The sequence below is a fragment of the Cryptomeria japonica genome, chromosome 11 (assembly GCF_030272615.1).
Source record: "Cryptomeria japonica chromosome 11, Sugi_1.0, whole genome shotgun sequence".
In the NCBI taxonomy this organism is placed as follows: Eukaryota; Viridiplantae; Streptophyta; class Pinopsida; order Cupressales; family Cupressaceae; genus Cryptomeria; species Cryptomeria japonica.
Window position 1 is genome coordinate 408,309,040 of NC_081415.1, and position 72,089 is coordinate 408,381,128.

Sequence of the window (72,089 nt, forward strand, 5' to 3'; positions counted from 1 at the left end):
GTTCAAGGAGAACGATCATCAGAGCAACAAATGCACTATCTAATCGACATAATCCGGCTGACCAAGACCATTCTCTCTAACAACAATAAATTCTTACAGAGCCTAAATGTAATTTTAGCGAACATCTTTTAGATTGTAACCAACCAGTTACAGGTGATGAGGTAGCATTTTTGTATTCTTTGATTCTTTTTGACATCCTTTGCCATTGATGTCAAAGCAAGAGTAGTATGGAAAAAATAAATGAGATCACTCGCTCAGAGGGAGCACACTTCTTTTTGGATAGAAGTTTTGGATTTTTCTCATGAGTGTTGCCATCAATGCCAAAGGGAGGGATTGTTGGCATTCTACACTCTAATGAGAATAGTTGATGTTGTCATTGATGGAAACCAACTGACAACCAACCAGCAATAGGTTTTTACACATGCACCGACATCACAGACATCCGACACCGGTAGGCACTTTCACCAGCATCCAGATTACACTAAAAATGAAGTATACCTGCACTTAGACCGACATGGGATAAAGTTTTTCTTATATGAATTGTATTGTAAATATAATTAATTATTTGTAATCCAACTTGGTGTATTATGATAGACTCATATATATGAGATCTCATAGGTCATTTTGTATGGTAGAAGATTATTGTAAAAAGTGATATAGTGGACAACGAAAGGTTTTGGTTAAGGTATCTGGTTGAGCTTAAATCAGTACTGAAATAGGCATTTGAGATGCTACTTTGAGTAGTACATTGTATTAGATTTAATTATCCATTTTGTAGTCAGTGAGACTCTTTTGAGCAGTACACTCCAGGCAGTTGGCCTTCCTGCATGTGTAGGCCCCTATTGTAAGTAGTATTTATTCATATTTGCCATTGAGTAAATATTGTGGGTTACAAATCCCACCGAGTTTTTTCCCACACTGGGTTTCCTCATTAAAATATCTTGTGTTATGGTGTATATTTATGTTATCTCTATTATTTCTCTTTACTGCACTATTTCATGCTTACTGGTGCATTGATTTGGGTTGCAAAGTTATAAATAAGTTTAAATATTCCACTAATCAGTTAGACACTGATTCACCCCTCCCTCTCAGTGTCTTTGGGACTGTCATTAGATCTAACAATTGTGAATGCTTTGTCGATGATGCTTCAATAGTTATCATGTCAGTGTATATCCTCTCGATGTGCCTATCGGGTATCAGAATAACTCCTATCCCCTTCTCGTGATAGTTAATTACTTCCCGATGACCTTTTTCTTTGCTAAGGTGTTTTCTTCAGGGTAAGCTACACCGATGGTTTTAATATGCTTTTCTCTATAAAATGTGCTCCCCTCAATGAAATACACATGTTTATGATTTTTTATATAAACTGAACAAAACCTCACAAAAGCTCAACCTCTGAGATATTACATAGATCTTTCTTCTTTGGCTAAATTTGTCAAAGTGAAAGCCTTATCTTACTCAGTGTCACCCCCTAATTGCCCAGTTGATGGTTGACTCTCTAGAGACAGATCATAGATGGATGGGAATTGATGTTGTAGGATCACTCCTACACATAAAACTTCAGCATTAACTATTCTCCTGATAGAAAATACTTATTGAAAAGCATAAGCCAATAGTATCTCAATAGCATAAATAATTTGGAAAAATTGTGTGCTAACAAAGACGGAGGCCCAAATGAAGCCCAATGATTACACTCTACATGCTGTCGAGGTTAATCTCTCAAACACCATTGCTATGGATAAAGTCAAAATGATGGAAGAAAATTTGAAGGCGGTGTCTTCGGATTTCATCAAGAAGAGTCATCATCTAGACAAGATGCAAGAAGAGCTCATCCACCTCAAGGAATCTTTGGATATTTAGAGGAAAGAGGAAAAAGCCAGAAGTGTTGAGACAAACCACTTGTAGGTCTTGTTAACTCAAGCCAATTTTGAAAAAGGAAAGTTGCAATCTGCCCTAAACAACGTGAGCTCTTAAATGAAAGGGCAAGAAGCGATGAGGAATGTGGCACTGAAAGAATTGTAGGAGAGGGTGGAAGAGATACAACAACTGAAAGAAGCTTCAAGAGATGCTACCCAGATTCATACTCAGCTGTGAGAGGAGGTCCTCCTGAAGGAAGAATACGCTCAGCAACTGAGAAAAGAATAGGTCACACTTTCTGAAGAGAGAGAAAAGTTTGAACAGAAAAGTGCAAGATGCAGAGTAACCTGGAACAGACTAAGAAGAAATTCCAAGATATAAAGAGATTATTACAACTAGAGAAGGATCGCACAATGCAGCTTCAGGAGGCTTTTCAAGATGGAGGTACTAAGATCCTTGCTTTGGAACATCAAGTGTCCCATGAACTAGACAGATGCACAAATCTATGGAATGAGATAAGAGAGAAAGACGATGAAATCATGCACTTATCTCATCTTCCTCCCCCATCAGAATTTTCTTAGGATCTATCCCCAGTCGTGGAAAAATTATATGTTTCTCATTGGGAGAAGATCAAGTATTGCCCTTTGTTGTAGCCTATGCTGAGGTTGTTGGGTGAGGCACAATTTTTCTGTGTCGGAGTGGGCACTCTTATTGATAGCATTACGCTTTTTATTGGTCCTAAAATCCCCGTGGCCCAAAGTTTGATTTAGTTGTTGTATGCTACTTTAGATGAGGAATTAAGGGCATTAGAATGGCAGATCACAAACGATTGATTAGGAAGGCCAACATTTTTATCAACCAACACAAGGAAACCATGCGAGTATTAGCAACACTTGAGTCCTTGAAGATTTCAATTCGAGATATCAAGTGACATTTAGAGAAGTTTTTATTCCTAGGTCTACCTTCACCTTTTTTTGCAGATGGTTCCATGTTGGGGATTGAGCAAGTCATGAATCAGATCGAGCAATTGCAGCAAGATCAGACTTTCGTACAACACCTTAGTAGTCCTATTTCAGTGGTGGAAGTTGAGGGTCTGTTACACCCCTTGGCCCAGCTCTATGCACTCCTAAAGATGGTCCATGATGAACTGGTGAGATTTCTATTTGATGAAGTGATCTGTATGGACCAGAATTGTCAAAATCTAGAAGCTCAGGTGTTACCCTCGGAAGATGATTGGTTTCCATTGCAGCAGGTCTCTGATCTACTTTTCCTTGTTCAAGCATGAAGTTTGGTCTTCGAACCAACAATTTTGGGTCCCAGCATTCCATAGGAAGAATTACCCATTAAGTCGCCAAGAAATGTTAATATTCTTTCGAAATGGTTTGTGTGTGATATTTTGGTAAAGTTTTAGCCCCTTCCTTTAATTTTTGACCCTCTGTTCTGATCGCTCGCATGTGTGCCAAGTGGTGTCTCAACAATTCTCTAAGTGGCTTGCTCTTCTCGCTTGATGTTGAGAGGACACAAAGTTGTCGTGTGGTGTTGGTCTTTTCTTCGGCATATGATTCCTGGCCCTACCATCTTCCATGTGTTGGTAGCGACACTTGGTGCCCCCATGTTGCATGTTCCAGTTCTCTTTTTGCGCTCAACTTTGGGCTCCCCCAAGTTGCCACATATCTTCTGTGATGGTTTGTGAAGCAGAATGTTGTTTGCATTGCGATTTTCTTGTTTGGCAGGTGCAGGGGTCGCCATGATGCGGCTGGAGTAACAATATTAAAGGTTGTTTGCGCTAGGTAGCATCTCATGGAGTGCCATGCTGGGAGACTCCTTATCAGAAGCAATTGCTAGGATTTTGCTGATGCTTTTGTGTTGTTTATTGAGGGTCGAAGGTTCTATATAAGCTTTCTTTTATGCTTTTTTAGGGGTTCAGACTTTTGGGAGAACTAATTAGACTTTGGCTCAATGAAAATACTTTACGTTAATTAAATTAGGTGAATGATAGACATATCAATTGTGCCTATGGCCTTTGTGGTTGTTTTATTTAAAGTTTAGTAAATTGACTGATGTGTTGTATTCATATTTATTAACATCTATGATATTATGTTGAATGGAGTGTAGTTTGATCTTCTTCTCTAATGATATTGAGCATGTAGATTGTTGAATGAGCTTTGAAACTGTATGTATGTGGGTTTTATATGTTGTTAGTGTTCCAAAAATATTCTGGCATATTGCCTAAGTAGTCTATCTTTTTAAGTTTTCCTCTTCCCCTTTTCTCCCCTAATTGTATGAAGAGTCAGCTTCTCAAACCCGGAGGTCATTCAGTGAATTTCATGCAAAAGGTTCCCCATCACTAAATTTTCCATAAGGTTGTTAGTGTTTAATGCAAAATTAAGAGTCAATAGATACATATGTGATGAGTTTGGGATTTGAACATTTTGAATCAGATCATTGTGTTTATTATAAATATGATGGTGATCATTTCCTGTATATTGCATTATATGTTAATGATATCTTATTCATTGGTAAAGGGAAAGGCATGATTTCAGAACTAAAATCTCAGCTTGCTACTAAATTTGAAATGAAATATCTTGTTCAAGAAAAACACATTCTTGGGATGGAAATTAAAAGAGATAGAGTGAAAAACATCTATGGTTAGGCTAGAGTAAGTATGCGAATTTAGTTTTACAGAGGTTCAACATGCAGGATTGTACACCATTGTATGTTCCTTTTACAGTTGGAATGAAATTATCTATTTTAGATTGTCCTACATCCCCATCGAAGATGGAAGACATGAGAAGAGTTCCTTACTAGAGTAGAGTTGGAAGTTTGAAGTATGCTATGGTTTGGACTAGACCAAACATTGGCTAAGCAGTGGGAGTTCTTTCCAGAAATATGTCTAATTCTAGTAGAGTTCATTGGGATACAATCAAAAGATTCTTTGGATATTTGAAGGGTACCTTAGAGTATTCTTTGTGTTATCATAGTAATTTGGTTGGAGACGTAATTTCCCTTGATATTCATGGTTGTGGATTCAGATTAGGCAGATGATATTGATAGAAGAACATCCACCAGTGCTTATGTGTTTACTTTATTCGGTGGTGCAATTAGTTGGATGAGTAAGTGACAGGTTGTGGTTGCTTTGTTCACTATAGAAGTAGAGTATATGGTAGCTACTCATGCTTGTAAATAATCTATTGGAGTTGAAGAAAAATCAACTCTACTACTCCCAAAGATCACCTGCATGCAAACCTGTCACAGAAAGAGAGAAGCAAAAAAGCTATGGAGGCCAAAATTCAGAGATCCAGAAAAGAGGAGTCATATTGATTGTGCAACAAGAATGCAATTCAATAATTATAGTTGTTATGAAAATACAAAGAGAGAATCCTTATAAAATGACACTCAAAACCCTAAAGGTGAAAACCCTAAAGAATTATAAGATTCCTAAGTTTAGCATAATTGTAGAGTATAATAGACTAATAATTAAATAAATAATTATTAGCTAATAAAAGATAGCTCTAACATAATCCATTTAGCTTAAGAGATTGTGTCTAGATATTGGAATAAAACAAGGTGTAATGAAAGTTTATTATGATAGTTAGAGTATGATTTGCCTAACTAAGAACCCGACATTTCATACCCAGACCAAGCACATTGATGTTCACTATCATTTTGTCAGATTTATGTTTGAAGATGGTAGGGTGAAGCTTGTTAAGGTAGAAAATTTTATGAATTTTGTAGACTCTTTAACTAAGGTTGTGAGCATAGAGAAGTTTAGATGGTATTTGGAGTCAATGCACCTCATGGCCCCTAGAAATTAATTTATTGTGTTGATACTCCCTTTTCTCTTGCAAGGTGTTCGACAAGTGGGAGAATGTTAGGAAAAATGGTGTCTCAACCTTGCATTTACATGATGTTACTATTTATAGTAAGTTTTAATTTGAGCATTAAATGGTGTGAAAATCTCCCCAAATCTTTTGGCTGGCTAGATAAGCATTTCGGTAAAGTTTCGTCGCAAGATCACAACTAGTTTTGAAGATATAAAATTTTCCATTTTGGAGGGGTGTGATGAAAGTTTTAAATTTAATTTTAAGGACTTTAGAGGCTCTTAAACACCCTAAAAAGTGGGTGCAAATAGTGTATCCATTTATGAGGTGATAGAGAACTTCACGATATTTCTAGCACTTGAAATGGTTCATCAATCGGAAACACAGTTCACAAGTAATGGCCTCCAGAAGTTTCTACTCCTGAAATTGGAAATATAAAATGCATCAGAGACATAAATGAGTTGTAAAAGGGAGGGACACATGTTGATGTGTTTTTTGACACATCATAGGGAATCTAGATAGGAGATAAGGTCATCTCCACTTTATTGGTTGGTTTTAGCCCATGGGTTTGTAATACCGTTTGACAGTTTCTTGTATTGTATCTCCTATTTATGAGGTGTGTGAGATAAAGGTTGTGTGTAAGAGTCTTATGGCTATTGAGTTACCTTTGAATCTCTGATTAGTGCTACTCCTATGAAGAACTTGCTTGGCAAGTATATACTAATCTATTGTTGACTGCTGCATAATATATTGGGCAGTTTTTGGAGTGTGGGTTTTTCTCTCGAAAGGGTTTTCCAGGTGTAAATCACTATGTTGTGGTATGCATGTTTTGATTAAGTAAAAGTAGGTATTTGAAAGGTACCCGAACCTTGTACAAACCAAGAGAAAGAATTGCGAAAAAAAGTTCCTGATCACTTCAAAAAACAAAATAAACCCACCGAAAGGGATCAACTTAACACAACATTACATAATAAAGTATCTCGGTACAGACAGCAAAAGGAAAGCATAAAGACAACAAAGAGACCTAACTAGGGACAACAATAGAAACTAAATACTATTCATAATTTCCTCAGCATGAACAACCATTTGTTTCATGCTGTTTGCTGAGGTCTTCAGATCCTCCAGCTCACGACCTTCGATGTCGCCTTTTTTCTTTGTGTTAGCTCTGGTCCTCCTTTCATGCCCTTTCTTGTTTGACTGCTCTTTATCACCATCCTTTTCTACATCATTCTCAAACCTATTAATAAGGATGTTCATGTTGTCCACCGAGGATTTGAGGATTTGGAAATTTTGGTCAGCAATCTTCTTTACATTGAGCTCCAGCTTGTTAATTCTGGTGCTGAAATCTTTCATTTTGTTTTCCATTTCCTTAGGATCTCCCATCTCATTGACCTTTCTCTCCATTGCCATAATTTTTCCAACCATACATTCAATAGCTTGTGCATTATGCAGAACGACCACCAGTTCTTTAACATGTTCCACCAAGGGCTTGTCACCAACTGTAATTCTTGCAATGGCCCGTGTATCGGTTTTCAAACTGTTAACATCCTTCACCATAGTAGCAATGGTCTCACAGAAGGCCTTAATAGTGTCTTTGTCACCATTGTCACTTTTATCCCCTTTTTCCTCCTTATGCAGATTTGTGGTATTCATGGTCTCCAAATTATCCATCACTAGGTTACCCTCCCCTTCTTTATCCTGACTATCAACCACCTTGTTTTCTTCAGCCTCCTCTTTTGATTCAATCTGAACATGATTGAAGTCAGAATTGCTCCCCTTTTTAATGTTCTTTTTCTAAGCCTTCTTTCTAGTGGTTTTCCCTTTCCTTTTTTTTAGCAATTTTTTCCTCAAGGGATTCAGTTGCCGAGTCCGATGTATCAGAGTCCACAATAATCCTCCTCTTCTTGGCACTAATCCTCCCTTTCTTGCTAGTTTCCTTTAACTCTCCCTCGGTATCCGAGTCAAAATTAAAACCACTATCCTTACTTTCTGTAGTTTCATCTCTAGCATTTTTGCCTTTGATAGGCTTTTCAATGCACTTCCCCTTTAGCATTTTATAAACCAGGACCATAAGCCCCTGGTGGAGGGCATGATCACCTTTAGGATCCCTCTAGATTTCCTTTATAGTATGATCCATAGAATAGGAAAGGTAATAGGGAAGGCTAACCCTTTCTCCATGATGAAAATGATTAAGAAGAACGAAGTGATGCTCGTAGGCCCTGGTAAACCTATCGTCTAAGGTAATGTATTCAATAGAAGCGAAAAGAACAAACCTCCAAGGCCTACAAATTATCTTTGGGGAGTGGTAGGAATTGTCAATTTTGATCATCTTTCACCTCTCTCCATCCGTAATTGGAAACTTGTCTGCAGCTTTGTTAGATATTCCTCTGTCCCTGTAAAATTTCATACCCTCAGTAGACATCCCCGTGGCCTTGGCAATAACCTCTTCGTCGACATTCATCATCTGTGAACCAATCAAAATTTTTCCATTTTTCCAGTTCTTGATGAAGTAAGAAGTAATTATGGGGTCTTTCCCACTTAGTCGTTCCATGAAAACATTCATTCCTCCCTGCTAGAGGATATCCCGGACTTTTCATTCTTTCTCCAGTCCGAGCAGGAAGTAGGTTCAAATCTCTTCTTGTTACCTCCCATTTTTCCAGCTCCTTCCTTGTAATGCCTTGTCTCGATTTGATCACTTCCCCTCTGGTTTCTGTGGTTATTCTATAAGAGCGCCCAGAATCCGTGCCAAGTAATTATGATAAGACACATATTTAAAAGTTCATTATCTTCAAATGAGCCTTGCATCAAAAAAGGCAGAAAGGTCATTAGAAATAGTGATTAAAAGTACCACGTTTCCTTATATAGCTTTGGTCTTGATTGAGCAAGGATTTCATTTTGCTTACAATCTCTGTTTCACCATAATTAGTAATGATGTCTCCCAATTGGCAGGCCAGGTTGGCAGCCTAGTTAGCACAAGAGTTGGCCTCCCTGTAAACATGTGTAGAAACACACATGTCAAACTCTTCACTAATTTTCCTAGTAGCTTTAATAGCATTACTAATAGACCAAGACAATGGGAATTTCATATTTAAACAGTTGATAATGTTTAAGGAGTCTCCTTCACACCAAACTTTAGTGCATTTGGCTTCCTTGACAAGGATCATCCCATGATAGGCCATTATGGCTTCGGCTACATGATTGGTTTGATTTCCTATGGGAATACATTTAATGATTTTACATATTCCCCATTCATCCCTTAGGACCACTCCACATGTAGCAACCCCTGGGTTACCCTTAGAGGCCCCGTCAAAATTGATTTTCATCCATCCTCTGGGTGGGCTAATCCATCTCACTCCCTCTCTAGGGTTTCTCTGAACACTCTCTTGAGCCTTTAGTCTCCACTTTTTATAGATACATTGATCCTCCTTAGTGTGAGGATTATCCAAACCACCTATGATATTCAGATTTTCCACTATGCTTCTTCTTATTATTTCAAACACAATTTTAGCCTTAGTAGTCTTTTCCCTGAAAATTCTATCATTTCTCTCTTTACAAAGACCCCAACACATGTGGGGTAAAGCAATTTTCCATAATAAGGTTGGGGTTTTGTTTTTTGAAGGATGATGCCAAGACTTGAAAATTTCCTAAATCGAATTAGGGAAGCTCCAACTAATATTGAATTGATCCAGACAGCTTCCCCAAACATCAGTAGAGAAGGGACAATGGAAGAGCATATGATTTATAGTCTCCTCCTGCTTGTAGAGAATATAGAAACTAGGCATGCTGATACCTCTTTTTCTGATATTCTCAATAGTGAAAATTTTGTCTTGAAGGGATATCCAAAAGAAAATATTGATTTTGGGGATGAGGCCTTTCACCCAAGCTTTGGCCCAGCAAGGACTTTCCATGTTCTTGAACTATTGATGATATAGAGAAGTCACTGAAAAAGTACCACTAGTTGTGAGTTTCCAAATTATTTGGTCTTCTTCTTCAATCCTCACCATAGAGTTCATAACTTTGTTCAAACTACCTAAAGACTGATCCACTTGAGATAAGTCTTTCCACTATGCATCTTTCCAGTAATCCTCAACCTTGGTTCCAAATCTTTCCTTGCATTGGTTCTGATATCTGTTCCACTCAGGGTTTCCATTCAAAGGAGAATCCAGAAGCCAAGGGTCCTCCCAAAACTGAATAAGATTCCCTTTCCCCAACTTCCACTTTGTACCTTTGATAATTAAGTCTCTAGTCCTAGAGACATTTTTCCAAATATTGGAACCAATTGGGATGATCTCCGCTTTGAGGAAACTTTGAAGATTCGGGCATTGGCTTTTGTATTTGTTTTCCCATATTTTTTTCCACTCTCCTTGATTTCTATATCCTCTCCAAATCTGCTTGGCCATGAGGTGGTCATTTATGTCTCTTATTCTTCTAAGGCCAAGACCTCCTTTATTCTTAGGCTTACAGACCTTCTCCCATGCAATTAAGTTCATTCTCTTCTTCTCTTCCACCCCTGTCCATAAGAAGGATCTCTAAATCTTTTCAATGGCCTCAGCATACTTAGCTGGAATCTTGAACAGACTGATGGCATAGAGGGGGATACTTTGTAGAGTGGATTTAAGTAGTTGGACCTTACCTGCTTGACTAAGGAGAGCTCCCTTCTATCTAGATAGCTTTTTGTGGAATTTATCCACCAAGGCTCCCCAAAAGGTGTCCAGGGGATCAAGGCCTAAGGGGAGCCCCAAGTAAGAAGCAGGCAGACTACCAATTTGGCCTCCCAAAATGTTACTAATTTTAATCCTCCTTCTCTCTGGGGTATTGATAAAATAAACAAAGATTTTAGACCAATTAATTAGCTAACCAGTGGCCTCTCCATAGTTGTCCAAAGCCTTTTTTAGTCTTCTAGAGTCCTTTATAGTGGCTTTTCTGATTATTATAGAGTCATCAACAAACTGCTGATGAGAGCATATTTGATCTATCGAAGAAGGATTCAAACCATAAAACTCCCTTTTCTCAACCAGCTTATCAATACATCTCCCCAAGCATTCCTCCATGATGGTGAAGATCACTAGAGATAGAGGATCCCCCTACTTGAGACCTCTTGAGGCTTTAAAGAAAGGAGAGGGGGAGCCATTCATTAAAATAGAGAAAGAAGCTGAAGAAACAAGTTGTCTGATAAGGCTGACACTTCTAGGACTAAAGCCAAAAGTAGAGAGAACATCCACCATAAAATCCCAATCCACTCTATCATAGGCTTTAGAGAGATCCAGTTTCAAAAAAAAAACCTTCTTTTTTAGAGAATGCCAGTGAGTGGATATTTTCATGAATAGAGATGATAGAATCCAAAATTTGTCTTCCCGAGACAAAACTACTTTGCTGAGGTGAAATGATGGAGGGCAGCAACTTCAAAATTCTAGAGGTTAGGACCTTAGAGATAATCTTATAGAGAGAGTTACATAAACTTATAGGTCTGAAAAGATCCATAGAGTCTGCCCCCATCTTTTTGAGAATGAGAGCAATAAAAGTACCATTAACTTCTTTTAACAGTTTTCTAGCATCAAAAAACTTTTTCACAGCTCTAGTGACATCATTTCCTATAATATGCTAGTACATTTGGAAGAAAAACATGGGAAAGCCATCTGGACTTGGGGATTTGTTTCCTTCAAAGGATTTGATATCTATCAAAATTTCTTCATGGGAAGGGATAGCCGACAGGTGATCATTCTGTTCCTCCCCTAAAATGGTAGGTATGCTGTCCAAAATTTCCCTTTGTGCCTATATTTCCAAATTTTGGTCCTTAGCAAGTAAATTAGAGAAAAAATCCATAGCAGCCTTGCTCATGGAATCATCATCAACAACACATCTGCCATTCACTTTAATCTGAACAATTCTATTCAAGGCCTTATGTCTTAAGGTGGACATATGGAAGTATTTAGTGTTCCTGTCCCCCTCCTTTAACCAGACATTCCTTGATCTTTGTTTCCAGTAGGTTTCCTCTTTAGCTATTATTTCATGATATCTCATAAGAATAGCATCTTCAGTGTTTCTAGACATATTAGTGTAACCATTGATCTATATCTCATCTTGGATTTCCTTGAGCTCTAAGAGGGTTGTAGCTTTAGAGGTAAAGATGTTCCCAAAGCAATCCTTATTCCACTTCTTAACATTATCTTTAACATTCTTCAGCTTTTTTACCACTTTGTACATGGCATTCCCTTCTATACTGACCTATCACCATTCCTTAATCTTACTTTCCAGATCCAGGTGTCTGGTCCACATTTTTTCAAATCTATAAGGGAAATGTCTTCTTCTATTCTTTACTTCAGCCATGAAGGTTATGGGATAATGATCTGATCCAACCCTTATGTGAGAGGATAATGAACAATCGTGAAGATTATACCAATATAAGGAAAGAAGAGCTCTATCGAGTCTAACCTGGATCAGATTCTCACCGCTTCTTCTGTTGGTCCAGGTGTATTTGACTCCTTGCAACTCCAGATCATGAATTGCATTATTGTTTATGAAGTCTATCAAGTCCAGTTTGTTGTCCAGATTAGCTTGACTCCCTCCCTTTTTCTCATTTTCCTTCAGGGGAGTATTGAAATCTCCCATAATTATCCAATTGTCCTTAGTAAACCTACTTCTCAGCCCAGTTAGATATCTCCACATCTCACTTCTACCAGTCTTTGTGTTGGAGGTGTAAATGTTAGTTAGAACCCAAGTTGTACAATTCTTAATGTGCTTAAATCTTATACAAGCCAGATTGTTGTCCTAAATCAACACCTCTCCATATACATTATTTTTGTTCCAGAAGGTAACAATTCCTCCCGATGCACCTTCTGAACTACCTCCGCTGACTCCACCATTTTTGAACATATTCAAACTTTCAACTTTATCTTTAACCATCTTAGTTTCTTGAATCAAAAAAATATCAGGGTTTTTATCTCTAATCATATTTTTAACTAAATTATTCTTATGGGGACTATTAAGTCCCCTAATGTTCCAGGAGATGATTTTCATGGATTTTTGGAAATACCTGCCTCAAAGATGGTTCTTTGGGTACCATCTGCTAAGTTCCTACTTGTTTCCAAAGATCTTTTCTTGGCATTTGAGTGTCTTTCTGGAGAAGTATGTTGTGCTCCCACATCACCAAGCCTGCTTCTGGTGTTTCTAGTCATTGTACTATTGACTGGGTTGTTGTTATTCTTTTTTTTTTTTTTTCTTGTTTCTTCTTTTATCCTCTGCTGCTTCTTCATCCTCCTGCTTTGTTTCATTCTTCCCCAGTGCCTTTTTTATGTCTTCTTCATCTCCCCATTTTGGATCTTGTTCTTCCAAAAATTCCAGCTTTCCCTTTTCTGGGGTGGTTAGAGAAATTTCCGATAGCCCTTGGCCCAGAATGGTATCAAGTTGGGCCTCCTGGAACCAGTCTATTTCTATATCTTGATCTTGAGATTCTGAAACAAGGTTAAAGTTATCTCCTTCCTCTTTGACTGAGGGTTTTTTTTTCGCTTTATCTGGGACTAACTCATTCTTGTCCTCTTTCGGTTCTTCTTGCTGAGTGTTGTCTTTTTCTTTGTACTCTGAGTCCTCAACATTCTGCTCCAGCATCTGAATTCTTAGTTCATTACCCACTTCGCTGGTAATTTATTCCTCCACCTATCCTATTTGAGACTGATTCTCCTGATTAAGATCATTGGATTCCAAGGCTTTTAGTGGCTTGTCTACTTTTTTCCAGACCTTAGTTTGGGGGAAGGGTTTATCCTCCATATTTGGACATTTTTTAGCCCAGTGTCCAACCTTTTTACAATGGAAATAGGCCAAGGGGATTGTTTCATAAAGAATATTTTGCTTCCACTTCCCCAGTTTCGATTCTATCTCTATTTCCTCTGGCATGTTCATGTCAGGTCTGACTCCAACATAGATCCTAGCGTAAATCAGTCTTCTTCTGGATGCCATGACCTAGTCAACAGCAATGAGCTCCCCAAAGGTATTGGCAATTCCTACAAAAACATCTTCCTCCCAGAATTCCATTGGGAGCCCAGGGAGCTTGACCCACACTGGGACTTGGACCAAAAAATTATTTCCTTTTGCTACATTAGGGTACCACTTCTGGATGTACATAATGTATTTACCTATTGTCCAAGATCCACTACAAAGAATGTTTCTTCTATCCTCATCACAGGAAAAAGAGAAAGATAGACAGCCTTTGTTCATTGCTACCACATCAACCTGACCTTTTAGGTTCCACTTTCTTTTGAAAAATCCAAGAACTATTTCTATATTAGGTCTTGACCCAAAAAAATTACCAATCAAAGTGTTTTCCATTCTGGCAATGTTTTGATCTATGATTTGGTCTGGAACAATGATAGCAAACTTGCCTTGAGACACATTCGAGGAGTTTTTAACATGAGGCAATGAGGACTTACCTTTAGGCTTAACCCCAAATAGCGAGGACCACTTACGTGTCTGTCCATTGGGTTCCCCCTCCAGGTTTGTTGATGAAAGAACCTTTTCCAGGTGATCTTTTCCTTCCACCGTGTTCTCTAAGACACAAACCGCTTGTTGTCCTTGGGCTCCTACTGAGTTGTCATCTTCTATTTTTGATGTTTGAACCTACTCTTTCCCGCTCTCATCTATTACCCACTCATCACATGGTGTTGGTCCTCCCCCTGGGTCCCCCAAAACCACAGGATTATCAAGGTCCTTTCCATCTGAACCCCCCCATCTGTAGGAATATTTGTGTCATCTACCACCTGCTATCCTAATGCTGATCCAGAACTCCTGCTCAAATTTGAATACTAGATCTGACCGTCCTCCATCTCCAGAACTTAGATCTTGTTCTTGTGTTGTGGTATGCATGTTGTTGTGTCTATTTTTGTTAAGTTTTTGCAGTACCCTCCTCTCAAGGTTAGTGTAGGAAGTTGTTCCACTACTTAACTTCTTTACAATCACTGTTAAGTCTATATTCTAATCAATAATTAGGATAGAATTTCAGGCTTAAGCCAAAATACAAGGTGTTGGCTGAGAATAAATCTACCTAAATTATCAAGTTTCCCATTTTTGAAGAAAATGAATGGGCTTGGTATGTATTGAGCCAAATTCATGATGAATTCATGTGGTTGTGCAAGCCATTAAAGATCACAAAGGATGTAATCAAGATTGTAACTAGTTTGAGCTCATCTAGTGGTTTTCTTATGGTGAGGTCTGTGAAGAATCAACTTGTCATTGATGCAACCGGTTCAAAATTTGATAAGAGGGCTATAACAATAAATGATATAATTGAGCTATATGTGAAGTTTGCCTCTATGGCTATTGGTTACAAGATCTATCATTTTAGCCAAGAGAATTCTAAATCTAGTACTACAATCTATGTAGCCTACCAGATGATTAAGGAGAACACAGAGTATGATCTATATGAGTTATTGTGGAGCCAACTAATGGAGAATCTGACTTTGATAAAGAAGGATAAGAAGAATACATTCAAGTATGGCACTTTGATCTTGTGTTTATTCTTTTACTTTATGAATGAGGTTTTGGGAGTTGGTGATATTCAATGGGGAAATGACAAGCTAGTGGCAGTTCAAATCAGAGAACTTTTATACAACATTGGTGATAGTAATTCTTGGAGAACTTCTCTTTGGGAATATTTCAAGAATTTCCAAAACATGATGTAGGCTAGGGAAAGGATCCCTAAATCAATTGTTGAGAAGTACCAAGACATAATATGCTTCATGATTGATATTGATCAATGTTTGATGGAAGCAATAGAGCCAAGGATAGTTTGGATCATGCCTATGGGATATGAATTTTATGGGAAGATTCTAGAGTTGTATGTTCAACATCTATTAAATAAGCCTATAGATACCTTAGAGAAGAGACTTGACACATTTGCAAAGAAGGATATGTAGTTGCATTCTCAGTTTAGGAGACCTAAGATAGTCCAGAAGGTTAGAAAAGAAGTTGAGGAGTATGCAGAGAGTATTGGAATTTCCAAAGAAGTTGTGAGGGAAGCCAGGAAGAGGTCAAAGGTAGATAAAGAGGAGAAACCCACCAAAGAAAGATCTACTATTCTAGGAGCCTCTCCTAGCAAGTCAAGGCAAAATAGAAGCTCTACATCCTCCTCTAGTTCCCCTAAGCCAGCCAACACTGAAAAATTACAAGTCAAATCATCGAGCAAGGAAGGAAAGAGAAAGAAGGCCAAAAGTTCAAGAGAATATGCAACAGTTGAAGATGATGAGGAAATAGAGTTTGATGAAGCTATAAAGGAAATCAAGACAAAGGGCACCAAAGAAACAAGAGTCTTTAAAGCCAAACCATCCAGTGAAGAGAAGGCAAGTAAGAAAATGAAAATAGATAAATCTGGTATGTTTGTTGATGATGTAGAAAAATCTATCACTATACAAGGTAACTTAAAGCCACTTTTTAAGTTTATGATAAATTTGATGATGCTGAGAAGAGAGTATTAGAATAAGCCATAGGAAAATACTTGAATACATTCAATAGGGCACTTATAGAAATCATGTCCAAGATTCCAAAAAGCCTATATAATCTCTTAGAGATGAGGAGAGTTAATGCCAACATTGAGGAGGGAAGACTTATAGAGCAAGTGTTGATAAGACTATATGTCTTGTTATATCAGTTGAAAAGATGAATCAGATATTTAAGGAAGAAAAAAGGGAGTTCAGAAGTAAAACAAGGGTGAATTAGCTTATGATTGGGGAGACAAATTAAGTGGTGAAAGAGTCAGAGAAGATATTGAAGGCAATTCTTGAAAAGAATAGATTTGATCTTGTCTCAGGAGAAGATCAAGGTCATGGTGATGATACATCCATTCCAGATGTTGAACAAGTTGAAGTCAATGTTTCCTCTATTCCATAAACAAGAGTTGGAGAAGAGATGTATAAAAGTAATGAAGAAACAGTGCAGGATGTAGTTGAGGATACTCATCCTCTGGACCAAACAAATGTGGAGATAGTGAAGGTGATAGAGAAAGAAGAAGATAAGTTGACTAAGGAGAAGAATATTGAAATCAAAGTTGAAGCAAGAGACACTGCAGGGGTAGTGAAGGAATTCCTAGAGAAAGATAAGATGGACTTGGATGATTTGAAATTGACTCAAGGGCCTATCAATTTGGCCACACTCTCTCCAATCCAAAAATTGAAGTTTTCATCTTTTACATGGGCCAAAGAAAGAGAGGAGATTCTAAAATATCACATGGAGGATAGTTAGCTGCTAGGTCTTGCATCTGGTATATTGGAGAAGATAATGCCCACATTCTGAAAGGACACATCTGATTATCCCTCTGGACAACTGACGAGCTTAATTAACTTTGTAAGTACCCATTTTGAGTCTCTTAAAAATTTACTTGAGATTAAGGTTCAGAATGAATTTGAAGATAAAAGATTTTGTGAGTTGAAGATGATTGTCAATGATAGCATTATGTCAGGCACCTATTTAAAGAGTATTTAGAATTCCCTATCTAAAGGTGGTGCAATATACAAATCTTTTTTATCATTTTCTAAATTTGTTGAAGCTATTGAGAAATGGATAAAGGAGAATGAAAAGAAGTTGGTAAGTATTTCTCTATCCTTTGATCCCTTGTTTATTTTTGTGGCTAGTCAAGAGGGTCAAGTTATATCTTTACTTGACAAGATTAAGAGCTTTATGCATGATAAGGATAAGATTTTTGGTAGAGTTGGTGAGATTTAGAGTCTAATTGTTCCTAAGTTGGAAACATTGTTTAGTGCTTTAAATGAAGCTCAAAATTCCATGGTCACCTGTGATTTGACAAATTTGTTGGTACACACACCCATGAAGAATTATGATCCTGAGGGATATATAAACATGTGCAAGAAAAGGCAGGCCTTGGGAGATTATATCCATTTTATTGATGATATGGAAGATCTGTGTAGAAATAAGGAAGTGGAAGAATTGGTTGATGTGACACAAGATTTGGAGAAAAGGTTACAAGAGAAAAAACAAAGGTTGGAGGACCTCCAAGGTGAAGAAGAGGAACGTGCAAAAAGTGACTCAGGGGAGAATAAAGTTGTATCAAAATTATAGGTACCCAATAGAGAAGAAGATCCTAATGCACATGACAAATTAATTACAATCTTGAATGCAGAAGTAGATGATAGAATGATTGAGCACACCACTTTTGTATCAGATAATCAATTCATAAAATCTAAAGAGTTCAAATAATTTATGTATCATTTCAAAGGTAAGAAATTAAGGGAAGCAGTGCCAAATATTACCCCTGAGAATGAAGCAGAAATGAAGAGGAGGTTGAAGGAAGACATCAATGCAGAAGTTGAGAATATGACCCCATCGAAGGGGAGGAAATTACTAGTGGAGGCTGGTATAATTGTGTTTCTAGGATGGGACTTGAGTGCCTCATTTATTTTTTATTATTTTCTGCACTCGGATAATAGGGATATGAAATTGGATATCCAAGGAGTAAAAGATATTTTTATTGGATCAAGGTATGATCCAAATGAGGAAGAAATGTTGCTATGGGCCTTATACCCTCCAAATAAGAGACCTAAGATAATAGATGTAGAAAAGGCTTTTGGTCATATGATGAGGTTGAAAGTTGGAGAGGTGGATCCTATGGTCACTGCAGATATAGGGATTGACATTTCCAGGTTTAACAAAGCTCAGTTGAAATGGGAACTTGCTGAAAAGAATAAATACAAAGAATTGTATGAAGAAGTTTTAAAAAGAGGACAACATCCAGTACCACAAGTCACTGATTTTAATGCCTAATGGAAAAGGAAGTTTGATAAGCTAGGCTTGGAATAAAATAAGATGAAGAAGCAAATGAAAACTATCAGGATGGGTGCTGCCTATGTGTTCATGACAAGGAGATGAAAATTTAAAAAAGGTTTTGGATGAGTTATGGGGTGTGTATCAAAAGAACATGGATAATTTGGTTTCTAACCAAAGGATTCATGATAGACTCAATTTGTTATTATAAGATAAGGCATTAAAAGAAAAGACTATCAGAAGGATACCATAACTGATTGAAATTCATGAGAAGTCTACTAAAGAGTTGAAGGAAGAGTTCTAGGATTGTGAGGAGGTTTTGCAGAATGTGATTCCCAGTTTGGTTGATGATGTAGGGATTATCAAGGATAAAAATTCATGGATCTCAGAATGTAAGGCTTTACTTAGTGTAGCTCTCAGTGTCGCCCAAGCAGATACCCTGGGTATGACTGAAATAGTTGACCAGTTAGAGAACCTGATTAAGATGGAGATGGCACTCAAGGATACCATATTTAATGTAGTCACATACAAAGATGAAGGCTACCTGAAACACATCAGGAAATGCGGGAAGAGGTTGGATCTAAACAATTGAAGTTTTTTCTCATGCTTTTAAAATTGTCTTATGTTATCTTAGCAGTTAAGTAGTTAAGTGTTAGGTCTTAGTTAGATTTTAGTTTAGTAAAATGAAAGGGTGTGTCCTTTCATCTATTCCTATTGATTCACATACTTATAGTGAGTCATTTTGTATGTAAAAAATATCTTGGGTCTAGGATAGAAGATTATAGAAAATTTACAAAAATAACAATCATTGTTGCTTGTAAGGGCTATAAGTTATATGTATCAAGGAATTCTATAGGAGGAAGAAGATTTTTTGTGCAAATAGACTCTAATGGAGTATCTTTAATTACATCTTCTATATGCAATAATTTCCTAACGATTAATATACAAGGTTCATTGTTTCTCTTCTTGATATTGTGCATACTTTTGTGTTGATAAGTTATCTTTGTCCTCTTGATAAATTTGTCATTTAATTTTCTATGATGTGCCATCACATGCTGTTACATTAAATGTGAGATTGGGTTTTCATTGTTTATGTAACATAAACTGAAACCTTCATAGTTGATGATTATTATTATCTCTGGAGTTGATAGGATTTCCTATCCACAAAGTATCATAAATATCCCTAGATAGAGGCACTGGTCTGTTATTTATTTTTTAAGGTCTTGGTTTGTTATGCATTTAAGGCCCTTAATAGAGAAAAATTCTTCCCAAGCCCTATATGAACTGATCTTTGCATATTTCTTTTAAACACTGAAAGCATTTTATTCTCAAAATACAATCATAATAATTTTCATTTCTTTTCAAAAGGTATTCACTTAAAGCACATAATAAAGCATAATTGCAAAATAATCATTTGCCAATTTTGCATTTGCTAATCATAAAGTTTAAACCCACTCTAAATAATCTCTTAGTTCCTGATTGAGAAAGGTATACCCACCTAGGTTCAGTGGAGCCTTAAGTGCAGAGGGATTTGGTCTTCGACCATCCTTATTAGTTGGCCAAAGCTAATTGGAGTAGTTGAGGATCTGGCAAACCCTTAAGTTTTCCAATCTGTGGTTTTGGGAACCAACAGATTGGCAACTCTGCTGGGGAGTTGTTATACAAATTTTTTAGAATCTCTGGTGGTTTGTTATAGACTCTATTGGAGGGAGGATCCCAGAAGATTAGTTAAGTTGGTAATATTTTCTTCTTAGGAGGTGGCGACCCTACATTTCAATACATGAAGAATAGTTGGTATTTTGAGAAGATAAGAGAAACCCCTAGACATCTATCAATAAAATTGATGCAGGGGAGGAGGTCTCTGCACAAAGGACAAGAAGATCTTGTTCAGTTGGGTCCCAAGAAAAGGAACAAAGAGAAGAAATCAAACATGGCCTTTGAAGGATATAAGAGATTTCCTAGTAGGGAGGAAGATTCTTCATCTACTGGCAAATCTGAGAATAGAGAGGAAAATCCTTTCTCTAAAATAAGTGTAAAAGATAATAGACATAGCCATGATGAGATCATGACTCCCGAGGAACATGAAGCAAAATAGTGGGATGAACTTATTCTTAGAATGTCTGATATGAATGCAGATGATGCCAAGATGGCGAGGGAACTTAAAAGACAGCCAGATTGGGTGTTGCAGAAACTTGGAATAGAGAAATATTATTTCAAGCCCCAAGATAAACAAGATAGAAGAAGAGAGGGGTGAAACAAGTAGACAAGTAGTTCCAAAGTATAGTCCCCCTCATATGAGAAGAATAGACTAGCCTTTTGTAACTTATGATAACTCGTTGGTAAATGAAAGTAGAAGATGGAGGGATATGCATAGGGATCAAAGTGAAGAAAGGAAGGAGGATGGAAGAAGGAATGGAGATGGGGGAAATGATGGGAATTGCAATAACACAAATAGGGGTAACCATGTAGTAAGTAATGGGTAATGGGTATGGCAGTAATCAAAATAATGGACATAATAGAGGTAATAATGGCAATTATGGAAGTGGAAATGGTGGAGTTAGGAACAATAATAATGGTAATAATAATGACAATAATAGTGGTGGTGGAAATAATGGGAATAATGGTAATTATGGCAACAATGGCCGATTCAATAGAGGAAGTATGAACAATCAAAACAACCATCATGTTGGCAGATGGCCTCTAATCATTGAAAGATACACACAGTTGGATTTCACTGGCATTGTGTGTTATCCAAATCAGATCACTAATGATTTAAGATTAGATATCCCCAAATTCTCAGGAAATGGAATTGATTCAGCAGAACAACATGTAGTTAATGTAAAAAATATCATTGAAGAATTTGAGGTTCCTCATAAAGATGTATTCATGAAATTGTTTGTTCAATCTTTGATAGAGGATGCAGGAGAATGGTATAGAAGCCTTCCTGATAAATGTATTTATAGCTGGCAAGAATCTATAACGTTGTTCTTGAAAGAATTTGGAGATCAAAGTGATCCTTCATTTGCATCCCATGAATTGACAAGTATAAGGAAGAATCAAAATGAATCAGTTGCTGAATTTAATAAAAGATTTAATAAATTATTAAATAGAATACCCAAAGATGTCAGACTTGTTCATTCATTTCTGATTAACTTTTATTTGGGTTTTGACAGCAGAACTCATTATGAGATTTTGTCTCATAGACCTCATACTTTATAGCAAGCATTCAAGATAGTTGCTACAATTGAGAATAATAGGAAGGTGGATGGGAAGGTTGCTAAGAGAGATGATCCAAAGTTGCACAACTCTAGGGTTCCCAAGAAAGATGATCTTACTTAGATCATGGACATGCTTAAAGACCTAAAGAGCAAGCAAAATCCAAATGAAAGGTCACCATATAGAAACAATAAGAAAATAAATTACAATAGGCCAAGTTTGCATGACATGACATATAACACAAATTGGAAGGATGAAAAACCAGCAAAACCTAACAAAAACAAAGAGACTCCTGATCCATTAAAGAAAGCCACAAATTTTGTAGATGAGTATCCATGGTGTGATGTATTTAATCTGCCTCATCTTGTAGAACAATGTATGATTGCTCATGGCTTGATAGAAGAGGAAGATCAAATAGAGCATTATGAACCAACTGTGAATGCCCTTTCGTCTAATCCATATTGGTGAAGAAATGAGGATTTATCTGAAGAAGAAGAATATTTTGATGTGCATCAAAGAAGAGAGAGTTTTCAATATAGCATACAACAGGTTTTTTCTAATGATGATGAAGATATCCCTGCTTTGAGAAAATTGTTTCAGGAGAAAGCAGTGTCTTCTTTGAGAAACTTGACTAAAGAAGAGAAGAAAGCTTTCACTATTGTAGTTGTAGAGCAAGTGAATAGAAATTACCAGTTGAGGAATAGGAATGTCAACAATGAGCAGGGAAAGGCAACAAGTATTTTTGCCAAGGTCACAAAATCTGGTAGGACCAATAATAACGCAGCCAAGAGTAAGGATGTAGGTGCCAAGAAAGGGACAAAACCAGAAAAGACTAAAAAAATGGAAATGCCAAAGCTCATTAAGCCTGTAGTGAAGAAACAAGTGAGTAAGCCCAATTCAAATTGTAACTCATTCATGTCTCAAGCACTATCCCAGGTGAAGATATCTATGCCTTTGCTAGAAGTAATAAAATTTCCAGATTACAAAAATGAGGCTTTAAAAATTATATCTAATGTTGGAGAAATGAGTAGGTAAGATCCTAAATCAAAGGAAGATCCTCCCATGGTATATCTTGGCACATTTGTTACCATAAATCTCACACAGGTAGATCCTTTTTATCTAACACTGTTGATAAATGAAAAATGCTGAAAAATTGCATGATAGACACAGGAGCAGCAGTAAATATCATGCCAAAAGATGTGATGAAAGAGTTGGGAATGCATGTTGACACACCTTATGGTAAGTTCTATGTCATGGACAAAAGGTTAGTTCCTGTAGTAGGAATCACGAAGGATGTTGAGTTCAGATTCCCAGCCTACCCAAACACTGCATACAAATATATATCATAGTTGTACAAGTGCCTACAAACTATGGGATGTTGTTGTTTAGATAGTCGTCCAACTTAGTAGGTGGACATGTTCAGCTTGACTTGTCATATGCTACTATTCTAGTAGAAGGGACAACGGAGAGGATAAACATAGAACCTGATAACTCAATGATGAGTGAATAGTACCAAATCAGTATTGAGAGGGGGGGTGAATTAGTATAGACAAAAATACAGTCCTAAATCAGTTTAACAACAGACACTTCAAATGATTGGCAGACATTGACAATGGTTTGAAATAGAGTCCAACTAGTAAAGCTAAGAATGTCTGAGACAAGCATTAAACGGTTACTCACTTAACTTTTCACTCAACTTGAGACTACACTACCATTTCACCCTTATGCATAGATAGGTAATCTATCATCAGATCATAATAACAGCTAGTTCAACATGTTTTATTCACAAGCATAAAACATAGAACCATCAGATGCTTGATAGACAATAGAAAAGCATCACACATGACACCCATATTTTTCATGTGGAAACCCAACTGGGAAAAACCACGGTGGTGATGAATACCCACAAGATGTTTCAGAACTCTTTAGAAGTCCACTCTATTAGGAGCCTTGTCCAGTTAGAGACATTACAAAAGGTTTTGCTAGGAACTGATTCTGTTAGAGATCATCTAGTTAAGGGATGGCTACAATACCCGGTTAAGGGTTAAACCCTGTTAAAAGTTACCTTGTTAGAGGATTTCAAGAACTCAATAGCTAAAGGATTCCGAACTCAGTAGCTTTGAATTACCCTGTTAAAGGATTTTTAGCAAGTCAGTTGAGGCTACCCTGTTAAGGGATTTTCCAACTATTGAAGTGGTTAGAGATCAATAGGTATTACAATGATCTGGTAACAGCACTCAATACCAATGTAGATCCGCTTAAGCTCTTCACCTTTTGCACTTACACTCTGCAGGTATCACTTCTCTTCTTTTGGTCTTGCAAGAATCACATATCCCTTCTCTTGGATACACACACACAAATTTTTCCAACAACCTTAGAAAGAGACACAACATCAACCTTATAGGAAAACAGATAGGTCGGTAGCATAAACCCTAAACCCTAAACCTGTTAGGTTAAGGAATTCAAATGGTTCAATCCTGACCATTGAGAACACTCCATTAATTGCAATAGTCTTGATCCAATCTCAAGACATTCTCCATCATCCATTTTTATCAATTTCATGGTGACTGATAACCCATCACATGTTATCACCATTTTACATACTTCACACATTCCTGAGGTAGATAGGAATAATCTCCTTCATGCAAGATCCTTCACGCGCACAAGGCTGATGTGGCAACATGATCTGTTCTTCATTACATTGCTAGCTCATCACACAATGTCACTGGTTGAGCCATATAGGCTTGAAGCACATCAACCAGAAACCCTAAAGTTGAGACTACCAACCAGTAGTCATACAATGCTTCCATGTGCCGGTTCCCATAACCATATGCTGGTTCACCTTGAACAAGCACACCACTTCACTTTGGCACAAATACCGGTTCACAGTGTTATACCGGTTCTCACATATGCTGGTTCACACCTCTTCAACATATTAACATCAATGACAACATACAATGTCATTATGTCAACATACTGGTTCACATAATGCCAACAATCTCCCCCTTTGGCATTGATGGCAATATACAAAGATATCTCTCTGCTTCACATCTTCTCCCCCAATTTCTACAGATATCTTCTCCGTTGTACATCTTCTCCCCCCTTGACATCAATGCCAAAGTAGAGGCACAAGCTTCCCTATTCCATTATGCTACTCCCCCTGAGGAGTAGCATCCTTCAACACATTAATCCTGAAGAAAGATTTGACTATGCAATACATGACTGATGTGTAGCATATACCTTTAGTTCACCTCCTGAAGGGGTAGTACCCCTAATTCACCTCTTAAGTATATAGATGTAGTCTCTAGGAGAGGCTTGGTGAATATGTTTGCCAACTACTCCTTACTGGAAACATGTTCCAGTACAATCTCTTTGTTCTGAACCTTTTCCCTTAAGAAATGATACTTAGGCTAAAAGTGCTTGGTTCTAGAATATAAAACTAGACTCTTGGAGATATTAATTGCACTAGTATTGTCACAAAATATACTTACCAGTTCAGATATAGGAACTTTGAAGCCATTCAATACATGCTTCATGGAAATTATCTGAGTGCAGTTCATGAAAGCTGCAACATTCTCTACTTCCGCTATAGACTAAGAGATACAACTCTGCTTCTTACTCATCCATGAGACTAGTCTACCACCGAGGAAGAATGCACCACTGGTTGTGCTCTTCCGGTCATCTACATTACCAGCCCAATCAGAATCTGTGAACACTTTCAAGTTGAAATCCTTGCTGTATGGAGACCACAATCCATAGTCAATAGTTCCCTTCAGATACCTAAGAATCCGCTTGACTACAACCAAGTGGGATTCTCTTGGGATTCTATGTGCAATATCCGATCTGCTATGCACTACATAATGCAATTTACCAATCATTGATCGGTATTCCTTTTCATCAACCAATGCTGAGTCATCCTCTTTGGATAGTTTACAACTGGTCACCATCAGTGTACCAACCGGTTTTCTATCTTCCATGCCAAAAGTCTTCAACACTTTTTTGACATATTTGGACTGAGTGATAAATATTTCATCCTTCATCTACTGGATCTAAAGTCCAATGAAGAACTTAATCTCCCCTATGAGTGATATTTCAAACTCTTTCTTCATCGCATCTGCAAATTCATGACTCATCTTGTCATCTCCACCAAAGATAATGTCATCAACAAATACCTCACAGATCAGGATCTGATCTCCTTCAGACTTCAAGTAGATATTTCTATCTTCACTTGTTCTTTCAAATACAATCTTTACAAGATGGGAATGCAGATGTTCATACCATGCCCTAGGTTCCTGCTTTAGTCCATATAGCACTTTATGTAGCCTACATACCATGTCACTGTCTTCAGATAGGGAAAACCCATCTGGTTGCTCAATATACACCTCCTCTTCAAGTACACCATTTAGGAATGTAGATTTTACATCCATTTGATATACTTTGAAACCTTTAAAAGCTGCATATACAAGAAGCATATGGACCCCTTCCAATCTGGCTACAAGAGCAAAGGTTTCTCCATAGTCTTCTCCTTCTTCTTGAGCATATCCTTTGCATACCAATCTGGCTTTCTTTCTAATCACTGTTCCATCCTAATTCAACTTATTTCTGAAGACCCATTTGGTACCAATGACATTTTTATGCTCTGGTCTGGGTACCAAAGACCATGTACCATTTTTCTCTATCTGGTCAAGTTCCTCTTCCATTGCCTTGATCCATTCTTCATCTTTATGTGCCTCTTAAAATGATTTAGGCTCAAATTCATAGATCATACATGAGTTTTCTCTGACCTTTCTTCTTGTAAGGATTCCTGCATCCTTATCTCCTATGATCTGATTAGGATCATGATTCAGCTTGACATACCGAGGAATGGTCCTGATGGATTCCTCTTGCTTTTCTTCTTCATCCTCATCTCCATCAGTATTAGCATCTACATTTGCTAGTGTAGGAACACTATTACTGGAACTCGGTTGACTGACAACCAGTTCCTAGAAGGTTGCAACCGGTTCATTTACTGCTTGCTCACTGCCGGTTTCCTCAGTTTTCTTAGATGTTTCATCAACTCTTACGTTGATGCTTTCCATAATTCTCTGAGTTCTATTGTTGAAACACTTGAGAGCTTTGCTCTTGGTGGAATATCCAAGGAATATTCCCTCATCACATTTCGCATCAAATTTGCTCTGGTGTTCACTCCTCTTGATGTAACATTTTCTGCCAAACACTCTAAAGTAGTTAACCATAGGTGTCTTATTGGTCCAATACTCATAAGGAGTTTTATCCTTACCTTGCTTCATGAGTACCCGGTTCATTGTGTAGACTGCAGTGCTCATCGCTTCTCTCCAAAAGGTGTGAACTACCTTTCCTTGAATCAACATGGTTCTAGCTGCTTCAACCACAGTCCGGTTATTCCTGTCTGCTAGGCCATTTTGTTGTGGAGTCCAGGGAGAAAACAATTGCTTCTTGATTCCATGTTCTTCACAATACTTGTTGAGTTTGCCGGAAGTGAATTCCCCTCCTTGATCAGTTCTCAGGCACTTGATCCTTTTACCACTTTCCTTCTCCACTAAAGCTCTGAAAGCTTTTAACTTTACAAAGTCTTTAGACTTGTCTTTCAAGAATGTGACCCACATCACTCTTGAGCAGTCATTAGTGAGAATCATGAAGTACCTATCACCCTACATAATTCTAGTTTTCATAGGACCACACAAATCAGTATGCACAAGATCAAGCAAGTTGTCAGCAGTGAAAGATTTACCTTTAAAGGTTGAGGAAGACATTTTCCCCAATTGACACTCTCTACACAAGGTATTATCCAGTTTGCTTAGCACCGTCAACCCTCTAACTGCCTTGATCTTACAAGCTTTCACGATGTTATCAAAGTTTACATGGTAGACTATCGTTTGCCATAAGACATTTACTTATATTTACATTTAGATGAAATAGGTTACCTTTCGTCTGCATGGCGGTGGCCACCATTTCCCCATTCTTTCCTTTGATTCTGCAAACTTCATTCTTGAATTTCAGAGTGAGGCCACTGTCATTCAGTTGGGCAACACTTAGAAGGTTGTGTCTAAGACCATCAACCTAATACACATTGTCAGCACTACTCTTTCCATTCAGAGAGATGGACCCTCTGCCTTTGACCATGCATGGTGCATCATTGGAAAAGCAAACCACACCACCATCATACTCCTCCAATGATAGAAACTTTCTCCGGTCACCAGTCATATGGTGAGAATAGCCACTGTCAATGATCCACTCATTGGAATTATCAAACCGGGAGACAAGAGCCTTCTTATCTGACACATCTTCTTTGACAGCAACAAACACAATATCTTCATTTTCTTCATCCTCTGATTCTTCATCTATGACACCTTCATCAATTGACACAAAACAATTTCTCTGGTTTCCTCCTTTGAAGTTCTTGAACCTTTCCAGTTTGTCCTTGTTGTAACCATTAGGACAGTTTACCGCAATATGTCTTATCCGATTGCAAGAAAAGCATTTCAAAGGTAGCTTACCTTTATATTTGTCGGTTTCTTCTGGAAGTTTCCTAGAAAGGAGAGCTTCAAATGCCATCAGAATCTCCTCATCATCCATTTCTCTTCTTTGTCTTGGTTCACCACTAGTGCTAGCTTCTTTTCCTTTTCTGGATGGTACAGCAGAAGCTTTAAAAGCTGATTCAGTCTTTTGAACACTGCCATCAAAACTATTTAGCTCATAGGTTGTCAACTTTGCTATGATGGAGTCTAAGGATACCTTAGTCTTGTCTATTGATCTCAACTCTTGAATAGCAGAAACCCTTATTGCATAGACTGGCAATAGGGATCTCACTACTTTGCTTACCACAGTGGCATCTTCCATTTTACCACCTGCACTCTTGATATCTCAAATAACAGTTTTGATCCTTATTCCATACTATTGAATGGTCTCACCTTCAAGAATCTGCATATCTTCAAACTTCCCTCTAAGGCTTTCTTCCTTAGCCTGTTTTACATGTTCATCACCGCCATAGATTTTTTCAAGAGTATCCCATACCTCTTTGGGATTTCCCAAATCCTAAACATCAATAAAATCAATGTCGAATAAACTACTAATTAGGGCTTCCATGAGTTGCCCATTCTCCTGCATCTCTCTGTTTTGGTCATTAGTAAGGGTACCGATAGGAGCAACATAGGTAGTCTCAACATAGCTCCAGTGTTGAGCACCCATGCTTCTAATGAATATCTTCATTCTATCTTTCCATATACTAAAATTTTCTCTGTTAAACTTTGGACCTTCCCTCTTCATCATTTGACTGGGATCTTTGCCTCAAGAAGTTAAGCTTATAACATAGAGGACCTGGAGGATGCTCCAATACCAATTGATAACTCAATGATGAGTGAATAGTACCAAACCGGTACTGAGAGGGGGGGTGAATCAGTATAGAAAAAAATACAGTCCTAAATCGGTTTGACAGCAGACACTTCAAATGACTGGCAGTGACACCGGTTTGAAATAGAGTCCAACTAGTAAAGCTAAGAATGTCTGAGACAAGCATTAACTAGTTACTAACTTAGCTTTTCACTCAACTCGAGACTACACTCCCATTTCACCCTTATGCATAAATAGGTAATCTATCATCAGATCATAATAACAGCTAGTTCAACATGTTTTATTGACATGCATAAAACATAGAACCATCATATGCTTGACAGATAATAGCAAAGCATCACAAGATAAAAGCATCACAGATGACACACATATTTTTCACGTGGAAACCCAACTGAGAAAAACCATGGTGGGGATGAATACCCACAAGCTATTTTAGAACTCTTTAGAAATCCGCTCTATTAGGAGCCTTGTCTAGTTAGAGACATTACAAAAGGTTATGTTAGGAACCGATCCTATTAGAGATTACCTGGTTAAGGGATTGCTACAATACCTAGTTAAGGGTTAAACCCTATTAAAAGTTACCTTGTTAGAGGATTTCAAGACTCAATAGCTAAAGGATTCCGAACTTAGTAGTTTTGAATTACCCTGTTAAAGGATTTTCAGCAAGCCGGTTAAGGCTACCCTATTAAGGGATTTTCCAACTGTTGAGGAGGTTAGAGATCAATAGGTATTACAATGAACTGGTAACAACACTCAATGCCAATGCAGAACTACTTAAACTCCTCTTCACCTTCTGCACTTACACTTTGCAGGTATCACTTCTCTCCTTTTGGTCTAGCAAGAATCACGTATCCCTTCTCTTGGATACACACAAACAACTTTTGCTAACAACCTCAGAAAGAGACACAACATCAACCTTATAGGAATACAGATAGGTCAGTAGCATAAATCCTAAACCCTAAACCTGTTAGGTTAAGGAATTCAAACAATTCAATCCTAACCATTGAGAACACTCCATTAATTGCAACAGTCTTGATCCAATCTCAAGACATTCTCCATCATCCATTTTCACCAATTTCATGGCGGCTGATAACCCATCACACATAATCACCGTTTTACAGACTTCACACATTTTTGAGGTAGATAGGAACAATCTCCTTCATGCAATATCCTTCACGTGCACAAGGCTAACATGGCAACATGATCTGTTCTTCATTATAATGCTAACTCATCACACAATGTCACTAGTTGAGCCATACAGGCTTGAAGCACATCAACCAAAAACCCTGACGTTGAGACTAACAACTGGTAGTCATACAACACTTCCATGTGTCGGTTCACCTTGAACAAGCACACCACTTCACTTTGGCACAAATGTCGGTTCACAATGTTATACCGATTCTCACATATGCCGGTTCACACCTCTTCAACATATTGACATCAATGACAACATACAATGTCATTATGTCCACATACCGGTTCACATAATGCCAAAAATCTCCCCCTTTGGCATTGATGGCAATATACAAAGACATCTCTCCGCTTCACATCTTCTCCCCCAATTTTTGGAGATATCTTCTCCGCTTCACATCTTCTCCCCCTTTGACATCAATGCCAAAGTGGAGGCACAAGCTTCCCTATTCCATTATGCTGATCCCCCTAAGAAGTAGCATCCTTCAACACATCAATCCTGAAGAAATATTTGACTATGCAATACATGACTGATGTGGAGCATATACCTTTCGTTCACCTCCTAAAGGGGCAGTACCCCTAATTCACCTCTTAAGTATATAAATGTAGTCTTTGGGAGAGGCTTGGTGAATATGTCTGCTAATTGCACCTTACTAGAAACATGTTCCAGTGCAATCTCTTTGTTCTGAACCTTTTCCCTTAAGAAATGATACTTAAGCTCAAATTTCTTGGTTCTAGAATGTAAAACCGGATTCTTGGAAATATTAATTGCACTAGTATTGTCACAAAATATACTTACCGGTTCAGATACAGGAACTTTGAAGCCATTCAATACATGCTTCATGGAAATTGTTTGAGTGCAGCTCATGAAAGCTGCAACATACTCTGCTTCCGCTATAGACTGAGAGATACAACTCTGCTTCTTACTCATCCATGAGACTAGTCTACCACCGAGGAAGAATGCACCACTGGTTGTGCTCTTCTGGTCATCTACATTATCAGCCCAATCAGCATCTGTGAACACTTTCAAGTTGAAATCCTTGTTGTATGGATACCACAATCCATAGTCAACAGTTCCCTTCAGATACCTAAGAGTCTGCTTGACTGCAACCAAGTGGGATTCTCTTGGACTTTTCTGGAACCTTGCACTAATGCCAACTACATGTGCAATATTCGGTCTACTATGCACTACATAATGGAATTTACCAATCATTGATCGATATTCATTTTCATCAACCAATGCTGAGTCATCCTCTTTAGATAGTTTACAACCAGTCACCATCGGTGTACCAACCGGTTTTCTATCTTCCATGCCAAAAGTCTTCAACACTTCTTTGACATATTTGGACTGAGTGATAAAGATTCCATCCTTCATCTACTGGATCTGCAGTCCAATGAAGAACTTAATCTCCCCTATGAGTGACATTTCAAACTTTTTCTTCATCTCATCTCCACCAAAGATAATGTCATCAACAAATACCTCACAGATCAAGATCTGATCTCCTTCAGACTTCAAGTAGATATTGCTATCTTCACATGTTCTTTCAAATCCAATCTTCACAAGATGGGAATGCAGACATTCATACCATGCCCTAGGTGCCTGCTTTAGTCCATATAGGGCTTTATGTAGCCTACATACCATGTCACTGTCTTTAGATAGGGAAAACCCATCTGGTTGCTCAATATACACCTCCTCTTCAAGTACACCATTTAGGAATGCAGATTTTACATCTATTTGATATACTTTGAAACCTTTAAAAACTACATATGCAAGAAGCATACAGACCCCTTCCAATCTAGCTACAGGAGCAAAGGTTTCTCCATAGTCTTCTCCTTCTTCTTGAGCATATCCTTTGCATACCAATCTAGCTTTTTTTCTAATCACTGTGCCATCCTCATTCAGCTTATTTCTGAAGACACATTTGGTACCAATGACATTTTTATGCTCTGGTCTTGGTACCAAAGACCATGTACCATTTTCCTCTATCTAGTCAAGTTCCTCTTCCATTGCCTTGATCTAGTCTTCAACTTTATGTGCCTCTTTAAATGATTTAGGCTCAAATTCATAGATCATACATGAGTTTTCTCTGACCTTTCTTCTTGTAAAGATTCCTGCATCCTTATCTCCTATGATCTGATTAGGATCATGATTTAGCTTGACATACCGAGGAATGGTCTTGATGGATTCCTCTTGCTTTTCTTCTTCATCCTCATCTCCATCAGTATTAGCATCTACATTTGTCAGTGTAGGAACACTATTACTGGAACTCGGTTGACTGACAACCAGTTCCTAGAAGGTTGCAACCGGTTCGTTTACCACTTGCTCACTGTCGGTTTCCTTAGTTTTCTAAGAGGTTTCATCAACTCTTACATTGATTCTTTCCATAATTCTCTGAGTTCTATTGTTGAAACACTTGAGAGCTTTGCTCTTGGTGGAATATCCAAGGAATATTCCCTCATCACATTTTGCATCAAATTTGCTCTGGTGTTCACTCCTCTTGATGTAACATTTTCTACAAAACACTCTAAAGTAGCTAACCACAGGTGTCTTAACAGTCCAATACTCATAAGGAGTTTTGTCCTTACCTTTCTTCATGAGTACTCGGTTCATTGTGTAGACTGCAGTGCTCACCGCTTCTCTCCAAAAGGTGTGAGCTACCTTTCCTTGAATCAACATGGTTCTAGCTGCTTCAACCATAGTCTAGTTATTCCTCTCTACAAGGCCATTCTATTGTGGAGTCTGGGGGACAGACAATTGCCTCTTGATGCCATGTTCTTCACAGTACTTGTTGAGTTCACTGGAAGTGAATTCCCCTCCTTGATCAGTTCTCAGGCACTTGATCCTTTTACCACTTTCCTTCTCCACTAAAGATCTGAAAGCTTTTAACTTTACAAAGGCTTCAGACTTGTCTTTCAAGAATGTGACCCACATCATTCTTGAGCAGTCATCAGTGAGAATCATGAAGTACCTATCACCTTGCACACTTCTAGTTTTCATAGGACCACACAAGATCAAGCAAGTTGTCAGCAATGAAAGATTTACCTTTAAAGGTTGAGGAAGACATTTTCCCCAATTGACACTCTCTACACAAGGTATTATCCGGTTTTCTTAGCACCACCAACCCTCTAACTCCCTTGATCTTACTAGCTTTCACAATGTTATCAAAGTTTACATGGCAGAGTCTCCTATGCCATATCCAGCTATCATCAAATTTTGCCATAAGACATGTACTTATATTTGCATTAAGATGAAATAGGTTACCTTTGGTCTGCATGCTAGTGGCCACCAATTCACCATTCTTTCCTTTGATTCTGCAAACTCCATTCTTGAATTTTAGAGTGAGGCCACTGTCATTCAATTGGGCAACACTCAGAAGGTTGTGTCTAAGACCATCAAACCAATACACATTGTCAGCACTTCTCTTTCCATTCAGAGAGATGGACCCTCTGCCTTTGACCATGCATGGTGCATCATTGGAAAAGTGAACCACACCACCATCATACTACTCCAATGATAGAAACTTGCTCCGGTCACCAGTCATATGGTGAGAACAACCACTGTCAATGATCCACTCATTGGAATTATCAAACCGAGAGACAAGAGCCTTCTTATCTGACACATCTTCTTTGATAGCAACAAACACAATATCTTCATTTTCTTCATCCTTTGATTCTTCATCTATGACACCTTCATCAACTAACACAAAATAGTTTCTCTAGTTTCCTCCTTTGAATTTCTTGAACCTTTCCAGTTTGTCCTTGTTGTTGCCATTAGGACAGTTTATCGCAATATGTCCTATCCAGTTGCAAGAAAAGCATTTCAAAGGTAGCTTACCTTTGTATTTGCCAGTTCCTTCTGGAAGTTTCCTGGAAAGGAGATCTTCAAATGCCATCAGAATCTCCTCATCATCCATTTCTCTTCTTTGTCTTGGTTCACCACTAGTGCTAGCTTCTTTTCCTTTTCTGGATGGTACAACAGAAGCTTTAAAAGCTGATTCAGTCTTTTGAACACTACCATCAAAACTATTTAGCTCATAGGTTGTCAACTTTGCTATGATGGAGTCTAAGGATACCTTAGTCTTGTCTATTGATCTCAACTCTTGAATAGCAGAAACCCTTATTGCATAGACTGGCAATAGGGATCTCAGAACTTTACTTACCACAGTGGCATCTTCTATTTTACCACCTACACTCTTGATATCTCCAACAACAGTTTTGATACTTATTCCATACTATTGAATGGTCTCACCTTCAACCATCCACATATCTTCAAACTTCCCTTTAAGGCTTTCTTCCTTAGCCTGTTTTACATGTTCATCACCACCATAGATATTTTCAAGAGTATCCCATACATCTTTGGGATTTACCTTATCCTGAACATCAATAAACTCAATGTTGGATAAATTACTAATTAGGGCTTCCATGCCTTGCCCATTTTCCTGCATCTCTCTCTTTTGGTCATCGATAAGGGTACCAGTAGGAGCAACATAGGTAGTCTCAACATAGCTCCAATGTTGAGCACCCATGCTTCTGATGAATATCTTCATTCTATCTTTCCATATACTGAAATTTTCTCTATTAAACTTTGGACCTTCCCTCTTCATCATTTGACTGGGATCTTTACCTCAAGCGGTTAAGCTTATAATACAGAGGACCTGGAGGATGCTCTGATACCAATTGATAACTCAATGATGAACGAATAGTACCAAACCGGTACTGAGAGGGGGGGGTCAATTAGTACATACCAAAATACAGTCCTAAACTAGTTTGACAGCAGACACTTCAAATGACTGGCAGATAGTGACACCAGTTTGAAACAAAGTGCAACTAGTAAAGCTAAGAATGTCTGAGACAAGCATTAACCGGTTACTCACTTAGCTTTTCACTCAACTCGAGACTACACTACCATTTTACCCTTATCCATAAACAGGTAATCTATCATCAGATCATAATAACAACTAGTTCAACATGTTTTATTGATAGGCATAAAACATAGAACCATCATATGCTTGACAGACAATAGCAAAGCATCACAAGATAAAAGCTTCACACATGACACACATATTTTTCACGTGGAAACCCAACTGGGAAAAACCACGGTGGGGATGAATACCCACAAGCTATTTTAGAACTCTTTAGAAGTCCACTCTGTTAGGAGCCTTGTCTGGTTAGAGACATTACAAAAGGTTTTGCTACGAACCGATCCTGTTAGAGATCACCCGGTTAAGGGAAGGCTACAATGCCCGGTTAAGGGTTAAACCCTATTAAAAGTTACCTTGTTAGAGGATTTCAAGAACTCAATAGCTAAAGGATTCTGAACTCAGTAGCTTTGAATTACCCTGTTAAAGGATTTTCAGCAAGCCGGTTAAGGCTACCATGTTAAGGGATTTTCCAACTATTGAGGTGGTTAGAGCTCAATAGGTATTACAATGATCTGGTAATAGCACTCAATGCCAATGTAGATCTGCTTAAGCTCCTTTTCACCTTCTGCATTTACACTCTGCAGGTATCACTTCTCTCCTTTTGGTCTAGCAAGAATCATGTATCCCTTCTCCTAGATACACACACACAACTTTTGCCAACAACCTCAGAAAGAGACACAACATCGACCTTATAGGAAAACAGATAGGTTAGTAGCATAAACCCTAAACCTTAAACCTGTTAGGTTAAGGAATTCAAATGGTTCAATCCTGACCATTGAGAACACTCCATTAATTGCAACAGTCTTGATCCAATCTCAAGACATTCTCCATCATCGATTTTCACCAGTTTCATGGTGGGTAATAACCCATCACATGTTATCACCATTTTATAGACTTTGCACATTCCTGAGGTAGATAGGAACAATCTCCTTCATGCAAGATCCTTCACGTGCACAATGCTGACATGGAAACATGATATGTTCTTCATTACAATGCTAACTCATCACACAATGTCACCGGTTGTGCCATACAGGCTTGAAGCACATCAACCGGAAACCCTCAAGTTGAGACTACCAACCGGTAGTCATACAATGCTTCCATGTGCCGATTCCCATTACAATATGCCGGTTCACCTTGAACAAGCACACCACTTCACTTTAGCACAAATGCTGGTTCATAGTGTTATACCAGTTCTCACATATGCCGGTTCACACCTCTTCAACATATTGACATCAAGGATAGCATACAATGTCAATATGTCCACATATTGATTCACATAATGCCAAGAGAACCAAGATCTCCATATCTAGTAGAAGAGGTTGATCCTAATGAAGTGACTTGCTTTTGCCATTCTGATATGGAAAACTTTCAAGTAAGTATTTCTAAACCTTTATAAATCGATAAAGTTACACAAATAGTTAAACAAAATGAAAATTTAATTTGGAATTTATATTTTGATGGTGCTTGCAGTAAGGAGGAAAATGGAGCAGGAGTTGTATTTATTTCACCTAATGGAAAAAAATTAAATACTCTTTCTTGTTAACTTTTGAGTTTACTAATATTGTTGCTGAATATGAGGCCCTCTTATTAGGACTTAAACTAGAAAATAAACATGGCATTAAGTTACTAATAGTTTATGGTGATTCACAATTAGCCATTTCACAAGTTAGAGGCAAATTTGCTACAAAAACAAAAAAAATTAAGAAACTACAGGAATGAAATTTGGGATTGCATTGAACTATTCGATGCTTCCTCCATCAATTGGAATGAAAGATCCAATAATATTTGGGCAAAATTCATGGCTAATTTGGATATCAATCATAATGACATCCCTTTGGATGATATTACCCAAGTAGAAATCAAGACCAGACCATCAATGCCTGACAATGTAAAAAGTTGGCAAGTTTTTGATGATGACAAGGATTTGCGAAAATTCTTATTTTGTGAAGATCAATATGAGCACCAATGGATTGATTGGAATGGACTTGTGGAAGACAAGTATGACAAAGGAACTATACTTGGGCAAGAGGTATTGCAGCTAAAAACAAATAAAATTCCGAAAGAATTGACAGAGCTTGCAAGAATGTTTGATGATTAAGATGTAGTGAATTTCAGACCTAATTTAGCAGGATGTGAGGATGTTGAAAAAATAAACTTGGGAAGTGAAAGAAACCAAAGAGAAGTATATATTGGAGAAAATCTCACACCAAAAATCAAAATAGAATTGATTAATCTGCTAAGGAAATAGGCACGTCTTCGCCTGGTCATATGATGACCTTAAAGCATACATGGAAGATTTGTTCTAGCATGAGATACCTTTGAAGCCTGATGCAAACCCTTTTAGACAAAAACAAAAGTCGATAAACGCTAAATTAGCTCCTAAGATGAAGGAGGAGCTGATGAAAATAAGGAATGCTGGTATTATTGAGCCTATAAGGCACTCAACATGGGTATCCAATTTGGTCCCATTAAGAAAAAAGAATGGTGACATCAGACTGTGTGTGGATTTCAGAAATTTAAATGTTTCATCCTTGAAAAATAACTATGCTTTGCCTAACAAGGAGGCTCTTTTGCAGAAAGTCATAGGGAATGAATTGTTATCTATGATGGATGGATTCTTAGCCTATAATAAAGTCAAAGTTAGGTAAGTAGAAAAGTTCAAAATTGCTTTTACTACACCTTGGGGTACCTATGTCTATGCTAGGATGCCTTTTGGACTTAAAAATGTAGGAGCTACATTCCAAAGGGCTATGGAGGTGGCCTTTGAGGGTATGATTGATTATATCTTGGCAGTGTACCAGGATGATATGACTGCTTATTCTAAAAAGGCATAAAATCATTGTGATGATCTAGGAAAGATTTTTATTAGAGCATTAGAATATGACATATCTTTGAATCCTAAAAAATGTCATTTTGGGGTTACTGAAGGAAAATTGTTAGGTCATATTGTTTCGAAAGATGGTGTGAGAATTGATCCAGAAAGCATTGCTTCTATTGATAAAATTCAAATCCCAAAAACTGTTAAAGCAATTCAATCTTTTTTTGCTCAAATCAACTTTGTAAGAAGATTTGTTTCAAATTTCTCTGAAATCATAAACCTTATTGCTAAAAAGTTGAAAATGGTTGCTGAAATAAAATGGACTAATGAAGGTCTTGAAGCCTTTGTAAATATCAAAAGAGCATTCAAGGAAGCCCCTGTATTAAAATCACCTGATTTTTCTAAACCTTTTCAAGTGTTTTCATTTCCATCATTCCATACTATTGCTGTTGTCATGTTACAAAAGAATGATGAGGGTCATGAACAACCACTGGCATTTTTTAGCAAAACATTGTAAGCATCTGAATTGAATTTTGATTTAAATGAAAAACAAGCTTATGCTCTTGTGAAAGTTGTGAAATCTTGTAGACCCTATCTAGTTGGTGCCACCGTCATTGCCTATGTACCAAATGTTGTTGTTAAAGACATCTTCAGACAATTAGAAACTACTAGAAGGAGATGCAGATGGATAAATCAGATCCAAGAACTCAATATTGATCTAAAAATCACAAAGTTGGTAAGAGGTCATGGTCTAGTAAAATTGATGGCAGAATCCAATCTTGAAGTAGCACAAGTAAATCAGCTAGAGTTGGAAGATGTACAAATTAGCATTGAGAAGTGTCCTTGGTATACAAATATTGTATATTACTTGAAATACATGAAATGTTTGGATAATTTAAATGACAGTGAGAAGAAAAATTTAAAGCTTCAAACATCTAGATATGTATTACTTAATGGAGATCTATAGTGGAAAAATAGAGATGGTGTTCTTTTATTATGTCTAGATGAGTGTCAAGCGTCTGTTGTTTTAAAGATTTACATGAAGGTGTATGTGGATGCCACTTCTCAGCTAAAACTATTGCTCATAAAATTATTAATACCAGTTATTAGTGGCCTCAAGTTTTCAAGGATTGTCATACTTATATAAGAAAATGTGAGGCTTGTCAAAAGTTTTCAGGGAAGCTCAAGTATAATGGAGTCATTCCTCTCAGACCCGTGCATACAGATGAACCATTCTAGATGTGGGGTATTGACTTCAGATAGAAAACAAATCTAATGGTTGGTATAAATGGATTTTGGTGGCTACTGATTATTTTACTAAGTGGGTTGAAGCCATTCCCATGAGACAAGCTACCAGCAAAGTTGTGATAAAGTTTCTTTTGGAAAACATTCTTACTAGATTTGGGGTACCTTAGAAGATTGTGGTAGATAATGGGATGTGTTTCAGATCCAGTGAGCTCTTTGATTTCTGTGAAAATTATGGCATCATTTTGTCCTATTCATCACCTTATCATCCTCAGGGAAATGGACAAGCAGAATCAAGCAATAAAAACTTCTTGAAGATTATCAAAAGGATGTTGGGTAATAATAAAAGAGCTTGGGATTCAAAATTGATATTAGCAGTATGGGTTGATAGAGTGACAGTTAAGAAGTCCATAGGATTTTCTCCATATGAGCTTGTATATGGGAAAGAAGCATGATTACCATTGAATAATTTGCTCTTAGTTTATAAATTCATTACAGAGGAGTTTTCAGAAGAAGTAAACTTTATCGGGGACAGATTGATGGCATTGGCTGAGTTGGATGAATGTAGAAAAGAAGCTCAGGAAAGAAACATTCAGAGGCAATAGATGGTAAAGGCTTTACATGACAAGAAATCCTATGACAGGTCATTTGAAGAAGGAGAATGAGTGTTAAAGTGGAATGCCAACGATCAGGACAAAGGGAAACATGGAAAATTCGATGCGCTTTGGTTAGGACCCTTCATCATTTTAGAAAAAAGTGGAGAAAACTCTTACTACTTGAAAGATACTTATGGTCAGGTTCAGGAGTTCTCGGTTCATGCTCAGTATCCTAAGCATTTCTTCTCTTGATGAGAAGGGAGTATTTTTGTATCATAATAGTTTAAGTTTCTTTTTGCTTTCTATTTTAAATTTTCATTTTGGTCTGCTTTCCAGAGATAACTAGAATTTTGATATGTCCTTAAAGAGAACATACATCCCCAGAAAGAGCCACTTTTAGCACATATTTTTACAAAACATTTTGTGCTATATGGAGGCCTTTTTCCTATCATATGAGCATTTACTATTGGTTTGCATGCACATGAACCTTATTAGCATGAGTAAAAGCTCTCTAAGGATCAGTTGTTTCAGGAATGTCAAGGTATCCCTTGGGCACACTAAGGGCATGCACTGAGTATAGACTACAAAAGGAATCTAGTATGGAAGCATTTATCAGTGGAGAAGTCATTATGGTATAATCTAAGATTGTTTTCTAGTATGTATCAGACCCTATGGGATAGCTGGGATCACTAATATTCATGGTGGATGGCTCATTTGTTCAAAATTGCAAAATTTCAATTATCGGCATAAGTAGACCCGATGAAACAGTATTGGTAAGAAAAAGAAAGATTATTGGCATAACATTTACTAATAAATCAAAAGGCGGACCCATTGGAACACTTAAATGATATTCAACATGATGTGCACTCTTGGGAATGTTTTACCATCTGGATAGCTTGTTCCGATGAGGCAGAAGGAGGGTGTTTTCTATTGGCATGTATCAGCTTATCAAGGAAGTGTAAGACTTTTTATACTGATAGCCGATGAGGATATCAGCATGACTTGTAATGATGAAAAACTCTATCCCAATGCCCAATGACTGAAGTAGACTAAAGGCGGGTCCATTAGAGAAGAGAGTGGCACCAGGATAATGCAGGAATAGTTAGGCCGATCACTAATGACATGGAGAATCGAAAGGCGGAACCATCGGTATTACCTATACCGATAAAACCAACTTAGAGGTATAAGCAAAAAAGTGCAATTAGTAACATCGGGACTTTGGGAGGAATAGATACAAAGAGATTGGCGATGTATGGACTAGAGTGAGAGGACATGAATTGTTCCTATTTCATTACATAAGGATAAATGACCCAATGCCTATCTCTAACCCATCAAGAACTAGTCTATGTAAACTCACAGTCCCCAATATGTTTGTAAATATGGACTTGCTCAAGCTCATGGCTAGAAACTATGATGTTTCCAAAAGATGCATCTTGTTGCCCGACGAGACTGCTTTTATTCATTTTGTAGCAACAATGATTCAAGAAGTCTTTGGTTTGGATTCTAAGGCGGAGGTGCCTCTATCTTTCAATTATTTGGAGGAGGAATATAGAAAGATGGATACCACATATCAGGATTGGAATTTGGGGTTTCATAAGGTTGAAAAGGGAAGGCTAACAAAGGAGGACAGGTTGCCCTACGATATTAAAATTTTCAAGAAATATTTCCAATATACCTACATGTCTTGTGGAAAGGTGGGAGGAGTCGAGGCTCTAGATGTAGCAAGAGAGGGACCATGGGTTTTGGCAGCTGATATCTAGAGGCATGAGCCAAGAGCATTTGATTTCACTACATATCTGGCAGATAGATTGCATCAGGGTTTTTTGAACCTAAAGAATAGTCTTGACAAGCATTTCAAGCATTGTTCTTTGTTAATGTGTATCATATTGTTTTATGGTCAATTCAAAGGATTGTGGCCAGAGTGTTTGAGAGTAAACTAGTTTGGAAAGGACGAACATGAGAAACCTTTGGAGGTATGGGTTTCTTTATGGGATTCTAGGTATGTGAGTTCCCACTATGTGAGGTTTGAAGAATTTTTCGTCAAACCCTTGTTTAGGATGTACAATGAAACTATTGGAGGATCCTTTTTGGAAACCATTAAGAATTTTCTTCTGCCATTGGAGCACCATAACATGAAAGTGAATCATAATTGGGGTGATTGGTTTTCCTTTGCCAATTTCACTTTTGTTAGGGTGTTCGGTTTTGAGGGTTCACAATATGTATTGCCTAAACCGACACCTGATCGTATTACATTTTTAGAAATTGTTAAGCAACTTAGTGTTTCAAATGCTTATCATTTTGGGGAAGCATGTAAGCAGGCTTTTTCACTAAGGACTTTGGAGTTTGGAGATTTTAGGATTGTATCAACCAAGGCTTATGAAGTCATTGAAAAAAAGTTAGCAGATGAATACAATTTGTTGTTACACACACCTAGTTAGAATTATTATCCTGAGGGATATATAAACATGTGCAGGAAAAGGCAGGCCCTAAGAGGTTATATCCATTTTATTGATAATATGGAAGATCAGTGCAGAAATCAGGAAGTGGAAGAATTGGTTGATGTGATGGAAGATTTGGAGAAAAGGTTACAGGAGAAAAAACAAAGGTTGGAGGACCTCCAAGGTGAAGAAGAGGAACGTGCAGAAAGTGACTCAGGGGAGAATGAATTTGTATCAAAATTATAGGTACCCAATAGAGAAGAAGAGCCTAATGCACATGACAAATTAATTACAATCTTGAATGCATAAATAGATGATAGAATGATTGACCACACCACTTTTGTATTGGATGATCAATTCATAAAATCTCAAGAGTTCAAACATTCCTGTATCATTTCAAAGGTAAGAAATTAAGGGAAGCAGTGCTAAATATTACCCCTAAGAATGAAGTAGAAATGAAGAGGAGGTTGAAGGAAGACATCAATGCAGAAGTTGAGAATATGACCCCACAGAAGGGGAGGCAATTACTAGTGGAGGCTAGTATAATTCTGTTTCCAGGCTGGGACTTGAGTGCCTCATTTAATTTTGATTCTTTGCTGCACGCGGATAATAGGGACATGAAATTGGATATCCAAGGAGTAAAACATATTTTTATTGGATCAAGGTATGATCCAAATGAGGAAGAAATGTTGCTATGGGCCTTATACCCTCCAAATAAGAGACCTAAGATAATAGATTTAGATAAGGCTTTTGGTCATATGATGAGGTTGAAAGTTGGAGAGGTGGATCCTATAGTCACTACACATATAGGGATTGACATTTCTAGGTTTAACAAGGCTCAGTTGAAATGGGAACTTTTTGGAAAGCATAAATACAAAGCATTGTATGAAGAAGTTTTAAAAAGGAGAGGAGATCCAATACCACAAGTCAATGATTCTAGTACCCAATGGAAAAAGGAAGTTTGAGAATCTAGCCTTGGAACAAAATAAGATGAAGAAGCAAATGAAAACTATTAGGACATATGATGCCTACGTGTTCATGACAAGGATATATGAAAATTTAGAAAAGGTTTTGGATGATTTCTGGGGTGTGTATCAAAAAAACATGGATAATTTGGTTTCTAACCAAAGGATTCATGATGGACTCAATTTTTTATTACAGGATAAGGCATTAAAAGAAAATACTGTCAGAAGGATAACATAATTAATTTAAATTCATGAGAAGTATACTAAAGAGTTGAAGGAAGAGTTGAAGGAAGAGTTCCAGGATTGCGAGGAGGTTTTCCAGAATGAGATTCCTAGTTTGGTTGATGATGTAGGGATTATCAAGGATAAAAATGCATGGATCTCAAAATATAAGGCTTTACTTAGTGCAGCTCTTAGTGTCGCCCAAGAAGATACCCTAGATATGAATGAAGCATTTGACTGGTTAGAGAACCTAATTAAGATGGAGATAGCACTCAGGGATACCATATTTAATGCAGTCACATATAGAGATGAAGGCTACCTGAAACACATCAGGAAATGCAGGAAGAGGCTGCATGCAAAGAATTGAAGTTTTTTCTCATGCTTTTATAATTGTCCTATGTTATCTTAGCAGTTAAGAAGTTAAGTGTTAGGTTCTAGTTAGATTTTAGTTTAGCAAAATGAAAGGGTGTGTCCTTTCATCTATGCCTATTGATTCACATACTTATAGTGATTCATTTTGTATGTAAAATTATCATGGATATAGGATAGAAGATTTTAGAAAATTTACAAAAATAACAATCATTGTTGCTTGTAAGGGCTATAAGTTATATGTATCAAGGAATTCTATAGGAGGAAGAAGTATTTTTGGTGCAAACAGACTGTAATGGAGTATCTTTAAGTACTGATAGTTCTGATACTTAATGTTAAGTACAGATGCCAAACTAATAAGATGAGAGGGGGGGTGAATCATACAGACTTAATGTTCCATAAAAAGATCAGATTCAACCTCGATAACCTATACATCAATAATATAACAAAAAATGCTAATCATGCAAACTCAAAAGCATACAAACATCATAACACTCATAACACCAGATTTAACGTGGAAACCCAAATAGGGAAATACCACTATGGGATTTTGGACCCACTAAGAAATATACTCTTCTAGAGTATGCTTGGTTAAAAGAAAATCCTGTTAAAAATTACAAACACATTGCTAGATGTGACCCGGTTAAGGGATTCCCTCATATCTGTTAGGATCTTCACCTTGTTAGAAGTGACCTTGTTAAAGGATTTCAAACACTCAATCAGAATGTCACCTTGCTAGAGGGTTTTACAAATAAGACTGTTAAGTCCACTCGATTAAGAGATTTTCTGTCACTTACCAAAATAACAGTAATAAAAATCTATCTGCAACTTCACATCTAAAATGCTAAAGCAGATTCTTATTTGCTCAATACAACATAGACATAGAACTAATCTTGTCCATCTACTGGGCTCTATACTCTGTTATTCAAAATAGGTCTTCAACCATCTGTGCTCAGTAATCACTATGTAGCATCCCTGTGTATACACTTTCCTACATGCATTGTTTATCATCAGTTCCTTATTTATAAATAATAGCTAATCACTTAATCTCCTTGATCACATTTCCCATGATCAATCATAGCCATCAAATCTTCAAACTTGACCAGGTTCAATGTATCCTTCGATCTAAAAATGTTTTACCCCGCCTAGGAACTTGTGCTAGGGTATTGCAGTTCAATCTGAGTTGTAGATCTTCCTGCCGATTTTCCTTTGCCATAGATTCTTTAACAAAATTCATTCACGGCATACCAATCTTTTAATCATAGCTAGCTCATCAGCTTCCTTCATTAAATAATGCATGTAATCATTTAATGCATTCTATTATTACTCGATTGCAACTCAGTAAATACTAAACTTCACTCGGTAGACATTCTGCCTTCATTAACCGATAGTGATAACCTTAGGGTTTACCGACTAGGTTCTTTGCTCAGTAGCATAGTATAGTATTAACCTTACAATCAATAACATATGTATGATATCAAAACAATCTAAACATCATGATCTCATCATTGTCTAACTCAGTAATAGTTTCCCATTGAATAACTTATTCCTCCCCTTATTCATCATATTCTTTTTGTGTCTTTTACCGACTTCTTTATACTCATCAAATCATACTTCTTAAGATATGGCAACATCATACTGAATTAGAAAATCAATTTCTTGACATCAATGACAAAATAATAATATTAAGACAGTAAACATCCTTAATCAGTTATATCCATAATCATCAACAACCTTCTCAATATCCTTACTGAAATGCCAACAATCTCTCCTTGTCTGCTATAGTGCCAAATGCCAACAATCTCTCCTTGTCTGTTATAGTGCCAAATGCCAACAATCTCCCCCTTTGGCATTGATGGAAAAACCAATTGATTTGACCTAATTGATTCGGATTGCTATGAGATTCTGAAATGTTGAAATGCTCTCCTCCTATCATGAGAACTCTCCCCCATACATTAGTCTTCTCCTCTTCTTCTATCTTCTCCCCCTTTGACAATAATGCCAAAAAGTAAAGAACTAAAACATAATTTCTTCCGCTCAGAAGTGAATTCCTGTTGTTATGTGTCAATTTAGTCTCGGTTAGAGCATTTTGTCTTCAATTCCTGTTCCTTGTATTGTTTCCTGCATTGTTTCCTACACACCTTTAGAAAACTTCCTAAAGTGTGTAAATCAGCATCAACTCCTAAAAGATATTTTGTAGAGTCATCAAATTGATGCTTTCACCGAACTGGGTTAGTGAGTAGAAGATAGGGGTAGGACCCCTAACTTACTTCTGAGATACTCAAAAGTGTCCCTTGGTAGTGGCTTGGTGAAGATATATGCTATTTGTTCCTTTGTGCTAACGTACTCCAACACCACTTTCTTCTCTTGAGCTTCTTCTCTAAGATAATGATATTTGATAGAGATGTGCTTTGTCTTAGAGTGCATAACATGATTCTTTGAAATGTTAATGGCACAAGTATTGTCACAGAATATAGTTACTGGCTCAGTAACTTTCTCATTTATACCTTCCAACAGTTGTTTGATCCATGCTATGTTGGTACAATTCAATGTTGCAGCAACGTATTCAGCTTCTACTGTTGACTGTGAAACACATCCTTGTTTCTTGCTAAGCCAACTCACTAGTCTTTCTCCTAAAAAGAAAGCTCCTCCACTTGTGCTTTTCCTGTCATCAATGTTGCCTACCCAATCAGCATCAGTATAAAATTTTAAATCAAAGTCATTTCCTTTCTGATATATTAAGCCATAATCCTTAGTGCCTTTCACGTATCTAAAAATTCTCTTGATTGCTATCATGTGTGTTTCCTTAGGATCTGCAGAGAATCTTGCAACTATACCTACTACATGTGCTATATCTGGCCTACTATGAACAACATATTGCAACTTTCCAATCATGGATCAGTAAAGTGTCTCATCAACAGATGCATATTCATCATTCTTTGATAATTTGTAGTTGGTAGTCATAGGAGTACTTACTGGTTTTGAATCAGGTCCATTCCAAATTTCTTCAAGATTTCCTTTATGTACTTGGATTGAGTAATGAAAATCTCATTTTTCATTTGCAGTATCTGTAAACCTATAAAATACTTTATCTCACCGATTAATGACATCTCAAATTCTTTGCTCATTTCATTTCCAAAGTTCTTGCATAGAGAGTCATTTCCATAAAAGATAATATGATCAACAAATATGGCTGAGATTAGTATTCCATTTTCATCATTCTTCATGTACATATTGTTGTTTTCACTTGTCCTTATAAAACCAATCTTGATTAAATAAGAGTGCAATCTTTCATACCATGCTCTAGGTGCTTGTTTCAGACCATATAAAGCTTTGTTCAATTTACATACCTGATCTTTATTCTTGTCTTCAACAAATCCTTCAGGTTGTTCAATAAAAACTTCTTCTTTTAATATACCATTCAAAAATGCAGATTTGACATCCATTTGATATACCTTGAAAATTTTGAAAGCAGCATATACCAACAATGTTCTTACTCCTTCAAGTCTAGCCACAGGTGCAAAAGTTTCACCATAATCAATTCCTTCTCCTTGAGCATAACCTTTGCAAACTAGTCTTGCTTTATTTTGAATGACCTCACCTTTTTCATTCATCTTGTTTCTGAAAATCCACTTTGTACTGATTACATTTTTGTCCTTCGGTCTTGGGATCAGTGTCCATGTGTCATTCTTCTTGATTTGATTAATCTCTTCTGTCATAGCATTTATCCAATCTTCATTGTTAAATGCCTCTTTCACTATTTTTGGTTCAAATTCAGATATCAGACATGTGTTCTGTCTCAGTTTGTTCCTTGTCATCACTGGATCATCCTTATCTCCTATAATTGACTTGATGCATGATGTCTTCTGACATACTTGGCTAATACATGCTTGGTAGGCTCTGTATGATCTTCTTCATCACTTGGTAGCTAAATTTTTTCTTCATTTCCTTCAGTAGTTTTCTCGGTAAGACTTGTAGGTTGAACATAGACAAATTCATCATAATCTTCTGGTTCCTTGGAATTTCCTTCATCATTTCTTTCTGCAAATTCATCAATTTTCACATTTGCACTTTCTACTATTTTGTTAGATGATTTGATTAGACATTTAGATGATTTACTTCTCAAAGAATAACCAAGAAATGTTCCTTCTTCACTTTTCTGATCAAACTTGCCATTTCTATCATCTTTGCGTACATAGCATCTACTTCCAAATATTTTAAAATAACTTACATTAGGTTTCTTGTCATACCAGATTTCATATGGTGTCTTCAAAATTCCTTTCTTCAGTTGTACTCGGTTCAAGGTGTAAACTGCTATGCTTATTGCTTCTCTCCAAAATGTTTGTGGCACTTTCTTTTCAATCATCAAGGTTCTGGCACAATCCACAATAGATCTGTTTCTTCTTTCAACAATTCCATTTTGTTGTGGAGTTCTTGGTGTAGAGACTTGTCTTTTTATACCATGATCATTGTAGAATAAGTTGAACTCATTAGATGTGAACTCTCCTCCTCTATCTGATCTAAGACATTTCAGTTGTCTTCCTATTTCATTTTCAACTCTTGCCTTGTACCATTTAAACATTTGAAAAGCTTCTGATTTTTCTTTTAAAGACATTACTAACATCATCCTTGAATAATCATCCACAAATAATATGAAATATTTATCACCATAATAACTTTGAACTTTCATAGAACCACAAAGATCAGTGTGTAGAAGATCTAAAATTCCCTTGGAAGTATAAGACTTACTTGTAAAGCTTGATCTTGTCATTTTACCCATCTGGCATCCTCGGTACATAGCATTCTCAGGTTTTTCCAAACTCAGTAGACCTCTTACTCGGTGCTTCTTGCTTATTTTGATCAGATTATCATAATTTACATGACAAAACCTTTTATGCCATAACCAGGTATCATCTATCTTTCCATACAAACATTTATTCTGAGTTGAGTCAAGGTGAAATGTGTTACCTTTTGTTTGTGTCTCGGTAGCAGCTAACTTTCCATGCTTGTCATGAACTTTGACAATTCCTTTCTGAAATTCTATTCGGTATCCAGTATTGTTTAGCTATGCTATAGTCAACAAATTATATTTCAAACCTTCAACCCAATAAACATCATTGCACTTTGCATTGTCAAGAAGTGTTATGGATCCTTTACCTTTTACCGGACATGGTGCATCATTACCAAATCTTACATAGCCTCCATCATAGTCTTCTATCATAACAAACTTGTGTTTATCACCTAGCATGTGATGTGAACATCCACTATCTATGATCCAAGAATCATTAGTATTTATGTGAGATATTAGGGCTTTTTCTTCATACCTTTCTTCATCTAATCCATCTTTTATAGCCACATAAACTACTTCCTTTGTATTAGTTTCATCTGATTTATCATCATTGGATTCCTCATCGGCTATTAAGCATGACTTTCTATCTCTTCTTCTGAAGTCTCGGTGTCCTCTGTAATGATTATCTTTCTGTCTATCATCTCAGTAATCTCTCTTTTCAGTAGAATCTTTGTCAGGACAGTTAGAAGCCATATGTCCTATCTTATCACAATTGAAACATTTCAAAGGTAGTTTTCCTTTATACTTACCTTTGCCTCTCGGTAACCTTCTGGCTAATAGTGCTTCAAACTCTTCTTGCTTTCTGATTTTCTCATATAGTTTGTGTACTTCCTCCATGTTCTTACAAAATCTTTCACTTGCTCCACTATGATCTCCTTCAGAGTACTTACACTTTCTTTCATTGTAATCATTAGATTCATCAAGATGAAAAGAACTAAATGCAGATTCAACTTTATTTACTGATGATCCACTGTTATCAAAGTTACTCAACTCAAATGCATGTAGCTTACCAATAGTAGCATCTAAAGAAACTAGCATATTGGGTACAGACCTTAATTCATTGATTGTAGAGACTCGGATTGCATAAGCTAGTAGAAGGGTTCTTAACAACTTACTAGTTATATCCTTTTCTTCAATAGTTCCACCTGCTCCTTTGATTTGATTGACAATCTCCTTTAGTTTTGTACTGTACTGGGTTATGTTCTCACCTTCATTCATCCTCATAGATTCAAGTTGTCCTCTTAGACTGTTCACTTTTTCTCTTTGAACATGTTCATCACCTCCATACATAGATATGAGCTTGTCCAACATTGCCTTTGCATCATTGCAGCCTTCTAGATCATTAAACTCTGAATCGGTCAATGCAGATGTTATTTCAATCATTGCTTGAATATGTTCTTGCTTTGCCTTTATCTCTTCCATTGTCAATGGATAGGTGCTCGGTGTGATGAAATCATTCTCTAGATAACATACAACATATTCTCCAACTCCTAATAGGTGCAACTTCATCCTTTTCTACCATATAGAGAAACTTGACTTGTTCAACTTCGATGCATCCCTCTTCTACATCTTTGGATCTTTGCCTCAAGTGCCTTTAAACTTTTTCTTCTGGAGTCCAAAGCTCTAATACCATTTGATAGTTTTGATACTTAATGTTAAGTACAGATGCCAAACTAATAAGATGAGAGGTGGGGGTTGAATCATACAGACTTAATCTTCCATAAAAACATCAGATTCAACCTCGATAACCTATACATCAGTAATATAACCAAAATTGCTAAACATGCAAACTCAAAAGCATATAAACATCATAACACTCATAACACTAGATTTAACGTGGAAACCCAAATAGGGAAAAACCACTGTGGGATTTCAGACCCACTAAGAAATATACGCTTCTAGAGTATGCTTGGTTGAAAGCAAATCCTGTTAAAGATTACAAACACATTGCTAGATGTGACCCAGTTAATGGATTTCCCTCAGATCTGTTAGGATCTTCACCTTGTTAGAAGTGACCTTGTTAAAGGATTTCAAACACTCAATCAGAATGTCACCTTGCTAGAGGGTTTTACAAATAAGATTGTTAAGTCCACTCGGTTAAGAGATTTTCTGTCACTTTACAAAATAACAGTAATAAAAATCTATCTGCAACTTCACATCTAAAATGCTAAAGCAGATTCTTATTTGCTCAATACAATATAGACATAGAACTAATCTTGTCCATCTGCTGGGCTCTATACTCTGTTATTCAAAATAGGTCTTCAAGCTTTTGTGCTCAATAATCACTATGTAGCATCCCTGTGGATACACTTGCCTACATGCATTGTTTGTCAATAGTTCCTTATTTATAAATAATAGCTAACCGCTTAATCTCCTTGATCACATTTCCCATGATCAATCATAGCCATCAGATCTTCAAACTTGACCAGGTTCAATGTATCCTTCGATCTAAAAATGTTTTACCCCACCTAGGAACTTGCATACATTTCTTGGAACTTGTGCTAGGGTATTGCGGTTCAATCTGAGTTGTAGATCTTCCTACCAATTTTCCTTTGCCATAGATTCTTTAACAAACTTCATTCACGGCATACCAATCATTTAATCATAGCTAGCTCATCAGCTTCCTTCATTAAATAATGCATGTAATCATTTAATGCATTTTGTTATTACTCGATTGCAACTCAGTAAATACTAAACTTCACTTGGTAGACATTCTGCCTTCATTAACCGATAGCGATAACCTTAGGGTTTACCGACTAGGTTCCTTAGGGTTTACCGACTAGGTTCTTTGCTCAGTAACATAGTATAGTATTAACCTTACAATCAATAACATATGTATGATATCAAAACAATCTAAACATCATGATCTCATCATTGTCTAACTCGGTAATAGTTGCCCATTAAATAACTTATTCCTCCCCTTATTCATCATATTCTTTTTGTGTCTTTTACCGACTTCTTTATACTCATCAAATCATACTTCTCAAGATATGGCAACATCATACTGAATTAGAAAATCAATTTCTTGACATCAATGACAAAATAATAATATTAAGACAGTAAACATCCTTAATCAGTTATATCCATTATCATCAACAACCTTCTCAATATCCTTATTGAAATGCCAACAATCTCTCCTTGTCTGTTATAATGCCAAATGCCAACAAAGTACATCTTCTGTATGCAATCATTTCCTAAGGATTAATATACAAGGTTCATTGTTTCTCTTCTAGATATTGTGCATACTTTTGTGTTGATAAGTTATCTTTGTACTCTTGATAAATCTGACATTTGATTTTCTATGATGTGCCATCAAAAGTTGTTACATTAAATGTGAGATTGGGTTTTCATTGTTTATGTAACATATACTGAAACCTTCATAGTTGATAATTATTGTTGTCTTTGGATTTGATAGGATTTCTTGTCCACAAAGTATCATAAATATCCCTAGATAGAGGCATTGGTCTGTTATTTATTTTTTAAGGTCTTGGTTTGTTATGCATTTAAGGCCCTTAATAGAGAAACATTCTTCCTAAGCCCTATATGAATGATCTTTGCATATTTCTTTTAAACCTTGAAAGCATTTTATTCTCAAAATACAATCATAATCATTTTCATTTCTTTTCAAAAGGTATTCACTTAAAGCACATAATAAAGCATAATTGCAAAATAATAATTTGCCAATTTTGCATTTGCTAACCATAAAGTTTAAATCCACTCTAAATAACCTATTAGTGCTTGAGAGAAAGGTATACCCACTTAGGTTCAGTGGAGCCTTAAGTGTAGAGAGATTTGTTCTTCAACCATCCGTGTTCATTAGCCAAAGCTAATTGGAGTAGTTGAGGATTTGGCAAACCCTTAAGTTTTCCAATCTATGGTTTTGGGAACCAACAAATTGGCGACTCTGCTGGGGAGTTGTTATTCAAATTTTTTAGAATCTCTGGTGGTTTTTTATAAACTCTACTAGAGGGAGGATCCTAGAAGATCAGTTAAGTTGGTAATATTTTCCTCTTAGGAGGTGGCGACTCTAAATTTTAATATATGAATAATAGTTGGTATTTTGAGAAGATAATAGAAACCCCTAGACATCTATTAATAAAATTAATGCAGGGGAGGAGGTCTCTGCACAAAGGACAAGAAGATCTTGTTTAATTGAGTCCCAAGAAAATGAACAAAGATAAGAAATCAAACATGGCCTTTGAAGGATACAAGAGATTTCCTAGTAGGGAGGAAGATTCTTCATCTGCTGGCAAATCTAAGAATAGAGAGGAAAAACCTTTCTCTAAAATAAGTGCAAAAGAAATAGACATAGCCATGATGAGATCATGACTACTGAGGAATAGGAAGCAAAATAGTGGGATGAATTTATTCTTACAATGGCTGATTTGAATGCAGATGATGCCAAGATGGTGAGGGCACTTAAAAGGCAACCAGATTGGGTGTTGTAGAAACTTGGAATAGAGAGAAATAATATTTCAAGCCCCAAGACAAACAATGGCGGTTTCAATAGAGGAAGTATGGACAATCAAAACAACCATCATGTTGGCAGATGACCTCTAATCATTTAAAGATACAAACAGTTGGATTTCACTGGCATTGTTGGTTATCCAAATTACATCACTAATGATTTAATATTACAAATCCCCAAATTCTCATGAAATAGAATTGATTCAGCAAAACAACATGTAGTTAATGTAAAAGATATCATTGAAGAGTTTGAGGTTCCTCATGAGGATTTATTCATGAAATTGTTTGTTCAATCTTTGACAGAGGATGTAGGAGAATGGTATAGAAGCCTTCCTTATAGATGTATTTGCAGCTGGCAGGAATTTGTAACATTGTTCTTGGAAGAATTTGGAGATTACAATGATCCTTCATTTGCATCCCATGAATTGAGAAGTATAAGGAAGAATCAAAATGAATCAGTTGCTGAATTTAATAAAATATTTAATAAAGTATTAAATAGAATACCCAGAGATGTCAGACCTGTTGATTCATTTCTGATTAACTTTTATTTGAGTGCTTTTGACAACAAAACTCATTATGAGATTTTGTCTCATAGACCTCATACTTTACAGCAAGAATTCAAGACATGTGCTACTATTGAGAATAATAGGAAGGTGGCTGGGAAGGTTGCTAACAGATATGATCCAAAGTTGTACAACTCCAGGGTTCCCAAGAAAGATGATCTTACTCAGATCATGGACATGGTTATAGACCTAAAGGGTAAGTAAAATCCTAATGAAAGGTCACCATACAGAAACAATAAGCAAATAAATTACAATAGGCCAAGGTTGCATGACATGCCATATAACACAAATTGGAAGGATGGAAAGCCAGTAAAACCTAACACAAACAAAGAGACTCCTAATCCATTAAAGAAAGCCACAAATTTTGTAGATGAGTATCCATGGTGTGATATATGTAATCTACCTTACGTTGTAGAACAGTGTATGATTGCTCAGGGCTTGATAGAAGAGGAAGATAAACATGAGGATTATGAACCAACTATGAATGCCCTTTCATCTGATCCATATTGAGGAAGAAATCAGGATTTATCTGAAGAAGAAGAATATTCTGATGTGCATCAAAGAAGAGAGAATTTGCAATATAACATACAATAGGTTTTTTTTGATGATGATGAAGATATCCTTGCTTTGAGAAAATTGTTATAGGAGGAAGGAGTGCCTTCTTTGAGAAACTTGACTAAAGAAGAGAAGAAATATTTCACTATTGCAGTTGTAGAACAAGTGAAAAGCAATTACCAGATGAGGAATAGGAATGCCAACAATGAGAAGGGAAAGCCATCAAGTATTTCTGCCAAGGTTACAAAATCTATTGGGACCAATAATATTGCAGCCAAGGGAAAGGATGAAGGTGCCAAGAAATGGAGAGAACCAAAAAAGACTAAAAAAATGGAAATGCCAAAGCTCGTTAAGCCTGTAGTGAAGAAGCGAGTAAGCTCAATTCAAATTGTAACTCATTCATGTTTCAAGCACTATCCCGGGTGAAGATATCTATGCCTTTGCTAGAAGTAATGAAATTTCTAGATTACAAAAATGAGACTTTAAAAATTATATCTAATGTTGGAGAAGTGAGTAGGGAAGATCCTAAATCAAAGGAAGATCCTCCTGTGGTATATCTTGCCACATTTGTTACCAAAAATATCACATAAGTAGATGCTTTTTATCTAACATTGTTGATAAATGAAAAAGATGCTAAAAAATTGCATGATAGACTCAGAAGCGGTAGTAAAAATCATGCCAGAAGATTTCATGAAAGAGTTGGGAATGCATTTTAACACACCTTATGATAGGTGCTATGCCATGGACAATAGGTCAGTTATTGTAGTAGGAATCATGAAGGACGTTGAGTTCAGATTCCTAGCCTCCCCAGACACTGCATACAAAACATATATCACAGTTGTACATGTGCCTGCAAACTATGGGATGTTGTTGTCCAGACAGTGGTCCAACTTGGTAGGTGGACATATTAATCTTGACTTGTCATATTCTACTATTCCAATATAGGGACAATGGTGAGGATAAACAGAGAACCAGGATCTCCATATCTCATAGAAGAGGTTGATCCTGATGAAGTGACTTGCTTTTTCCATTCTGATATGGACAACTTTTAGGTAAGTATTTCTAAACCTTTAGAAATTGATAAAGTTACACAAACAAAAAAAATGAAAATTTAATTTGGAAATGATATTTTGATGGTTCCTGTAGTAAGGAGGGAAATGGAGCAGGAGTTGTATTTATTTCACCTAATAGAAAAAAATTTAAATACTCTTTCTTCTTAACTTTTGAGTGTACTAATAATGTTGTTGAATATGAGGCCCTCTTATTAGGACTTAAACTAGCAAATAAACATGGCATTAAGTTACTAATAGTTTATGGTGATTCAGAATTAGCTGTTTCACAAGTTAGAGGCAAATTTGCTGCAAAAAATGAAAAATTAAGAAACTACAAGAAATAAGTTTGGGATTCAATTGAACTATTTGACGCTTTCTCCATCAATTGGATTGAAAGATCCAATAATATTTGGGCATACTTCATGGCTAATTTGGCTATCAAGCATAATGACATCCCCTTGGATGATATTACCCAAGTAGAAATCAAGACCAGATCATCAGTGCCTGACAATGTAAAAAGTTGGCAAGTTTTTTATGATGAGAGGGATTTGCTAAAATTCTTATTTGGTGAAGATCAGTATGAGCACCAATGGATTGATTGGAATGGACTTGTGGAAGACAAGGATGGCAAAGGAACTGTACTTGGGCAAGAGGTATTGCAGCTAAAACATATAAAATTCCAAAAGAATTGACAGAGCTTGAAAGAATGTTTGATGATAAAGATGTAGTATTTCAGACCTAGTTTAGGAGGATGTGAGGATGTTGAAAAAATAAAATTGGGAAGTGAAAGCAACCCAAGAGAAGTATATATTGAAAAAAATCTCACACCAAAAATCAAAACAAAATTCATTAATCTGCTAAGGAAATAGGCACATCTTCACTTGGTCATATGATGACCTTAAAGCATACAGGGAAGATTTTTTCCAGCATGAGATACCTTTGAAGCCTGATGCAAAACATTTCAGACAAAAACAAAGGCTGATAAACCCTACTTTGTCTCCTAAGATGAAGGAGGAGCTGATGAAAATGAGGAATGTTGGTATATTGAGGCTATAAGGCACTCAACATGGGTATCTAATTTGGTCCCAGTCAGAAAAAAGAATGGTGACATCAGACTATCTGTGGATTTCAGAAATTTAAACGTTTCATCCTTGAAAGATAACTATTCTTTACCTAACATGGAGGCTCTTTTGCAGAAAGTCACGGGGAATGAATTGTTATCTATGATGGATGGCTTCTTAGGCTATAATCAAGTCAAAGTTAGGGAAGCAGAAAAGTTCAAAATTGCGTTTACTACACCTTGGGGTACCTATGTCTATTCTAGGGTGCCTTTTGGACTGACAAATGTAGGAGCTACCATCCAGAGTGCTATGGATGTGGCCTTTGATGGTATGATTGATTATATCCTTGCAGTCTACCAGGATGATATGACTGCTAATTCTAAAAAGGTAGAAAAATCATTGTGATGATCTAGGAAAGATTTTTATTAGAGTATTAGAATATGGCATATCTTTGAATCCTAAAAAAATGTCATTTTGGGGTTACTGAAGGAAAATTGTTAGATCATATTGTTTCAAAAGGTGGTGTGAGAATTGATCTAGAAAGGATTGTTTCTATTGATAAAATTCAAATTCCAAAAACTGTTAAAGCAATTCAATCTTTTTTCGGTCAAATCAACTTTGTAAGAAGATTTGTTTCAAATTTCTCTGAAATCATAAAGCCTATTGCTAAAATGTTGAAAAAGGGTGCTGAAATAAAATGGACTAATGAAGCTCTTGAAGCCTTTGCAAATATTAAAAGGGACATCAAGGAAGCCCCTGTATTAAAATCACCTGATTTCTCTAAACCTTTTCAAGTGTTTTCATTTGCCTCATTCCATACTATTGCTGTTGTCATGTTACAAAAGAATGATGAGGGTCATGAACAACCAGTGGCATTTTTTAGCAAAACATTGCAAGCATCTAAATTGAATTATGATTTAAATGAAAAACAAGCTTATGCTCTTGTGAAAGTTGTGAAATCTTGTAGACCCTATCTAGTTGGTTCCACCGTCATTGCCTATGTACCAAATGTTGATGTTAAAGACATCTTTAGACAATCAGAAACTACTAGAAGGAGATGCAGATGGATAAACCAGATCCAAGAATTCAATATTGATCTACAAATCACAAAGTTGGTAAGAGGTTAGGGTCTGCCAAAATTGATGGCAGAATCCAATCTTGAAGTAGCACAAGTAAATCAGGTAGAGTTGCAAGATGTAGAAATTAGCATTGAGAGGTGTCCTTGGTATACAAATATTGTATATTACTTGAAATACATGAAATGTCTAGATAATTTAAATGACAGTGAGAAGAGAACTTTAAAGCTTCAAACATCTAGATATGTATTACTTAATGGAGATCTATAGTGGAAAAATAGAGATGGTGTTCTTTTATTATGTCTAGAGCTTGGGACTCAAAATTGATATTAGCAATATGGGCTGATAGAGTGACTGTTAAGAAGTCCACAAGATTTTCTCCATATGAGCTTGTATATGGAAAAGAAGCACGATTCCCCTTGAATAATTTGCTCCAAGTTTATAAATTTGTAACAGAGGAGTTTTCATTAGAAGTAAACTTTATGGGGGATAGATTGATGGCGTTGGCTAAGTTGGATGAATGTAGAAAAGAGTCCCAAGAAAGAAATATTCAGAGGCAACAGATGGTTAAGGCTTTACATGACAAGGAAGCCTATGACAGGTCATTTGAAGAAGGAGAATGGGTGTTAAAGTGGAATGCCAAGGATCAGGACAAAGGGAAATATGGAAAATTCGATGAGCTTTGGTTAGGACCCTTCATCATTTCAGAAAAAAGTGGAGAAAACTCTTACTACTTGCAAGATACTTATGGTCAGGTGTAGGAGTTCCCAGTTCATGCTTAGTATCTTAAGCATTTCTTCTCTTGATGAGAAGGGAGTATTTTTGTCTCATAATAGTTTAAGTTTCTTTTTGCTTTCTATTTTAAATTTTTATTTTGGTCTACTTTCTAGAGATAACTAGAATCTTTCTATGTCCTTAAAGAGAACATACATCCCCACAAAGAGCCACTGTTAGCACATATTTTTACAAAACATTTTGTGCTATATGGAGGCCTTTTTCCTATCATATGAGAGTTTACTGTTGGTTTGCATGTGCAGGAACCTTATTAGCATGAGTAAAAGTTCTCTAAGGATCAACTATTTTAGGAATGTCAAGGTATCACTTGGGCACACTATGGGTATGCACTGAGTATAGACTGCACAAGGAATCCATCATGGAAGCATTTATCAGTGGAGAAGTCATTATGGTATAATCTAAGATTGTTTTCCAATATGTATCAGACCCTATGGGATAGTTGGGATCACTAATATTCATGGTGGATGGCTCATTTGTTCAAAATTGCAAAATTTCAATTATCGGCATAAGTAATCCCAATGAAATAGTATTGGTAAGCAAAAGAAAGATTATTGGCATAACATTTACCGATAAATCAAAAGGCAGACCCATTGGAACACTTAAATTATATTTAGCATGATGCACACTCTTGGGAATGTTATACCATCGGGATAGCTTGTTTCGATAAGGCAGAAGAAGGATATTTTCTTTTGGCATGCATCGACTTATCGGGGAAGTGTAAACTTGTTATACGAATAGCCGATGAGGATATCGGTGTGACTTGTAACAATGAAAAACTCTATTCCGATACTCGATGACTGAAGCGGAATGAAGGCAGGTCCATCAGATAAAAGAACCACATTGAGATAATGCAGGAACAGTTAGGCCAATCCCCAATGACATGGAGAATCGGAAGGCGGAACCATTGATATTACCTATACCGATAAAACTAACATAGAGGTATAATGCATAAAAGTGCATCGGAGTAACATCGAGACTTTGAGAGGAATAGAAAAAGGCTATTCCGACCCCCGATGAAGGTTAAAGTACCCATGGGGATATCGGTATAAGTTATACCAATGAAATAACACCGATTGAAGACTTATCGGGACGTCGAGAGGAGGAATTTCATGTTGTGTCGAATCCCTATGAGATTGTTATAGTGAAAGGTGAATTGCAAGGAGGTCTTTGGGGAGAGTTATACCAATAAAAGAAGAAATCTTAGGTAGAATGCAGATTGAAATGTTGAGGTCATCGAGGAATTGACGGGAGATAAAATGAATTAGGCCAATACCTGATGGATTAAGTAAGAGTAGAAACTGAGGGCGGGTGTATCGGGGATAGTTATATTGATGGACCGTGAAAACAAAAACAAAGCCAAAATAGAAGGAGAGTTGATTGGGATAGGTTACATCGATCGAATCCAAAGTCATCAAGACATCATTGACTCATCAGGAAGAGACATTTTTGTTATACCGATGCTTGATGAGAAAGTGGAGATGGATGTGAGCAGGGGGATGTGTCAGGCAAATTTATGCCGATAGACCGAAGAAATAAAAAAGATGTGCAAGTATGAGGTCAATGTCATCGACTCATCAGAGAGGCATAAAGTGAGTTATGCTGATACCCAATGGGTAGAATGCCATAGAGGAAAGAAAGACGGATCCATAGGCATAACATGTACCGATGAGACATGAAGATGGGCCTGTTGGGGTGACATACACCGATCAAAAGACAAATAAAGGAATTAAAGAGGTGTACATTACGAGTGGTGCCAAAAATTAAATTTTTTGACCAAGTTACGTGGGTTAGCCGTTGAGAAATCTGGTGTGAAAACAGACATGAGAGCCATTATTTAATGCATCCAACAGATAGGCCTGAAATCACACGAAGCAAATCTAACCAAGATTTTTTCCAGATGTTGGCTATAATAGAGGATGAACTTATATATGGGGTCCTATGCAAGTTTTTTTTCACAAATTAATCAGAAAGTGGTTTGATATCTCTGGAGTGATAATTCAAGTTTTAGAGTACAGAACAAAGGATTTGCAAAATGGAGGGCTCGAGTGCAAAAGGAAAAAGGAAAGTCACAGAAATATCCAATGATACATCTAAAAAATCAAAGGTAGGGGAGGCTGCCAAACAAAGGAAGCTAAATCAAGATATGATCGGTCAGATGAGTTCTCTAGGAGCTAAGTCTAGAAGGTCAAAGACCAACTTGCCGATTCATGACCTGTTGGAGATAGGTACAAAGAGATTGGCGATGTATGGACTAGAGTGAGAGGACATGAATTGTTCCTATTCCATTACATAAGGAGAAACGAACCAATGCCTATCTCTAACCCATGGAGCACTGGTCCAGGTAAACTCACGGTCTCCAATGTGTTTGTAAAAATGGACTTGCTCAAGCTCATGGCTAGAAACTATGATGATACCAAAAGATGCATCTTGTTGCCCAATGAGACTGCTTTCATTCATTTGGAGGAGGAATATAGAAAGATGGACACCACATATTAGGGTTGGAATTTAGCATTTCATAAGGTTGAAAAGGGAAGGCTAATAGAGGAGGATGTGCCACCTTATGATATTAACATTTTCAAGAAATATTTCCAATATACCTACATGGCTTGTGGACAGGTGGGAGGAGTCGAGGCTCTAGACGTAGCAAGAGTGGGACCGTGGGTTTTGGCAGCTGATATCCAGAGGCATGAGCTAAGAGCATTTGATTTTGCTGCATATCTGGCAGATAGATTGCATGAGGGTTTTTTGAACCCGAAGAACAGTTTTGATAAGCATTTCAACCATTATTCTCTGTTAATGTGTATCATATTGTTTTATGGTCAATTCAAATTATTATGGCTAGAGTGTTTGAGAGTAAACTAGTTTGGAAAGGATGGATAGGAGAAACCTATGTAGCTATGGGTTTCTTTATGGGATTCTAGGTATGTGAGTTCCCATTATGTGAGGTTTGAAGAATTTTTCGTCAAACCCTTATTTAGGATGTACAATGAAACTATTGGAGGATCCTTTTCGAAAACCATTAAGAAGTTTCTTTAGCCATTAGAGCACCATAACACCAAAGTGAATCGCAATTGGGGTGATTGGTTTTCTTATGCTAATTTCACTTTTGTTAGGGTGTTCAGTTTTGAGGGTTCACCATATGTATTGCCTAAACCGGCACCTGATCGTATTGCATTTTTAGAAATTGTTAAGCAACTTAGTGTTTCAAATGCTCATCATTTTGGGGATGCACGTAAGAAGGCTTTTTTGCTAGGAACTTTGGAGTTTGGAGATTTTAGGATTGTATCAACCATAGCTTATGAAGCCACTGACAAAAAGTTAGTAGATGAATACAATTTGTTGTTACACACACCCAGGAAGAATTATGATCCTGAGGGATGTATAAACATGTGCAAGAAAAGGCAAGCCTTGAGAGGTTATATCCAATTTATTGATGATATGGAAGATTTGTGCAAAAATAAGGAAGTGGAAGAATTGGCTGATGTGATGGAAGATTTGGAGAAAAGGTTGCAGGAGAAAAAAAAAAGGTTGGAGGACCTCCAAGGTGAAGAAGAGGAATGTACAAAAAGTGACTCAAGGGAGAATGAAGTTGTATCAAAATTACAGGTACCTAATAGAGAAGAGGAGGCTGATGAATAGGAAAAATTAATTACAACATTGAATGCAGAAGTAGATGATAGAATGATTGAGCCAAAGTTCCCAGACTTGGACTTAGCTCTGGCTTGGAAAGGCTGACTCAGCTCATGACTCAGCTCGGACTGAGCAAGGACTCAGCAAGGACTTGGCGAAAAAAGAAAACCCTTAAAATTTAGAGATTTGTAACGATTTAAAACTTGTTTCATACACCCATTATTGAATTAAGCTTAAAGACACTATAAAATCATCAAATAGAAGCTAATTTGATCACATACATAAACATACATCCATCACATGCGTAGAAATGTAAATTGTAGCTGAAGGAATTAGAAAACATAGATATATATGTTAGGTCCCGAAGACAACTGAGAGGGGGGGGGTGAATCAGTTGTCAAATAAATTCAAACCAAAACAACTTAACCAACTTAATGCTTAATATCGGTAAACCAGTTTAATATGTCGGTAGATAGTTTTAATAGTTAATTGCTATACCGGTAAGGATTAGTGCATGAAACATAAAGACAAAGTCATCCACAACACATAACACCAATATTGTACGTGGAAACCCTGTAAGGGGAAAAACCACGGTGGGAAACCTTACCCACAATCAGATGATACTACTGCAGATAGTAAGTGTACATAAATGGGGTCTACACATGCAGAAAGGCCAAGCACCTAGAGCTCACTGCTCAATCACAAATGGGAGTCACACTGACTACAGTTGGATGGTTAAATCCAATAAGAATGTACTACACAAAATAGCATCTTCATATGTTGGATTCAGTACCGATGTAGTTCTGATTGTCTTCACAAAAACCCTTCTTCAATCTTCAAATGATGTATGTGTGTATAGCTCTTCTTATTCTCACATATACCTTCACACAACCCTTTTTCACATTCCACATCTGATCTTACAAATAAGATCTTACATTTATAACCTAAGACCAATTTTAGTAGGTCATCTCTACAAGATATTATAATAAAAACCATTTTGCAAACAATACAATATCCGATGCAATAACCGATTGAACATGTCGGTTTAATGCATTTACAATAGTAATTAATCATCTCCATAGCGTGCCATGCTGATCTGGAAAAGATAAACCAACTGATGTAACCCTGGACCTATTTGTCGGTAACAACAAATATGCAAATATGAATATACCAGTAAAGAAAACTCTAGGACAAGATGTTGAAACAATGTATTTGACATTACCAAGTGTTTTCCATATCATTCCAAGTGCCAGTGATCGTTATATCTTGCCAGTGACTGTACATGAGTCACTTGCTTGTCAGTGAATGTTGTTGATTCTCCAAAGTGCTAGAGTTTCAGTAGGTGTTGACATTAATGACAAAACCATACCAAAATAGCAACAATATAGAGTTATAAATGTTGTCCAATGTATATAAAATCCATGACTTCAAATGTTCCCAAACATATATGTAACTGTAAAGTGTAAACAAAAACAAGTCTATGGCTCAGGTTCTGGCTCAGCCTAGTCTATTTGTCTCCTAGAAAGGCATCTAAGGTAGGTCCTAGATGATTGAGTAGCCATAGTCTCTGCCTATGATGTGCCAGTCTGAGTAGCCATAGGTGTTGTGCCTAATCATGCTCTATCCTCCTCTTCTACCATAGCCACAACCTCAGCCTCTCTATCTACTTGGTCAACCCACTTAAGGTCCTCATCAATGAAGACTGGATCAGTGGACTTAGTGAGCCAATCGGACTCAGGGTCGACTTCCTTTAGAGTGATCAGAGAGGAGTCAACGTCCAAAATTTGTCTAGTCCTGAGATGGAGGTTGTAATGAACAAAGACTAGATCATTCAACCTCTCTACAGACAATCTATTTCACCTCTTCAAGTGGATGTGCTCAAACATGCTCCAGTTGTGCTCACATCCAAAAGTGTTGCATGGCTGGCTCAATATGCGGATGACAATTTGATTTGTGCAACTGTAGTGCTGCCGCAATGTGATTTGTGCAAGCTTTTCACCTCTTCCTCTTAGCTGGTTGCAAAACTATGGCTTCCTATTTTTCTCTCTTCCTCTATTTTTTCCTCTCTTCCACTCATAAAATTGAATGCTAATCCCTTTTAGGGTTATAAGAAAGGGAAATGGCAAAAAAAATCATTAAAAAATGTTATTTTTTTTGTTTTTTTGACTTCACTTTTTAAGTGACGTCGGTTGGGTCACGACCCTCGGACTTGGCGAGTAAGGGAGTGACTCACTGATTTGGCGAGTCATAGCCCCTGACCTGTTCGAGCCTGGGTCAGGGTCACCATGACCCGATAGGGGTCACCCAACCTGCTGACTCGCGTGACACGCGTGACTTGCCGTGACTCACAAAACTATGGATTGAGCACACCACTTTTGTATCAGATGATCAATTCATAAAATTTAAAGATTTCAAATCGTTCCTATATCATTTCAAAGGTAATAAATTAAGGGAAGCAATGCCAAATATTACCCCTGAGAATGAAACAAAATGAAGAGGAGGTTGAAGGAAAACATCAATGTAGAAGTGTTACTACTTATCAAATTGCCATTAGTTTTTATATTCAAAGTCATACTATATACTCTAGTCAGTTAACACTACTGAATCATGCAGTCGGTATACACAGAGAAGTCAGTATGCATAGTCTAGTCAGTTATAGAGGAAAGTGGTCACAAAACATAGTATACACCGAGCTATCTACTGAGTATCTTTTCATGTCTACCGAGCAGCAAAGATGACACACCGAGTGATACGTGTTACCAAATTCATTGAACCTGGACATGCATATGAAAACGTGTTACAAGATCGAGGCACATCTAACCTTTATCACATTGGAAATTGCACCAAAAGATTGTGTATGATTTTGAGATCAATCTAACCAATGAAATATTTTGTATAGTTATTCATTCGATAAATTATGTTTGTAAGATCGAAGCAATGAATTGGATCACCATCTTAAGAGATCTATTTATACAGCATGAGTTAAGGGTGTATACATGAGTGTAAGAAGACTGTTACAGAGACACAGAGGTCACCGAGAAGGTTTTCAGAGAACAATCGATGAACAGAGTAAATAGAAGGGTTTACTAAGTTACTATATGGGTTACCGAGGTATGCTATAAGCAAGGTAGTCTATTCTGAGCACATAGAATCTGCTATAACATTTCAGATGTAAAGTTGTAGATATTTGTAATGATTTTATTGTAATATTGTGAAGTTGTAAGAGAAACCTTTAACAGGGTAAAAGACTCTAATCAAGTCTATAAATTGTAAATCCTCTAACCAGGTGCAACATTTAGATTAAGTGTTGTAAAATCCTTTAGCAAGGTAGATCTAACAGATCTTGTTACTCCTAATAGGGTAAGCTATCAGAAATAGCTAATATGTAGCTCTAACTGAGCACTCTTTATTATTGCAGTAGTGAAGTTGTGGGTGCCATCCCCACCACAGTTTTTCTCTCTAACCAAGAGTTTCTGCATAACCAAAATATATGTGTTATGGAGTGAATCATGTATGATTGTTATCTATTTGTTTTAACTTTATTTTATGTTACTGCACTATTTTGTTTATGCATAACAGTAAAGTTATTATTCAAGAAAAGTTTTGGAGTACTGATTCACCCTTCCCCTCTCAGTACATTAGCTTTCCATATTGGGCCTAACAAATGGTATCAGAGCTTCAATCTTGAAAAAGGGTTTAACTGCCTAAAGAGAAAGATCTTATCAATGGAAGGCTACAAACAATCTCAAAGGATTGTATATCTACAAGAAGAGCTGGATCATGTTAATCAAGTGATTGCAGACATGCAAAGGTAAATGCAAAAATCTCTGAAAGAAAGAAGAAGATTATCTGATGATTTGCAGGATTCTCAAGAATTAGTGGAACAAATTGAGACATCATCTGAGAATAGTATATCTGAAGAGACTGAAGAAATGATTGGAGTATTGAAAGAAAAGAACAAAGCACTGGCTGATCAACTAAAAGCAATGAAAAGAGAACATGAACATTTCAGCACACAAATGACTGAAAATCTAGATGCACTAAGGACAGCTAAGGATAAAGCAAGAGATCTAGAAAGAGAGAAACAACAACTTGAAGTCTTAGTATCTGATAAAAATGATGAAATCATAAGGTTGACTGGGATTCAACAAAATATGATAGATCAACTAGGTTATGCACATCATGAAGCAATTCTAAAGAATGATGAAAATCAAGCATTGAAACTTGAAGTATCAAGGTTGACCGATGAACTTGAAATAGAGAAGAAATCCAAAGAAACACTGAAGAAGAGTTATGAAGCATCAAAGATGTTGGATGAGCAACTGAATACAAGAAGACCCAACAAAGATGCAGGACTCAGTTACAAAGGAAAAGACTCTACTGAGAAAGGAATTCATACTACTGAGAGAGGAGAATCATCAAAGCAAGCTGGAAATAGGAATAACATCAAAAGAAAGAAGCCTATGTGCTACTACTGTGGAAATCAAGGTCACGCTGCCAACATATGCCAAATCAGAAAAGGTAAGCAACTGAATATCACTAAGTCCAATGGTTATTGTTACAATTGCTATAAATATGGTCACACATCTAATCAATGTAGGACAAAGTCTGTTAACAATTATCAGAAGGCAAAATTCAAAGGGTTTTGTAGAAACTGCAATAGATATGGACATAGTACTGAGAAGTGTTGGCTTAAGCAAAAGAACTACATGTGGTCTGCACACTGAGCAAACACTAGAGGTTACCGAACTCACATAGATCCTTACCGACAATATGTAGTAGTACCATGGGATTACAATACAAGGATATGGTGTGAATGTTGTGGAAGATATAGACATATTAGTGCTAATTGTTTTATAAGGTTTGGAATGAACAAATGAAGATCATGGAGAAATCCTGGTATGGCATGTTTTCATTGTCACAAAGTTGGACATTTAGCTGGAGATTGCAGAGATCAACCTAGAAAAGACACTGAAGAAATAAAAGGAAAATTACAGATGATTTGGAAAAAGAAGGAAATTGTGTCAAATGAAGAAAGCACCTTACCTACTGAGTTAGGTGTACCTATTCCAAATTAATTAGTAAAGGTATTAAGGGACTGCATTCTTTGAAGGTTAAAATCATAACAGTTCCTATTCTATTATGTACTAAATTCAAAATCTGCATGGTTAAGATGCATTAGTAAGTCTGAAATCCTATCAAAAGCACTTTACAGGAAACCTGTCAAGTCGGTGAATACAGGAAGCCTGTCAAGTCAGTAAATGAAGGAAATTTGGTTACGTGGTTAAAACAAAAAAAGAGAGTAAATTGGTTAAAGGTGAACTGAGTGCATTTAATGTTTTTGACCTAACCTGCACGGAGCCCGATAAGGTATTTTGTATACTTAAAAGAATTTTTGTTGTCATTTACACTTACCAAGTTTTTGAAAGAGCAGAGCGGAATGATTCCAAGGCGATCAAACCTCATTCAAAGTGAATTCAAGGTATTTACATCAAATCTCATCGCACTGTTAAGCTAGCTTACCGATCTTATCAAATTGTTATTATTTGCTGAGTGTGAAGTATCTGCCGTTTGTAAACCGTCAAACCCTAAGGATAGTTTGCTAAGTTTTTACCTTAAATCTTCAATGGCACCCAAGATCCAAGATCCCATAGTTGTTAAAAATGTAGAGAAGCCCTCACTAAAATACTCTTTGACTCCTAAAGTCATCTCCAAACTGGATGACAAAACCGCCTTTTCACTCATCCCGGATCGAGTCTTGTTAGTCGAAGATGTTAGATTCTTCACCAAATGTCATGTTGAAGAACTCGGTCATGTTGAAATAAGAGACACCTATGATGAACTATGTACTGATGGTGTATTAAATAGCAAGTATGAACACATCAGAATCAAAGGATTGATTGAAACCCTAACCTATCCTCGTGTGTTCAAGCCCCAATGGGTCAAGTTTGTTTTGAGTAGAGTTCATGATGATTTCATGTGGCTAGAAGAGCAACCATTTAAAATCACCAAGGAAATCATTCATGTGATCACCAGTTATCCTATCTATGATCATGCACATGCTCAAAAGATGATATCATAGAAGGAATTGATCAGTTTAACCAGAGTGGAATCTGATTACAGAGGACTAAAACTGAACAATGTCACTGATGCAGAACTTAAGTTTGCTATTAGATAATTGGTTACTGTTTCTGTAGACACCTAAAAATGGTCAACGCTTGCGGAATCATACTTTAACATTTGCACATTGCCTTATTTTAGGGTTTTTGCGTCGCATTAACATTTTTTCCTATGTCACGCACTTGGTCTTTATCGTTTGCTAGCATTGAGTCCTTTTGCATTCTTCATCTGTCTCGCTCTCGAATTTGGTCTTGTTGACAACAATATTTGTCGTGAATTTGGTCGGTCTTATCTTGTCGCATAAAATGTGTGTATTCATTTGTCATTATTTTTGGACATCGTCAATCCTAATTAGGGTTTTGTCCTCTTATCGATCTTGTCATCTTGCGATCGATTTGTCATCGATCGTTGTCATATTTCAATCTTGTCATCATGTGATCGATTTGTCATCGATTCTTGTCTTTTGATCAATTTGTCATCAATCTTGTCATTTTGCAATCTATTTTGTCATCGATCCTTGTCTTCTTGTCAATTTTGTCATTTTGCGATCGATTTGTCATTGATCGTCGTCTTTCTCAATTGTGTCAATTTGGATCAATTAGTCATTGTTCCTCATCAATTGGCGCATTTATCAATCAAATCGTTCGTCAGCATTGGTCCTTTATCAGTCAGAATCATGATTAAATCAAATCAATATCGATTATCCTTTGTCAAGACCTAATTGTCATCCTTGCATTTCTAATTCATCTTCTAGGGTTTTATGATTTAATCATTTAATCTTGTTTGTCATTTCTCTCTCTAGGTTAAATAAATTATTTATTTATCCTAGGTCTTCGTGTCACAATTAAATGTTTATTTAATTGGCTAATTATTCCTCTTTTTGTGAATTAATTAATAAATGACAAATTATTAATTAATTTACCCAATTTCCATTTCTCTAATTTTTCCTAATTTCCTCATTTTCATCAATTTCTTAATTCCTAATTTTCCTCTTTTTCTAATTTTCTATTTTTCTAATTCCTAATTTCAATTTCCTCCTATTTTCCTCCTAATTTCATGGGAATGACATTTCAATTTGTCATAATTTGTCATAATTGACAATCAATCAATTTTTGACATAGAAAGTTGTCATGATTTTTTCATGAATTATCAATCAATCAATTTTGCATAGAAAGTGCATAATTTGTCATAATTTGTCATAATTGACATTCTTGATTTGAATTTCCATTCGAATCACTATCATGCTAATTTGATCTTTTCTCTAATTTGTCTATAAATTGGATGAATTTCTTCTATCTCAATCTAATAATCACTTTGTCGAATCAATCACGCTTTGAGTACTCTTGCGCTAATTGTCAATCTTGCTTTCACATTAGGTTTATGCACTTGAAGGTGAGATCCACAAACAAAGGCTATTTGGAGAAGAAAGAAGGACAATGGAGCCGCATGAAGGAGACATTCGAATCTGCATCTGGTTTGCTTAGTTTTTAGTTTTGAATGTTTTATTTTCATGTCTTTATTGAGTGTGTTAGGATTGATCATTGCATTTGAGCTTTCGTGATTGAGCTATGACTAATGTTTATATTTGCTTTGATGATTTCCAATTTCCTAGCTACATTAATTGGTGAACCCGATGTGAACTAACCACTTAACCATGCTTTTGAGTGCTTTTGAGATGATTTGCAGGTCAAAAACCCAAGAAACAGGGTAGTGCAGGGTTTTCTGGGAACTTCTGCGCCTGTGTCAAGCATTTTGTGCCTATGTCAAACATTTTGCGCCTGTGTCAAGGACATTTTGTGCCTGTGTCAGACATTCTGCGCCTGTGTCAGACATTTTGCGCCTGTGTAGGGCTAGAAACAGAGGTAAAAGATAGTTTTTTTCACTTGCAAATTGTTTTCTTTTGCATTCTGTTTTTGCTTTTTTGGTTTTGTTGGTATTGATTCTCTATGCAAAACCTTGGCATATGCATGACAAAGACAACAAATGAAACTACTAACACATTTTATGCAGGTTCAATAGTCAAAGACTAAACATATCAAACTTCTGACTTGGGTTTTGCAGGTTGCCTTGGACTACAACTAAACTTTGTGTTTGCAATTAATGTTTAGGCACCTAGTATGATTGCTAAGTAGGATGGAATGAACGTGTGTTTGCTTTGATTGTTGAGTTTGACATTGGAGTAGGAGAGTATGCTCTCATCCTTCTTAGGATGATTAGAAATCCAGATCTTCAATACCATGCTCATGTTTTTGATTGTGTGTCACCTTTAGAGGGCCTGCCTTCCCGACCATTTGCTTTTGCAAGCAAGTGATAATCATGAGAAGGGAACAACCCAAAGTGAGTACGGCTAGAATACCTTGGCATTCCAACTCACTATAAAAAAATACCTGATGAGCGAAAGCTTTGAAGGAAGGGTTATGTGGGAATTGCAGTTACTTGGGAAGTGATGACCCTTGAACTCTTTCTCATATCAGCATCTAAGTAGGGCATCATGGTCTAAATTGTGCTTGCACGACTACATTTTTTTGGTATCTTGATGGGCTTAATGTCTCAATCACGCTTGTGTGACATCAAGGAGTAATGCTTAACAGAAATCCTTACTAAACACCTTGTATTTAGAGGCCAAAAATCCTTCTAGGTGCTTGAGAAGGACAAGTTCGGATACTTGGAAGAGATACTAAGTTCGCCATGGGGAGATTTCCATGGGGACTGATGCTTGGCTGCCCTAAGAAGTGAGTGTCATGGAGGGGAGCCCGTGGGGTCAAGAATCTATGTATTCTCCTTGAATCTTATAATGAGTCTACCTCTCAAGTACCTACTATCCTTGTCTACCATAAGAAATGTGTGAATGAGCATGATTGTCTTGAGTCTATGTTAAAATATCTTGTCTTCTTTACTTGTCAAAAGTTGAATTGCATCTCATTTCAAAAACAAGGCAAATTGATTCAAAACAAGGTTAAAACATAAGAACATTTCATTTAACAAAGTTCAAAACATCTTCAAACATGGTTGTCAAACATTTTTGAAAATCTTGTCTCAACATTCATGTCACTTAGATTTAGGTTCATCCTAGGTTTGCATTTTTCAAAGTCATTGTCAAGTACCAAGGTTAGATTTCACCTAAGTCATACTCCTTTGCATATCAATAAAAGTCATCCATTTGCATGTGTCCTCTTGCATTAGAGTAATACCATTGTCATACATTCATATTTGCATACCCTAAGTCTCTTCATTAAGTTTAGGTCATTATCATATCATATTAAGATCATTTGCATAGTAATTGACCCTTTGCATATAGTGCCAAAACTAGGTTTTTTCATACTTGAGTAATCCAAATCTTTGATAAACCCTAAGTCATTGTTAAGAAGTCTAGACCTTATCAAACCTTTTCTTTTTATGTCATTATTGTCATTTGGTCAAACCTAGCTTAGTATCCAAGCATATAGGGGAGACTTTGTCATTTGTCCTTTTGTCACTTGGTCCTTTTGTCCTTTGAGGTCTAGACATCATTTCAATTTCCTAAGGGTCTCTTTTAGATCTGCATTCCAAAAAGTTTGTCAAAATCTTGAAAAACAACCAAAAACATAGGTTGCATTCTTGCCATAGATTGCATTCTCATCTATTTAGTTTGCGTTTAGTTGCATATCATACATTATCCTTGAAAAATTCCAAAATATTGCATTTGCATAAGTGACATGCCTGTTGAAAAAAGATCAAAATCTAAAAAGATGGGTGAACCAATGTATCAACCCATTGACAACATATCAAATTCAAAATTTCAAACCAGTCATATAGTACAAATTGAAGGTTCATCAAACACATCACTACCACCATATGGAATGGTTCAACTTGGACCACCTCCATTATATGAACCAGTGTTTGTACCTATGAAACCAGGACATGGGAGTGTTCCACCAACTCCAAGAGGAAATGCACCTTTCGATTGGAATCAACCAAACTTGCAACATGAAATACAAACATTGTATGAAGAACAAACCCTCTCACAAGGATTTGGTTCAGATCAAGGCATTCACCAAGAAATGAATCCAAATGTCCAACCAGATTCTTCATCAGATTCCGATGCTTCTGATGATGTTGACATGTTCCTTCAAGATCCAAAGTTGACAAAAA

The 72,089-nt window shown here is 36.8% G+C and overlaps 1 protein-coding gene across 1 annotated transcript; it reads left to right on the top strand.

Annotated features, from left to right (window-relative positions):
* The first annotated feature begins 20,915 nt into the window (after positions 1-20,915).
* On the top strand, positions 20,916-43,788 carry LOC131860226 (uncharacterized). The gene is made up of 7 exons (XM_059214609.1): positions 20,916-21,063; positions 22,228-22,683; positions 22,821-22,920; positions 42,270-42,442; positions 42,637-42,898; positions 43,061-43,193; positions 43,459-43,788. The coding sequence occupies exons 1-7, from the start codon at positions 20,916-20,918 to the stop codon at positions 43,786-43,788; spliced, it is 1,602 nt and encodes a 533-aa protein (XP_059070592.1).
* The last annotated feature ends 28,301 nt before the right edge of the window (positions 43,789-72,089 follow it).

Coding starts and splice junctions, on each gene's coding strand:
- LOC131860226 (XM_059214609.1), top strand. CDS start 20,916: ATGGGTAATGGGTATGGCAGTAATCAAAATAATGGACATAATAGAGGT. Junction 22,921..42,269: donor TTCTATGTCATGGACAAAAG/GTTAGTTCCTGT, acceptor AAACATGTGCAG/GAAAAGGCAGGCCCTAAGAG. Junction 43,194..43,458: donor GTACCCAATGGAAAAAGGAA/GTTTGAGAATCT, acceptor ATTCATGAGAAG/TATACTAAAGAGTTGAAGGA.